A 72,089-nucleotide genomic window follows, 5' to 3' on the forward strand; every position below is an offset into this window, starting at 1 on the left:
ATGGGTTAAAATTCCACAATATTAGGTTTTTACTTCTAACTGCTTTAAGATACTGGAGATCGAAAGAAAAATCAATATAATGATTCAGCAATCATATCTATTTGTCAAAACCTGACTTCTCTGTATAACTCTACCATCACCCTTGATCCTTCTCCCACTCTTTCAGGACTTCCCTGGTCCAGGGACCCATCAGGAGGTTTAAGATTTCTGGAAAGTTACCCTAGTGTATGGCGCCTTTGTAGAATCTTATATATTGTCCTAGGTGTTCTTTAGGACCAGCAGTAATGGTTCTGGTTGAGGATTGGCAAGCTATGATAGGTAACAATGCCTAACTGAAACTTGCATAAGAGTGATGGCTGGAGTACCCTGGTGACTCAATTGAAGTCTCTCAAACACCAATTCCCTACTTATTACACTTCTTTTCCCTCTTTTGATCAGGAAGGTATTGTTGATCCCTTGGTGCCAGGGCCAGGTTCATCCCTAGGAGTCATCTCCCACAGTGCCAGGGAGACTTTCACCCCTGGTTGTCATGTCCCATGTAGGGAAAGGGGCAATGATTTCACTTTCAGTTTTGGGCTTAGAGTGAGAGAGACCACATCTGAACAACAAAAGTGGTCCTCTGGGGGTAACTCTTAGGCATTCCTATAGGTAGGTTAAGCTTTTCCTCAGCATAAAAAGCTTCATAAGAGCAACCCTAAAGATCAAGGGCTTGGCCTATTGATTTGGGTATCCCTAATATTTGACACAGACTAGGGTATTTCCTAGTGGTAAAGTCTAATAGTTTCATATTATTTCTCCTATCCCTCAAGGGACTTTGCCACTACATTTTGTTTATCAGCTTAATATTCTCTGGGATTTTTTTCTAGGCATTATAGTAAGATATGGAGTATTAAAGGCTTTCATTCTTATTCTGGGCCCCCTGGGTTTGGATTGTTTAAATGATCTATCCAGTCAGTTTGAGTTAGATTATGTTCTACAGAAAATTTAGGTCCCTGATAAAATAAACATTTCTTCCTTTGCCTTCAAAGAGTAGATGGGTTTCTAAATTAAAGACAATGTCTTCCTTATCTGTGTGTTCTGAATAATCTTAATCACAACCAGATTTCTCCATTCTTATCTCTAAATACCAGGGTATACATATATAAAACAGCCTCTCAAACATCAAAAATAACAATTATCAGTCTGTATTAAATAGCACTGCTATAAGAGCTTACAATCTAGACACTTGTTCTCTTATATTTATTTTCTAATTGAGACCATACAATATTTGCTCTTTTGTTTCTGGCTTATTTTGCCACAACAAATGTCCCACAGGTTATTTCACAATATAACATGCCTCACAACTTCGTTCCTTTTAGTAGCAGCACAATAATCAATTATATGTATACATCATCTGCTTCTCAGCCAGAACATCTTTCAGCCATCTCCATTCATTGGGCATCATGCATAATGCCCAAAGTCAAGAGTCCATCAACACTCTCAATTTTAGATAATTGTACCCAATAGAAAGATAAACAATAAACACATCCTCCCCTAATAGAAAATCCAAACTTCCCCTTAAAACTTGTCCTTACCCCCATTATTTGCCCCTGGTGTTGCTGTGATACTGTTGAAGTATTTTCTGTTAAACATAGCCCTTAGCATGTAATAGCAGTTTTCCCCTTACGTCTTGAACCTACACACTTTTTGTAGAAGATTCATACTTTTGCAGTAGTTCATGTAAGAATTTATTTACATTTGTACTGTTAATCATTGCGAGACATGGGTGTATACTTTCAATCATGTTCAATTTCAATATGGTAATATTACTTATAGAGCCACTAGAGAACGGCCTTTACTTCTATCTATTCCCTTAAAGTGAAGTTCAACTTCATCAACTAACAGTTTACCCATCTCTTCCATGTATCTCTAGGTCCCTATATTACCTTTACCATGATCCTAAAAGTAAAATCATACAGTATCTATCCTTTTGTGTCTGGCTTATTTCATTCAACATTGTGCCTTCAAAGCTTTTCTATCTTGTTATGTGCTTCAGGATGTCATTTCCTCTTACTGCTGCATAATATTCTTTCATGTGTATGCACCACATTTTGTCAATCCATTCACTTGTTGATGGGCACTTGTATTATTTCCACCTTTTGGTAGTTGAGAATAATGCTGCTAAGAGCATCAGTGTGCAAATTCTATTTGTATATCTGCTTTCAGCCCTTCTGGTTATATACCAGGTAATGGTATTGGCAGGTCATAGAGCGACTTGGTAATTAGCTCCCTACGAAAGCACCAAACCATCTTCCATAGTGGCTGTACCATTATACATTCCCAACAGCAGTGCAGAAGTGTCCCATTTTCTCCATGCCCTCTCCAATATTTGTAGTTTCCTGTTTCTTCTATAGCGGCCATTTTTATAGGTGTAAGGTTGCATCTCATTGTAGTCTGGATCTGCATTGCCCCTAGAGCTAATGAAAATGAGCATATTTTCATGTGCCTTTTAGCCATCTGTATTTGCTCTTCAGAAAAATATCTATTCATAATTTTAGTTCATTCTGTAATTGACTTTTTTGTTGTTGTTGAGTTTTATGATTTCTTTTTTTTTTTTTGTATGCTTTATGGCGGGGCCACATTTCATATCTTTTCCATGTGAGTATCCCATGATTGTAGCACCCTTGTTGAATTTTTGTTTGGTTTGTTGGTTTGTTTTGCTTGTTTGTTTTTGGGGGAAGTTCAAGGACTGGGACTCCAATGGCAGTTCAGAATTCTACCAGTAAACTACCCTTGCACCTCCGAGTTGTATGATTTCTTTATATATACCAGATATCAAATCCTTATCCGAGGTGTGATTTTCAAATATTTTCTCCCATTGAGTTGGCTGCCTCTCCGTCTATTTGACAAGGTCTTTTGAGTTGCAAAAGGATTTTATTTTAAGTAGGTCTGATTTATCCTTTTTTTTTTTTTTTTTTTTTTTTTTTTGGTGCTTGTGCTTTGGGTGTTCAGTTTAGGAAATTACCTCTTATTAGTAGTTCTTGAAGATGTTTCCCTACATTTTCTTCTAGGAACTTTGCAATACTGATTCTTATATTTAGGTGTTTGCTCCATTTTGAGTTAATTTTAATATAGGGTGTAAGTTAAGGTACCACTTTCCTTTTTTTTTTTGGCTATTGATATCCAGTTCTCCAATGCCCAAATTTTGAAAAGAATATTGTCCAAGTTCAATGGCATTGGGGACCTCGTTGCAAATCACCTACAATAGATTTGGTGGTCTATTTCAGAACTCTCAAATCAATTCCCATGGTTTTTCTCATATCTTCGTACCAGTATTTTTTTTAAAAAAAACGTAGTGTTTTCACCAGTATGGCTTTGTAATATCTTTTAAAAACAGGAAGAGTTCTCCTTTTTTTAGAATGCTATTAGCTATTCAGGGTCTTTCCCCCTTCCAGATAAATTTGGTAACTAGCTTTTCCAAGTCCTCAATGTACATTGTTAGAATTTTGATTGGTGCTGCATTGAATGTGTAGCTCAATTTGGGTAAAATTGACATCTTAAGTATATTTAGCCTTCCTATCCATGAGCAGGGAATGTCTTTTCACCTATTTTGATCTTCTTTGATTTCTTTTAGTGATGTTATGGAGTTTTCTGTGTATTAGTCCTTTACATCCCTAGTTATGTTCTTTCCTAGATATTTGATTCTTTTCTTTGCTACTGTGAATGGAATTTTTTCCTGAAGTGATTCCTCAGTTAGGTCATAGCTTGTGTATAGAAATGTTACCAGGTTTTGCACATTAATTTGATATCCTGCCTCCTTGCTGAATTTGTTTATTAGCTGGAGTAATTGTGTTGTAGATTTCTCAGGATTTCCAAGTATAGTATCATGTCACCTGCAAATAATGAAAGTTTCACTTCTTCATTTCCAATTGAATGCCTTTTCTTTCTTTTTCCTGCCTGACTGTTAGTACAATGTTGAATAATAGTGGTAACAGATGGTATCCTTGTCTCGCTCCTGAAATTAGGGGAAAGTTTTAGTCTCTCTCCATTGAGTACGATGCTGGCCATTGGTTTTCTGGATATGCCTTTTATCATTTTGATGATGGTACCTTTCATTCCTATCTTTTGAAGTGTTTTTATCAAAAAGGATGTTGAATTTTGCCCAATGCTTTCTTGGAATCATTGAGATTACCTGGTGAATTTTCTCTTTAGATTTCTTAATGTGCTGTGCTACATTAGTTGATTTTATTGTATTGAACCATCCTTGCATTCCTGGCATAAACCCCATTTGGTCATGGTGTATAATTCTTTATTGTGTTGTTGTATTCAATTTGCTTGTACTTTGTGAGAATTTTTGCATCTATGTTCATTAAGAATATTGGTCTGTAATTTTCTTTTCTTTTACCATTTTTACCCAGTTTGAGTATTGAAATAATATTAACTTCTTAAAATGTGTTAGGTAGTGGTATTTTTTCCTCAATTTTTTGGAATAATTTGAGCAGGATTGGTGTTAGCTCTTTTTGGAATGTTTAATATAATTTCGCATTGAAGCCATCTGACCCAGGGCTTTTCTTTATAGGAAGACTTTTGATGAATGATTGAATCTCTTTCCTTGTGATTGATTTGTTGAGATCACCTCTTTCTTCCTGAGTAGGTGTTCTAGTTTGCTAGCTGCCAGAATGCAATATACCAGGAATGGAATGGCATTTTTTTTTTTGCATGGGCAGGCACCGGGACACAAACCCAGGTCTCTGGCACGGCAGGCAAGAACTCTAAATGGAATGGCTTTTAAGAAGAGGAATTTAATGAGCTGCTAGTTTACAGTTCTAAGGCTGAGAAAATGTCCCAATTAAAGAAAGTCTATACAAATGTCCCATCTAAGGCATCCATGGAAAGATACCTTGGTTCAAGGAGGCCAATGTAGTTCAGGGTATTTCTCTCAAGTGGAAGGGCACATGGCAAACAGTCAGGGTTTCTCTCTTATCTAAAAGGGCACACAGTGAACATGGCATCATCTGCTAGCTTCTTCTTCTGGCTTCCTATTTCATGAACCTCTCCAGGAGGCATTTTCCTTCTTCATCTCCAAAGGTCGCTGGCTAGTGGACTCTGCTTCACATGACTATGTTGTTCTGCTCTCTTTGAATCTCCCATTGTCCAAAATTTATCCTCTTTTACAGGACTCCAGTAAACCAATCAAGACCCACCCAAGTGGGTGGAGACTTGTAGTTACCTAATCCAGCTTAACAACCACTTTTGACTACATCACATCATCCAGGGAGATGATCTGATTACAGTTTCAAACATACAGTATTGAATATGGATTATTCTACCTTTATTAAGTGAGATTTTGATTAAAACATGGCTTTTTGAGGGGGTATACCTCATTTCAAACAGGCACATTCCACCTGCTGGCCCCTAAAAAAGACATGTTTTTTCCATATACAAAATACATTAATTTCATAACTATATCAGCAATCCTTAAAACATTTCAGTAGTAATACAAAAGAAATGCAAAGTTAGAAACAGTACAAACGCCTATCAAAATTAGTTACAGGCATGGTCTGTTCTAAGGCAAAGTTCTCTGGCTCTGGACCTTTTAAAGCTTATAAAAAGTTATTTGCTGCCAACACACAAAGGAGGACCAGTCATGGGATACATATACACATTTTGTTAGGGAGAAAAGAACACAGGGGTCACCCCACCCATACAGTTTCAAAAAGCCGCAGGGCAAAGTCCATTAGATTTCAAAGTCTGATAATCATTTATCCTTGGGGCTTCTGAAAGCGGTAGTCCCACCCTTGCCAAATGCCTATGCAGAGGCCTGCTTCTCTCTGAACATGAACTTGGTGGATATTGGGGAGACCACCTTTTTCTCAGCTCCACCCTCTCAGAGCATTGGGGCTGCACCCAGGCTCTCTGCCATCTGCAGGGCACATGCTCAACCCCTCCATGTGGTGGCATCCAGGCTCTCCCTAAACCCCAAGGAATGTGCTTCACCCTCTCCAAGGCATGAGGCAGCATGACTCTTCCACTGTAATGAGGTGGAAGGCCCACCTTCTGCCTTCGGAGCAAACTCACCCTCTCCATGGGTTTGGGTGGGTCTGCTCTCCCGACCTGAGGCTTCTTGACTTCAGACCTCAGCCTCTATGGTTTTGCCTGTGAAGTTATTTTTCCCCCAATGTGTCCCTTCTCTGAACTCCCGAGTCCAGATTGGCAGCGGCTGTGTTTATACAGGTCCCACAGCACTCTCATCGGCTTTCTATGTAGTAGCCTTGGATCATGCTCATAAGACATAAGGATTTTCCACAAATCCTTCTTGGATAACTCCATCTCCAATCCTGGCTTTCTCTGAAATGGCTGACTGTTGCTTCCTAAGAAATGGAGCTCGAAGGATATTAAGGAATGATGAGAAAGAGAGAGAGAGAGAGAGAGAGAGAGAGAGAGAGAGAGAGAGAGAGAGAGAGAGAGAGAGAGAGAGAGAGAGAGAGAGAGAATGAAAGAGAGAAAGAAAGAAAGAAAGAAAGAAAGAAAGAAAGAAAGAAAGAAAGAAAGAAAGAAAGAAAGAAAGAAAGAAAGAAAGAAAGAAAGAAAGACACAGATGGGCTCAGGGGGTCTGAAGCTTGAGTTTACATCAGACAGACTTCAAATAATTTTATTCTTAATAAGATCCTGGTTATATACCACAGGATGACAATAGGCATGCATGCATTTCCTGAGGGAACAAAGTTCTTATCTTTCAGTGTTCTTCCTTCTTACTTAAAATAACCATTTGGGGTAAACAAGCATTCTCTTCCTCCTAGACTGTCTTACATAAATCAGATAACATAAAGCAGCTTACTGCTGCCACCACCCTAATGCCATCTACTCCCAAGTAGTTCCACAGGTCTTATGTTAATCCTATCTCCTTTTTATTTTATAAGCTGAGGTGACTGTGCCTGTCTTAGGTTGCCCTTAGGCTCTGAAGGAAGGGTCTTACCCTTCATTGGCTACCAGTCAAGCTCTCTGACTTTGATTCGGGAGGGAGCCAAGAGTTTTTTCAAGAATCACATGGTTAGTGCAGCTTTGCTTAGTGACTGTGCCTGACTTAGGTTGCCCTTAAGCTCTGAAGGAAGGGTCTTACCCATCATTGGCTACCAGTCAAGCTTTCTGACTTTGATTATTTGTTGTTAAACACAGCTGAGGAGGAAGAGAAAAGTATAAAGAGCCCCAAACTTAACAATGCAGTTCCAGTGACCACAGCCACTGTGATAATTCCAATGATTCCAAAGACAGCTATAATAATGAATCCAAATAGTCTCTTAACCCTTTTCAGATATTCTTTTGCCAAATGGATCAGGACTTGTGTTTCTGGAGAGGATTGCCAGGCTCCTGACATCTGCACCAGAAGCCAAATACCTCTTCTTCTCCTTGCCACTACAATCGTCTCATTTTCCTGCAACATAAATGCTTGGAGATAAGTGAATAGAGAATAATTCTCACAAATAAAAGTTTTATTTCCTATATGTATATAATGTTTATGGCTGCTATTTAAAGAGAAGTTATAGTCACTAGAATTTGTTACAAAAATTGGTCCCAGTCCTAGGAAAATTTTCTATAAATTTCTCTGAATAATGTATTTATCATCCCATGAATTTGGCACAAATCATGCTCTATATATTAAACTCTGGTTTAGCTTGCCTGTCCATATAATCTCAGTTATCTTCAAGTTAGAGATGGGAGACCCCACAGGGGCTGCATCTCTTACAATTCCATAGGAAACATTAGTTATGATAACTACTCGATCCACATGACATAACTGCCATCCATTCCAACTTACTTTCCCATCTAACAGGCAAGTATCATTTGTTTCCATAGAGTTATGCATACAGGTCTTTCTAAAAATGGAAGAGTTAAATTTGACACCAAATTTCTTCTTCTTTAAGTAGTTTTGGAAGTCTTAAATCTACTGGACTTGGGAATCCTAAACCTGTATTCAGATTATTAAAGTTGTATTGGCCGATGTTAGGGCCCACAGATAAACCCAATAAGTATAAATATGTCCCTGACCTTCAGCAATTAAAATTATATGTCCTATAGTATACATTACCCATTTAGTTATTTTCATCCAGGTCGACATGTCTGGGTTTTATTCTCTTCAAGGGAATCCAAACTCAGGTTCTGTCATCTGCAATGACAAGAGCAAATCCCCTACCCCATACCTTTACCATTCCTGGTTTCCATAAATCATCTTTCCAATAGATTGGCTACAGCTGCAGTTCTGTTTGGGTTGTATCATTTTTATTTTCCAAATTACTAAAATGTTGTTCTGCAGGAGTCTGTGATGAATTATCATAAATGTTTAAAAATTTAAAGTAAACGGTGGTTTTCTAATTGATCTTTCGGTGTACTTATTTTCATAACATCATCCTCCTGATCTCCCTCTTTTTGTTTTATTAGCATAGACTTTAGCATCTCATTTGCTCATTCAATAATTCCTTGCCCAGAGGGATTATATGGAATTCCTGTGATAGCAGTAATATTAAAAGTAGTACAAACTTTATGAAATTGTTTTCCTGTATAAGCAGCACCATTGTCTGTTTTAATAGATTGAGGGCATCCCATAACAGCAAAAGCATTAAGTAAATGTGATCTAACATGGCAGAAATGCTCTCCAGATTGTGCAGTAGCCCAGATGAAATGAGAACAAGTGTCTGTTATAACATGTACATACTGCATTTTACCAAAATGTGAAATATGAGTAACATCCACTTGCCATAATTCATTTGCTTTTTGACCTCGAGGATTAACCCCTGATGCAAATGGGAGAGCATTTAAAGGTCCACAGGTTGGACAAGTCCTAACAATGTCCTGAAATTGCTGTTTAGATAAAGATGGAAATTTCTTTCACAGCCCTTTGCTATTGATATGAGTCAATTTGTGAAATGTTGTGGGATCTTGAATTACCCCCACAAGAGTATCTACTTGCTGATTTTGTAATGACAAAGGACCAGGAAGATTAGTATGAACTCTTATATGCATGATAAAAAGAGGATTAATCCAATTTCTGACTAATGTTTATAAATGTAAAAACATTCGAGCTCCGTTTCATAGGAAGCAACAGCTGACAGGTTCCACATTTGGTCAAATCTTCATGTGGGGCATGAGTCTCTGGGGTCCCCCTTCCTGAAAGCCCAGAATTCTCCAGATCATCAATTTCTGGTTTCTTCGTACCTGAGTGTTCAGTAATCAGTTTCTATCTTTCCTGAAGCATTTCTTTATAAGCTGCGAGGAGAATCCGGCTGCACTTTCCACATTTAATTTGGAGACCTATTCTGCTAAATATCCAAGATCATAGCTTTTAAAATCTGCCTTCCAGCCAAAGCCACTAGTCAACTTTTCCAGATTATCTGCCATTTTAAAACAAGGATTTCCTTCCTTTCAGTCTGTAATGACACATGTCTCATTTCTGTCTAGAGCCTGGTCAGAGATATCTTTAGAGTCCATGTTTCTACGAACAGTCTCTTCAAAACATTCTAGGCTTTCTCTATCAAGCTTCTCATAACTCCTCCAGAATCTTCCCCTTATCCATTTAAAAAGCCATTCCAACATGTTTGGTATTTGCAAACCACAGCAGCAGCACCCCACTCTCCGGTACCAAAATCTGTTCTAGTTTGCTAGCTGCCAGAATGCAAGAGACCAGAAACAGAACCGCTTTTAAAAAGAGGAATTTAATGGGTTGCTAGTTGACAGTTCTAAGGCCAAGAATATGTCCTAATTAAAGCAAGTCTATAGAAATGTCCAATCTAAGGCATCCAGGGAAAGATACCTTGGTTCAAGAATGCTGATGACATTCAGGGTTTCTTTCTCAAGTGGAAGGGCACGTGGTGAACACAGTCAGGGTTTCTCTCTCATCTGGAAGGGCACATGGTGAACATGCCATCATCTGCTAGCTTCTTCTCCTAGCTTCCTGTTTCATGAAGCTCCCCAGGAGGCATTTTCCTTCTTCATCCCCAAAGGTCGCTGGCTGGCTGGTGGACTCTGTTTCTCATGGCTATGTTGTTCTGCTCTCTCTGAATCTCCCATTCTCCAAAATGTTTCCTCTTTTACAGGACTCCAGTAAACCAATCAAAACTTACCCAGAGGGATAGAGACATGCCATCACCTAATGCAGCTTAACAACCACTCTTGACTAAATCACATCATCCAGGGAGATGATCTGATTACAGTTTCAAACATACAGTATTGAGTAGGGATTATTCTATCTTTATGAAATGGAATTTTAATTAAAACATGGCTTTTCTAGGGGGCATATATCCTTTCAAACCAGCACAGTAGGTAGAGCTTGTTTGTGTGTTTCCAGGAATTTGTCCATTTCATCTAAATTTTCTAGTTTGGTAGCATATAGTTGTTCATAATATTGTCTTATGATTTCTTTTATTTCTTCAGTGTTGTGGTAAGGCACCCCTTCTCATGGCTGATTATCTTTGTTTCCATCTTCTCTCTCTTTTTTCTTTGTCAGCCTTGTAAGTGGCCAATCAATTTTATTGATTTTCTCAAAGAACCAACGTTAGGTTTTACTAACTCTTCTTACTGTTCTCTTGTGATCCCATTCATTAACTCTGCTTTAATCTGTTATTTCACTATTTTTGTTTTCTTAGGGGTTACTTTGCTGTTCCTTCTCAAGTTCTTCTAGGGAGCAGCTAAGCTCTTAATTTTTGCTCTATCTTGTTCTTTTTCTTTTTTTAACAGGCATTTAGGGCAAATAATTTCCCTCTTAGTACAGCCTTTTTCATGTCCCATAAGTTCTGATATATTGTCTTATCATTTTCATACATCTCCTTTTCATATATTTCCAGATGTATGAAAACCACTGGTTGTTTAAGAGCATGTTATTTAATCTCCATATATATGTAAATTCTCATTCTTTGGTGGTTTTTGAGATCCAACTTCATTCCATTGTCATGAGGGAAAGTTCTTTGAAACACTTCCGTTTTTAATTTTATAAAGCCCTATATTATTCCCCAGCATATGATCTATCCTGAAAAATGCACCATGAGAACTAGAGAATAATGTATATCCTCATGTTTTGGGTGCAATGACCTATATATATTAGGTCTAATTCATTTATCAAGTTCTTTAACTTCTCTATTTCTTACTGATCTTCTGTCTGGTTGTTCTATCTATAGAGGTGAGTGATTATTGAAGTCTCCTACTATTATTGTTGAAACATGTATCTAGTCCCTTCAGTTTTGCCAATGGCTATCTCATGTTCTTTGGAGCTCCTTGATTGGGAGCTCACAAATTTATGATTGTTATTTCTTCTTGGTGAATTGACCCTTATATTAACCTATAGTGTTCTTCTTTGTCTGTTATGATGTCTTTACATTTAAAATCCATTTTGCCCAATATTAGTAGAACTACTCTTGCTTTCTTTTGATTACAACTTGCATGGAATATCTTTTTCCATCCTTTCACTTTCATTCTATTTGTATCCTTTTGTGTAAGATGAGTCTCCCGTAAGCAGTGTATGGCTGTTTATATTTATTAATCCATTCTTCTAATCTGTATCTTTTAATTGGTAAGTTTAGTCCATTGACACTCAAAGTTATTACTGATAAGGTGCTTCTTGAATCCACCATCTTATTTTTGGATTTTATTTGTCAGATCTAAATATTCTGTTAAAAAGAGAAAGACTTTTTATCCCTTAAGACACCCTTACTGGTGCTCTTAATTTGGTGCCCTCCTACAGACTTCCATCTTGTGTGTCTCCTGTTTTTTCAACTGGCAGAACTCCCTTAAGTATCTCCTGTAGGGCCAGTCTCTTATTGACAAATTTTTTCAGATTTGTTCGTCTGTGAAAATTTTAACCTCTCCCTCAGTTTTGAAGGGCAATTCCACTGGGCAAAGAATTTTTGGCTGGAAGTCTTTCTCCTTCAGAATCTTCTCACTGCCTTCTCACCTCCATGGTGCCAGTTGAGCCATCTGATTTCAGTCTTATGTGGTTTCCCTTGGATGCATTAGATCATTTTTCTCTTGCCGTTTTCAGGATTTTCTGCTTTTCTTCAACATTTGAAAGACCGATTAGTATGTGTCTTTGGGAAGGCCTGTTTGGATTTATTCTATTTGGAGTACATTGAGCTTCTTTGACTTGCATATTTATGCCTTTTATAAGGGTTAAGTAGTTTTCCCCCATAAGATCCTCAATTACTCTTCCTAACCCTTTACTCTTCTCTTTCTGGAAAACCAATGATTTCTATACTGGTAGGCTTTGTTTTGTCCATCATTTCCCTGAGATCCAATTCAAGCTTTCTATCTTTTTTTTTTTTTTTTTGCCATTTACTGTTTTTAGTGTTCAAAATCTGTTGTCTTGCCCTCTAGTTTGCTTATTCTTTCTTCTGCCACTTCAAATCTGCTGTTGTGTGCCTCGGGTATATTTTTATTTGGTTTATAGCACCTTTAATCATGTGATATCTGCTCTTTTTCTATTTATTCTTTCAAATTTCTCTTTATGCCCTTCTAATGTCTTCTTGACCTCCTTTATGTCAGAATCCATCCCATTTATTTATTTATTTATTTATTTATTTATTTTTTTATTTTTTTTTTTTAAAGAGAGAGGGAGGAAGGGAAGGAAAGACAGAGAAGGAAGGAAGGATGGAAGGAAGGAAGGGAGGAAGAAAGGGAAACATCTTTAAACATTTTCTTATTTTTTTTTATTATATTTTGTTTGTTTGTTTGTTTTTTACATGGGCTGGGGCCGGGAATCGAACCGGGGTCCTCCGGCATGGCAGGCAAGCACTCTTGCCCGCTGAGCCACCGCGGCCCGCCCCCATCCCATTTATTTTATTTGGTAGAGTTATATGTTCATCTTTGATTAATTTGGTCCAACATCTGTGTCTCCACTGGAGTTTCAATTTGGTCATTAGGCTGGGTTATATTTTTCTGCATCATGATATGATTAGTGATCTTCTGTTGTCTTCCTGGCATGAGATTACCTTGATTGGTTTACTTTGGAAGTTGACTTCCTTCAGTAGCCTAAAGCATTGTATTTTTAGGATGGATGTGGAAGAGGATGCAGGGTGCTGAGTGTAGGGTTGACACAGCAGTGTGGTGATGCATTGCAGCACATGTATAAGAGCAGGTTGGGGATTCTATGCTGGTGATTTAGTGTGGATATGTAGTGGTGGGGAGGATGTGGCTGTGAGGGTGCACATGTCTGGGGGGGTGGCCCAGTGTGAGCTGGTCTAGAGCATGGAATGCTTTGTGTGCATGTACAGAGCTCAGATTAGCAGGTGGGCATTGCATGCTCATGGGCCAAGGGCAGATGTGGCCCTGCTGCACAGGGCAGCGCTTGCCCAGAGCTATGGGTATGTGACTGGGGGCTGTGCACATCTACAGATCTGGGAGGGCTGAATATGTCATGTACACGTGTACAGACCTCAAGGGTACAGAGTGTGACTGGACAACTGTATGGGGTCATGGTTGATACAGCCTGCATAGGAGGTAAGCATCTGCAGACTTTATGCACTGGTGCATGCTTGCAAGGTGCAGGGAGAGTTAGGTATGGCTCAGCAGGGGCAGGAAGAGTCTGCACTTTTGCAGGAGATGTAGGTTGGACTGTGGAGGCATGCATGCTCTTGGGATGGGAGTATGGGGTGGGTACATGCTTGGGTGTTGGCACATTAGGGCACTCAGAATGTTGGGAGGGGATTTTGGTGTCAGGGATCATGTGTATGGGGTGGGGGGTGAGTTGCAGGTTGTGAGGATACACCAGTGAGGGTAGCATGTTCAAGGAACATGGTTTGGCTAACTTCCTAGTCTCCATGTCCCTATCTGTGCACTCTTGAGGGCTCAGGCATTCAGTATTAAGCTGTTTGCACCAGCTGGATGTTCTGGTTCTCCGTGTCTCAATTCCTCAGCTTTTCCAATCAGGGCCTCCCTATGTGGTGCAAAAGATCCTCCCATGTCCTTTACATCCTTGATTCACCTTCTCAGTTGCCCTTCCATTCTCCCTTCTCCAGCTGATCCATAGAGTAGGGTGAATGCAAACTATCCTATTCTGCCATTTTCCCAGAACTCACCAACCATTTGGTATAGACAGTCCCACCTCCTAACTCATTCACATACAGTTGCTCCTCTTTAATTCAATCGGGTTTTACTTAAGTTTTGCAGAAATGAGCGTCTCTTTTACTCATGACTTAGAGAGGTCAGGACAAACAAAGGAGAACGTTTTATCTTGAGAATGTTTTTTATCTTAATATGGGCAAAATATCACCATATTATCATTGTAGATGACATCTATTATTTCTGTTGAATAAAACATTTAGCATTAAGACAGAAACTATTTAAACAAAATATTTGACTTCATTATTAATTCTTATGTAATGGATGGGACTAGATTTGAATATAGTTTTTGCTCACAAAAAACCTTCCTAGTCTGTGGATCAAGAAAACTAATTAAAACTATCCATAAGTCTTTCCTAAAGTCACATTCACAAGACCACATTAACTTCTTCAAAAGGCTTTTCCTCCACAATTTCCAAGAATCAGCTTTAGAAGTTTGACAAAGAAAATGCCAGAGCGGTTTCTTCAGAGCCAGACAGAAAAGGCTCTTTTTTAAAAAAAAAAGTTCATATAAAACAAACCTTTTGCCATAACCATTTTGCAGTGTTACAGTTCAGTAGAATTAATTACACTTATAATGCTGTGCTAAAAATTTTCCTCTCCCCCTACATAAATTTTTTATCCAAAAATCAATAACTCCTCATTCTCTTCACCTAATGGCAGCCCCAGGTACTCTGTAGTCATCTTTCTGTCTCTATGAACTTCCTTATTGGGCATTTTATAAAAGAAGAATAGTACCATATTTGTTCTTATGTGTTTTAGTAGTTTCACTTAGCATATTTTTTGAGGTTCATCCATATTGTAGCATGTGTCAGAACATCATCCCTTTTTTATTTTGAAAAATAACACATACAAAAAAGAAATAACTTTGAAAGCACATCACAATTAGTTATAGAACAGATTTCAGAGTTTGGTATGGTTTAAAATTCCACAATTTTAGGTTTCTCCTTCTAGCTGCTCCTGGACACTGGAAACTAAAATAGATATCAATATAATGATTCAGCAGTCATACTCGTCTGCTAAATCCAGTCCTCTCTGTTTTAACTTTGTCTTCTCCTTTGATCATTCTCCCAGATTTTAGGGGTATTTGGGCTATAGCCATTTTAACTTCTTCATTTTTGGAAAGAGCTATTTAATATGTGATAGGGGGATAGAACTAGTTGGTGTTCCAGAGAGGCTGGTCCTTCTGTGTTTCTGGACTTATCTGGCCTAGGAACCTATCTGGAAGTTGTAGGTTTATGGAAAGTAATTATAGTGCAGGGAAACTTTGTAGAATTTCAGGTATGAGCCCTTTAGTCATGGTAGGTGTGGTGTTCTAGTTCGCTAGTTGCCGGAATGCATTATACCAGGAGTGGAATGGCTTTTTAAAAGAGGAATTTAATAATTTGTTAGTTTACAGTTCTAAGGCGGAGAAAATATCCCAATTAAAACAAGTCTAAAGAAATGTCCAATCTAAGGCATCTAGGGAGTGATACCTTGGTTCAAGAAAGCCGATGAATTCAGGGTTTCTCTCTCAAGTGGAAGGGTACATGGCGAACACAGTCAGTTTCTCTTTCATCTGGAAAGGCACATGGTGAACATGGTCAGGGTTCCTCTCTCATCTGGAAGGGCACATGGCAAACACGGCATCATCTGCTAGCTTCTTCTCTCCTGGCTTCCTGTTTCATGAAGCACTCTAGGAGGCATTTTCCTCCTTCATCTCCAAAGGTCACTGGCTAGAGTTTCTACTTCTTGTGGCTATGTCATTCAGCTCTGCTCTCTCTGAATCTCCCTCATTCTCCAAAATGTTTCTTTCTTTATAGGACTCCAGAAACTAATCAAGACCAAGCCGAATGAGTGGAGACACATCTCCCCTTAATCCAGCTCAGCAACCACTCTTGATTGAATCACATCTCTAGGGAGAGGATCTAATTACAGATTCAAACATACAGTATTGAATAGGGATTATTCTGCCTTTACAAAATGAGATTTTGATGAAAACTTGGCTTCTCTAGGAGACATACATCCTTTCAAACCAGCACAAGTGGTCTTGTTTGGGGCTTGGCAAACCATGAAAAATAGAAAAATCTAGCTGAAGTTTGCATAAGATTAGCCCCTAGAGTAGCCTTTCAAATCTAAGTGAATTTTCTCAGCCACTGATACCTTATTTATTATAATTCCTTTCTCTTTTTTGTAATGGGTAAAACTGTACAACTGTTAAAATGTAGCACAAGGTTCTCTGTTACTACTTTGTACAATGGATGTATGAAGTAAAAAATGCCACAGATACAAGGAAAAAGCAATCTTCAACACTAGGTTTATCTGGGGTTCTATAGGAGGCATGGATTCTTTGGATTCATAGCATGACAAATACTCAGACACCCTTGATCATCATTGCTTGGAATTGAAGGAGAAAAGAATGGGCGCAGTGGCTCTGAAGCTGAAATTTTGGTGAATGTGAAAATATGGGATCCATCAGTAATATCACAAAAAGAAAGAATTCCAATATCCATATCAAGGAAAATCCCCACTTGATACAACCAGGGATTCACCCAGACAGCAGTCTGTGGCTCAGTGCTGGCTGAGAAAACTTTTCCATCTCTCAAACCCACAGTCCAGAAGCCATGCTCTGAAGACCGAAGAATGGTTCCTTGTCGGGGAACAGATTCTTTGCAGACACCCAGATCCCATTCTTCACTTGTTCCCACATTGACCTCCCAGTAATGGCGGCCTGAAGTGAACCGAGAGGAGCCCAGAACACAAACTGCATGTCTGAATCTCTCAGCACACTCTTTACGATTTTCTTTGTTACGTCCACATCGGACACTCCTCAGGTCATCAGACAGGATTAGGAAGTCATTGGCTGTGTCAACATCCAAGGTCATATCCACTGTGGAATAAAAAGAAAAGTTATCAAATGGACAGACTATACACCCACTCCACTGAAAGTTACTGAAAATGCCCACATATATTGTTCAATTAAATTTCTTTAACACATCTTATTCCTTAAATAAAAAATTTCCTGAGAAAATTTACATGGTACCCCTTATTGGTCAAAATATCCTCCATATGTTTTAGAGCTGCATGTGCCTTTTAGTCTTAGTAGGAGTTCTGTTTAAATTAGTTTATTTGCCTGCTTGATGATTATTCTCTTTAATACATAAAATCCATGAAGGATAGTATCACTGTTGTTTTCTCTCAAATTTAATATCTATATTACCACAAAACCTATCAAGTACAGACATATGTGCATTTTGAATGAAGAAAAATATTCTATTTATTGTAAAAGAGTGTTGTAATAATAAACATTGCTTTTCTTTTGATATCCACTCCCATTTTATCTTGGTGGCTAGGCATTTGCATTGGAGACATTTGTATTCCAATTTTTATATCAGTAAGAATTAATGATGAGATCTGAGGCAATGGGTCACATGTGGTATAATGTTAGGCAGCACTGGAAGTACTCAAAATCCAGCTGTGGCTACATTATGGACAATGAAGCTCTAGGGCATGACAAAAATATATATCCTTACAAATAGACAGGTAGATCCTTCATCTTCACCCAGAGGTGAGAACAACTGTTGCTTGGGCACAGAGAAGTCTTAGGTGCCTGAATTGAATTACTGCCCACATGTAGTATTGAACCTTTTAAATAGTTGTTTATTTCAAGGCTCTTGGTAGAAAGATGTGCAGATTCCTTACCTTGGAACTTCAGCATCCTTGGATTCATCTGTAGGATGGTTTTCAGGTGGGGTTCCAGTTCCTTGACCTTGGAAACCAGCTCTCCCAGCTGGCAATTGGGACTAATGTCATTCCTCTGAGAGACCACAGGGCAGGAAGGACACAATAAACCCTGTCCATGTGGCTCCTTCTGCAGTGAATTGAGGCAGTGCAGGCAGCAGACATATCCACATTTTAAGTATACTGGTTTGTCAAGATAAGCCATGCAGATAGGACATCTACTTGCTTCTTTAAAGTGTTCAGCCATGATCACTGTCTGGGTTAAATGAACATGACAATAAACTTTCCATGAATTAAATGACCTGGGACTCTTTCATGTTTATATGCATAAAGTTGTCATATACCTCTACATGCAATCACTAGCTCAAGGTAATTAAAAATACAGTGAACATACAAATATAAAATCTCATGCCTTCAAGCTTCTGATATTTGGAATCCAGTTGTAAAGAAGAATGGAATTCATTACTCAGCTTTAAAATATCTAGACCTGGGCTGTCCATGTGTTAGGCACAAAACTCACATGGTACATGTGCACATAAAATTTACTTGCTCTAAACTGAGATATGCAATGAGTGTAAAATATAAATGTTATTTTGAAGATATAAGTTTAACAGAGTGTAAACTATCTTTTTAATAGCTGTTTCAAGTCAATTATATGCCAAATAAAACCATTTAGGACATTTAATTAATTTCACTTGTTTTTTTACTTTTTTAATGCAGTTACTAGAAAATGCAATTATTTGCATGTGTGAGTCACACTATTCTATTGGACACTGCTGGTCCAGAATCAGAGTTTTTTTATATCCCCCAGCTGGTCTAACTTGCCTGTGACAAAAACCCAAAGCAGCAGGTGAAAGGTTAAAGAAGCCAATGGGAGAACCTCAATTCACTGTCTGGTACTGTTATTAAGCTATGATTTGATTGAGGAAAATGAAGAATATAGCATTTCTTCAGCCCGAGTATTGAAAATTTAGGTTTTGCCTACTGTTACTGGAGCTGTGGGACCAACGGTTCCCAAATGCATACTGGGTGTGGTATTGAGTTGGCTTCTGACGACATTTGCTGCCTGAATAAATTATCCATTGTCCAGTCCTAGTTTTCTCTTATCTGCACTTCGTAGAAATTTCAAAAAAAACATAGAAATTACATAAGAGTTGACTTACCTCTTGTGCTAGTTTGCTAGCTGCCAGAATGCAATATACCAGAACTTGAAAGGCTTTTAAAAGGGGGAATTTTACAAGTTACAAGTTTACAGTGCTAAGGAAGTGAAAGTTGGAAGTGAACTAAGGCACCAACAAGAGTTTCCCTTCATTCAAGAAAGGCCGAAGGGTCAGGAAGTCCTCTGTCTTGGCTCTCTCCAGGTTCTGCCTTGCTTAACATCTCATGGCAGTGTCTCCTAGGCTCCAAGCATCAAATATCCGTGTCTCTGTTCTCCACATGTCCGCCGCTGTGTCAGCTCAACTGTGAAGCTTCCATCGGCTCTGAGGCGTCTATAGTTTCTGACACTCACCAAAATGTCTCCTCTTTTAAAGGATTCCAGAAATCTAATCAAGACCCACCTGGCAAAGGGTGGAGTCACATCTGCATCTAATAAAGGTCACACCCAATTGTGGAGATAATCTAATAGAAAGTTTCAAACCTATAGTATCGAATCAGGATTCAAAGAAACAGCTACCTCCACAAGATTGATTCCGGATAAAAATGGCTTTTCCGGGGTAATTCAGACTTTCAAATTAGCATACCTCCCCTCCACTAGGTTCTTCTCTGGCTGCAGCCTCTTCTACTGTCAACTTACTCTGGAGTGACATCTATTGAGAAAGGGTTTGTATTGGTGAGGGGCCCTCTTCTGACTTCATATCCTGCCTCTCTGCTTTATTTAATCAAGTTGATTTAATTGTGGTACAAATAGGTTTTTCCTGAGAACAGAGAGATTGCCACAAAGGAGGTAATTCTATCTTGGAAGTCTGTTCTTCCTAATAATATGGGCAAATATTGCCATGTATCATTCTAGATTGCATATTAAACATTTATTCTGATGATGTACGTGCTGGTTTGAAAGGATGTACGTCCCTTAGAAAAGCCATGTTTTAATCTAAATCCCATTTCATAAAGGCAGAATAATCCCTATTCAATACTATATGTTTGAAACTGTAATCAGATCATTTCCCTGGAGATGGAGATTTAATCATGAGTGGTTGTTAAACTAGATTAGGTGATGACATGTCTCCACCCATTTGGGTGGGTCTTGATAAGTTTCTGGAGTCCTATAAAAGAGGAAACATTTTGGAGAATCAAAGAGATTCAGAGAGAGCCATAGAAGAACGACATAACCATGAGAAGCAGAGAGCCCTCTAGCCAGCAACCTTTGGACATGAAGAAAGAAAATACTTCCCAGGGAGCTTCATGAAACAGGAAGCCAGGAGAAGGAGCTAGCAGATGACGCTGTGTTCAGTATGTGCCTTTCCAGAAGAGAGAGACACTCTGACTGTGTCTCCATGTGCCCTTCCATTTTAGAGAGATACTCTGGACTTCATCGGCCTTCTAGAACCAAGGTATCTTTCCCTGGATACCTTTGATTGGACATTTCTATAGCCTTGTTTTAATTGGATATTTTCTCAGCCTCAGAACTATAAACTAGCAACTTATTAAATTCCCCTTTTTAAAAGCCATTCTGATTTTGGTATATTGCTTCTGGAAGCTAGCAAACTAGAACAATTTAAGATATGGAATTTGGGTACAACTTTTAAAAGAAAATATTTGGCATTGTATTATTATTTATGAATACGCGTAATTTCAAGTATATAATTTGGTAATAAAATAAAACCTTCTAGCATTTAGATCAAGAGAAATTAATTAAAACTCTTCAGAAGTATTTCCTAAAATCACATGCAGTAACATTTAGTCCCTTTTTCAAAAGACATTTTCCTCTAAGATTGTGAAATTTCAATTTTTTTAAGTTTCATATATGTGGTAGTTAGATTCAGGTGTCAACTTGGCTAGGTGAAAGTGCTTAGTTCTGTTGCTGTGGACATAACCCAATGGCATGTGAACCTCATCTGTTGTTGATTACATCTGCAGTCAGCTAGGAGACGTGCCTGCTGCAATGAATGATATTTGATTTAATTGGCTGATGCTTAAATGAGAGACTCAATATAGCACAACCCAAGCAGCTCAGCATACCTCATCTCAGCACTCACAGCTCAGCCCAGGCCTTTGGAGATGCAGAAAGGAATCACCCTGGCAAAACTTTCTGGAACCCAGAGGCCTGGAGAGAAGGCCAGCAGAGATCGCCCTGTGCCTTCCCACGTAGGAAAGAACCTTGGTTGAAAGTTAGCTGCCTTTCCACTGAAGAACTACACATTAACTAAATAAACCCCCTAATATCGAAAGCCAATCCATCTTTGGTGGGTTGAATTCCAGCAGCTAGCAAGCTAGAACAGTATATATAAGGCCAAGTTGTCCCTCAATAGTTACTCAGCCAGTCAAGTTCATCAGTTTTATCAAAGCATCAAAAAATAAAATATATTTCCTATTATATTTGTTATATTTATCATACTATCATAAGAAGTAGTAAAAATGAGAAACAGTTCATTTTTTCAAAGAAGCATTTTTGTTCTCTACACAAAGAAGTTTTATCTGATAGTAGATGACATAATTAATCATTATTATGGGTTTAAAGAGAGAAAAACAACGAGATACGGGCAAGAGGGATTAGGTTACACTTAGATGTTTAAATAGAAAGTGTTTGATTCACAAGGTGATCATTTGCTGGATTTTGCTGGATACTTGTATCATTAGAAGTCCAAAGCAGAAACAATCCATAATCCAAAACTTATTGTTTTGTTCAGGACAAATGAGGAACACAAAGTTTAACAATTATAATCAAAATTTTATTAGACGTCCTTTCACATTGCATTTTCCCGTTGCTTTGGAGCTACAACTAACTATATTTCATATGTACTGGTATATATATGAAGTTCTTATTTCTTAGCTTTTCACTTTTACAACTTCAATTGATTTTGTGGTGATTTTTAGGATAGTGTCACATTTTTAGAAGTAGCTATTCTTGTGTTTATAGTTTCATTTACCTTTTCTCATTGAGATTGATCCCTAATGTGTTTTACATTTATTTAATTTCAGTCTATCATGAGCAGAACTTACATTTCATTATAATACTAAGTGGTCACTTTTGTGGAGACAACGAATACAGTGATTAGATATTTGCCTCTGGTAGGTAACCCCTATATATCTAGTGCCTGGATTTAAATCCATGTTAACTTCCTGAGTTCAGAGTTCTTGCATTAAGGAGAAGAGTAAATTAAGCTTCCAAGCCAACACCAGGGTTTTGAGTTACCTAAAACAGTTTTTTCAAATGGGGCTTTGAACAGGGATGAGCTCACCTGCCTTTCCCTGAGCAGTTGCGTGGTGGCCCAAAGGCCAGGTCCCCTCCCAAATATTCATAACAGCCCACTTAAGCCAAGGAGAAACACTGAGAAAGTAAAGAATCTCCCAGGAGGTAGAAGAATGTAACTACAGAAACATTGAGCATGCTTAGTCAAAAATAGTAACCTTAGTAAAGCATCAGGTCTTAAGCCCCTTTCCTGATTATGGTAGAGACCCAGTGTCCTCATGCCTCATGGAATGCATTTGTTCTGAAATCATATACTGACTTATGCATTTCTCTTCCATTTGCAGATTGCTAAATATCCCAATGGCCATCACCAGAGATCCTCTCCTATTCATAAGAACCAATAAACTTACTTCTACTTCTGTGTCTGGCATGTTTTTCAGTCTTGCAACCACATCCACCCATGATATCCAGGAATTAGGTCTGGGATGGAATAAGTGGTAAGGCCAGCTATGATTGACATTACTAATCCAAATGTGTCCAGTGTTTGAAGTTACTTAATCCTTTTCTAAACTGTTTCTAACTTTTTCATATATTGTGATGTAGCCAGAAACAATTATCTATAACTGTTATGTCATTAAACTATAACCCAGATCATTTATTTCTTTGATGATGATCTTATACTTTATAACTGCATAATCCTAACCCTGTAACTGCACAGTAAGGAGATAACTTGTGGGTGGCTGGACATGTATCCCCTTATAGTCTGATACTATTGGGTTTAGTCCCTCAATGTTCATTAATTAAGTAACATGAGTTAGCCATTCCAGAACTGACCAAACCTGGTCTAATCAGAATTGGCCCACACCCGAAATGTTCAAAAGCCTAAACCTTGAACTTCAAATAAGCTAAAGCATGTGGCAATTTGCACATACACAGACATGAGACTATCTCTAACCTCCTCATCTAGACCTGCTTGCCTTTGTTTAAATGCTATAAAACACTGGCAATTTCTCCAATTAGGGGAGACAAATGGGAGAAACCATACTCCTGTATTCCTGAGGCTAGTCATTGCTAAATAATCTTATTCTTCTCTCTACATTGGGTGTACTACTAGACCCCAGTGTGCATCCAGCAAGGACTTACTTGTGAACCGCAACAGAAGGAGGGCGGTGCCGCCCACACAGGAATGCAATCAACTGAGTCTCTCCCTCTCTGCTTCACTCGCTCTCCTCTCCCTCTCCCCCCACCCACCTTATCCTCCTAGAAAGCCTGATGGACTCTCAAGATGGAGGAAGAGGGGAGAAGGTTCCCGGGAGACACCTTCCCGGCTCAGGTCAAGGAGGTAAAGCCACAAGAATAAAGGAAGGGCCCACAGCGAGATGTAAGGAGACCTGTGAGGGACCGCCTGGCGAGAGGAGGAGCCGACAGGAGGAAACCATTTCCCCTAAGTCTTGTTGCCTGCGGGTGCTCGCGTCAGCAGAGGACGGTAGAAACACGCCCGAGGCAGACCAGGAACCAGCAGTCAGGGGCGCTGCCTTCCCCGCCCTTCTTCCAGGCGGTGGAGGGAGGGCCCTGGTGTGGGTAGGACCTTCTATTCTAAACGGGCGGGGCGGAGCTTTCCTCCCCTCCTGCCTGTCCCTCCGCTGGGTGTCAGGTCTGCAGGCCCTTCTCCTGCCCCCTTGGTTTACTAGTAATATAATGAAGGAAAGAATGAATGTGTTTGCTTGTTTATTATTTTCATAGACAAATCTTGTGATCATTCATCATGGATGCAATTGGTAACCACAGTGGTTATTTGTTATCATCCTCCTCGTCATTGTTCTGAGAAAACAAATGAAGTCGATATTTATGATCGTGGGCATTGCTGTTGTGTGTGTTGAGACACCGAATAAAGTCTCCATCGATCCAAGGCGAGGGCACGATTTCTTGAACAGGATGACAGAGGGCTCCCTCCAGCCACGGGTTCCCACTTCCTTGGGGCATCCAGTCGTTCACCATCCCTCCCTACACCGACTGATCTCATCGGTTTACTGGCTTGAGCCCCGGCGCCTCACTCTTCCTTATCGGACCCACTGGTTTTAGTTTCACTATCTCCACCCGGATGCTTTCTATTAGGGGATCTCATAGGACTTACCCTGCATGCCCTACACTTCTCTGAACTTGCGCTCTGTCCCTTCTTGCCACCGTCCTCCCGTGGGTGACCTGGAAATCCAGTGAGCACCACACCCGACGGGTTTTGATCTGCTCCACTGCGTGGTGGCGCTGACCGCTGGGTAGAGCCCGGGGAGCCATTCTGACCATGCGCTCAGGGTGCCCCCTAATGGACTTAGGAGACAGAGGGAGGGACCCCGCCTGGTGTCCCATCCTGGGTGAACATCTCTCTCTTTCCTCCACACTCCCAGTAAACTCCCAGTTCCCTTGACACTGAAGACTTTGTATCTTGAGTCCCAATCGGGGGGGTTCCCGTGGGTCTTTGACACCATTGTCTCTTCTCTCAGCATCCATTCTATTTCCTGCTCTTCACCTTCTCCTTTGTTTGCACGAGGGCTCCACCTGAAAGGTGATCCTCCCTGATAACCTCAGAGTTATCAGGTACCCGAGCACTTCTGGATGAGAGCCTTTTCCTTTGGGTCCCCCCTCACCCCGGAAGCTCCCTTGCTGCCTTGGTTCCCCTTCAGGACCTGGGATTGGATCCCAACACCCGCCTGCACAATGCCACATACACTACGTAGGAAAGTGCTGAACCAGTTTATGATTCCCGGTTTGTCCTGGTGCCTGAATCATAGTCAGGCCTAGCTTTCGGAAATCAGGTCCGAGGTGGGCCTGTCTTTAGAAGGGTTCCACAGAGCACTTGGAGGATTCGCGGATTTGACACTCCACGAATCCTCCAAACCACAGGGAGAGGATGGTTCCTCTCCTGCAGGGTCGGTGCATCAAGCCTAGCGCTGGCCCAGGCCTTCCTCAGTGTCATCGCCCTCTTCCATGCTGGTGCTCGTCCTTCCCCTCTGAGGCGCACATCTGGGAAAAGCTCATGAGTCCCCTCTTCAGTTGCTCACTTCATAACCTCTCCATACTGCTTAGAAAGCCAGGGGTCTGCATATCCTATGGTCTGCTCTGGGTGAAAAGTTTCTGTGTCTGCTTGGGTGGCCCTGGAGAATCACTCGTGTGGGTCCAGATCTGCCTGTGAGTTTCTCAATAATTTTGCAAGTCATGAATGTTAGGGTGATCTCTGAGCTCTGAATTCGATTTTATTGGTCCATAGGTCTGTCCTTCTGCCTCAACTTTTATTCTTTTGAGTATTGTGACTTTGTAATAGCTTTTAAGATTGGGAAGGATGAGTCCTACTACTTTGTTCTTCATTTGAAAGATTGTTGTTTTTCCATTTCTGCAAAGAAGGTTGTTGGAATTTCTATTGGGATTGCATGGAAACTATAGATAACTTTGATTAGAATTGACATCATAATATTTAGTCCTTCAATCCATGGAAAGAATGTCCATCCATTCATTTAGGTAGTCTCTCATTTCTTTTAGCAGCATTTTGTAGTTTCCTTTGTACAGGTCCTTTCCATCCTTGTTAAGGTTTATTCCTAGATAATTGATCATAGAGTGGTTATTATAAATGGAATTTTTGTCTTAATTTTTTCTTTGGATTCTTCACAGATAAAGTATAGAATCACTGCTGATATAAGGGTTTGATCTTGTACCCAGCCACTTTGCTGAATTCATATATTAGCTCTTGAAGCTTTCTGTGGATTTTTCAGAATTTTCTGCATGTAAGATGATGTTGTCTACAGATAAGGAGAATTTTACTTCATCCTTTTCAATTTGGTTGCCTTTTATTATTTTCCTGCCCAATTGCTCTGGCAAGAACTTCTAATACAATGTTGAATAACAATGTTGTGTCCACTATATCCTTAGGTTTTCCAAAAGACTTCATAAATCAGGGACAAGCCTTTCTTTCTGTTGTAACCACATGCTATTCTACAGGAGCCATATTGATTAATGGTAAGGGGTGATCATGTCTCAGAGAGGGTGGAGCACATGAACTGGGGAGGCTTGCTGACACCCCATTTTTCTGGATGGGTCGAGATTGTGCCCTGCAGTTGGCAGAGAGCTTATGTGCAGCAGCAATGTTTGGAGAGGGTGGAACCAATCAAAAGGTGATCTGCTCAAGATGCCCAAGGTCACAAACTCCACCCTTGTGTTCGCAGAGAGCAAAGCTGCTGCATAGGCCCTTGGAAAAGGAGGTGCTCCTGCTTTCTAAAGTCCTGAGGATAAATAACTGAAATCCAGTGGGGGTTAGCCTGCAGGTTTTCAGAACTGTAAGGGTCTGGTGACACCTGTGTTCCCTCTAATTTCTCCCTACTGGAAATGGAAATATCTATTCTATGATGATCCCTCATTTGCATATTGGCAGCAAATAACTTCTGAGTTTTACAGGTCCAGAGACAGTGGAACCATTTTTTTTGCCTTGGAAAAGACCATGCCAATAATAGAGTTTGATGAGATTTTGTACTGATTTTAATTTTCTATTGTATTTGTATTGTTATTAACATATTTTAATGCTTTGTGATATTGTAATGAAGTGAATGCATTTTGTACATGGAAAATCATGTCTTTTGGGGGGTCCAGAGGGTAGAATGTGCATGTTTGGAAGTATTATGTATCCTAGAAGAGCCATGTTTTAATCCTGATCCAATCTCATGGAGAAAGTCTTTTTCCTTTAAATCGTAATACTGTGGGCTGTAAAATTGGAGTCGATTTTCTCCACAAAGATATGAAATACCCAACTTGGAATGTGACTTCTGATTAGAGGGAGATGTGACCCCAGCCATTCCAGGTGGGTCTAGATTAGTTTACTGAAGTCCTTTAAAAGAGGAAATATTTTGGAGGGAGTCAGAAATGTCAGATCCGAAGGAAATGACTGAAGCCTCAGAGCTGATAGAAACTTCACAGCAGAGCTGACACAGATGTGGGCACAGGGAAATCAGAGACATGGATGTTTGGAGATGCTTGGAGTGGAACAGACATTGCCATGAGATGATAAGAAAACCAGAACATGGACAGAGCCAAAGGAAGTCAAGTGATGAAAGCCAGCCCTGGAGACTTGAAGTGAGGAATCCCCATGGGAACAGGAACTGAAAGCAAAGGAGCCCAGGAGCCAGGGACCATCAGGTGCCCCTAGTCAGGTGACTACCCAGTTGACAGAGGTGTTCCTGACACATCAGACTTTCTTAAGTGAAGGTAACCTATTGTTGGTGCCTTCACTTGGACACTTTCACTTCCCTAGAACTGTAACTTTTACTTAAGACTTATCACTGCTGGGAATATACTCTGGCAAATGAAAATTGACATTGACTTTTCTTTAATAATAGTTTAATTTTTTCACATATAGTTGCCATTAAAAGCTTAACTCATTCATAAAAACATTTGCTTTTCTAACATCTTTTAGCACTCATCATCTCTTAACAAATAAATCCCTATCACAGCAGAAATGTTAGACATTACAATGCAAATAGAGCACAATAAGTATTATCAAAACCTTTGAAACATGGCATATGAAAAATTTTACACTGTGGGTTCTCCTTATATTTTAACAGATCTATGGTATTAGTTTGAACACTCATATTTCCTTGAGATATTAAAGATAAAGATGGTATTTTCTTCGATAAAGTGTTTTAAACCTGTTAGGAGAGTTTCTACAGTATAAAATTTCACTTCCTCATTTGGTAATATTTTAAGTATTTCATTTTAAAATCAAACTGGAAACTACATCCAGTTCTGAGAAAATGCAAATTTGCATTTTATTTCAACTTCATGCATCATTGTAAACTCTTTGCTATGAGTCTCTTTGCAGATACTCTTAATTAAGAAAAGAATAACAGATTGTTCTATATAGACATCCAATCTTGGATTACCTTTGTACTCTAACATTTATGTTATAAAAAAATTTTGTTAGCAACATATTTGATGTTGGCAAACTAAAAGCACTCAATTTGATTATACATCCTAGCTTTCACAGCATTTACTTCTGATCACACTAGAGTCAAGTTTTATAAGATAGAGTAGTGTTTGTTTCATTCATGAATACCCAGCACCTATCACAAAACATGGCCCATAGTGAGTGTTTAATAAATACTTTGTCAATGATTGAACAGAAATTTCCACTAGCAAGTGAAAAAGACAGATAAACTTAGAATAAGTGGCAGGAGCATACCAACAGTTTCATTATCCAGTAATAGGAACTTTTTGTGAAATTCTAGGGTCACTTATAAGTAGATTGAAAATTAGATCAAAATAATTTGTTCTAAATATAAAAGCATTCTCCAATTCATTGTGGGGGAAAAAAGCAAAGCCTTTTTATCCAAAGCTGCTGAGTAAAACTTGGAATATGAGTTTAGTGAAAACTGACTGCCACAATATTAAGTAAGGCAATTCCAGAACAAATGTGATTTTCATATTGACTACAGAATCAATTTTTTTTCTGACCATTCTCCTAAATTTAGATGAAAACACTTTTTGAAGCCTTTACAAAATTTGCAATAGAACATATCAAATCACTTCATCCTTTTGGTCCTTTTATGTACATTCATGGAATTTTAAAGATGGAAGAAACTTACTATATACACAACACTAAAACAAAACAAAATCATTGTGTTATGACCTAAATAGCTATTGGGTAACCAATACATTTTGTAACAGTATCATGATTTTGTTTCCATGTATGTATTCCACCCAGCAGTGTCAAAATCAAACTGAATTAAAGTCAGTTAAATGAAAACATTCATCTATAAACAATTTCAAAATTGATTGCAATGTTTAAACTGCTAAAGAGTCAATAAAATAACTGTGCTCTGAAATTAAAAAATTCTTAGCACATATAAAAGCACAGCTATTTCCATTAAGTCAATGTAAAGATTCATCAAAATTTTTCATCATCAAAATAAATAAAAATCTTGTTTCTGAGGTACTATAAAAGATGCACTAATCAAATGATATGTGTTTGGTCTGAACAATTCCACATAGCTAAGCAAAGTGTAAGGGGAAGTAAAACAATTATATTTTAAATCCTAAACATTTAGTGCTTTATTTAAGCCTCCCTCTGTAAATTTATAAAGATACCATCACTCATGGTTACAAATTATAATTATAACTTTACCATAACCAAAAATTGTAGCTTTATGACTTTATAGTCTTCAGTGAAAATATTTTCCTGGTAATCAAGATTTGTCATCTGAGGAGCACAGTTCAGAGTTCACCTTCTTTGTTGATCATTGTTGAAGCAACTGCTCCATTTAAACTTTAAAGAACTTCCTTCCACAACCATACAGGAATCCTGACAACAAGAATTAAAACAAACTTGTAAGGAGAGACAACATGAACAACTGCTTGAGAAAACTGTTGCTATTGGTTTTCTTTTCATTTTCATTTTTTGTATGCTGTATGGCAGGGTCTTATTTCATTATTTTCCATGTGACTATCCCGTTATTGCAACATCATTTGTTGAATTTTTGTTTGTTTGTCTGTTGTTTGTTTTTCTTTTTTTGTGTGTGGGAGTTCATGGACCAGGAATCGAACCTGGGTCTCTCACATGGCAGGCGAGAATTCTACCACTGTACTACCCTTGTACCTCTCCCCATTGGTTTTCAAATACTGAAAAGTATTTTTGGTTCTTCTGAACTGTAGAGCAGTGATTCATTATACTCAGTTGTTATTTTCTCTACCAATTCTTTGTTCAATGAAGACTCAATTTCCTTGTCATGTTGCAATATTTAAAACATTTTCCACAAACTGTCGCTACCAAATGACCAGGCCTTTGACCTTATTCCAGTACACAGATTGAGCCCTTAACTCTTCTATCTTTCCCATGGACCATCATCAACTGAAGTATCATGGTAGGAAGCCCTGGATTACAGACTGTCTCCAGTGAAAACTTCATTTAGTGCGCTCACTGGCAAAACCTGGGGTCCTGAAGCTTCTCATCCTTCATCATGAATTGTTTCAATATTGAAGGCTATGTTGAGTCAAGCTTTGTTGTTCATAAAGGTCCATAAGAATGGGGTTTATGCCAGTCCCTTCAGAGTATAACCTGATTCACTGCCCCCATATCCCCCTCAACTCACCAGGCAGAACTTCTGCAAGGCTTCTGGGAAAGCATGTTCATATTGAACAGGCAGACTTAAATGACCCTCAGACTCATCTGGATCAGGTTTATCCCAATAATTGGTTTAAGTATGTCCAGGACCTTAGTCACAGCCAGAAGCATTTTGCCATCACCTCCTGCAGCTATGACAGCATCTGCCCATCAAACAGCCTCTTCATTATATTCTCTCTTTACTAGATGAACCTCAATTTCCTCACTTCGTAAGCTATCTATAATATGCTGCACATTTTTGATGTGAATATGATCAAGCAGTCCATTGTAACTAGAGCTTTTCAATGCAACCCGCTGCTTCAGGACCTTCTCTGGAAGATACGTGGAGTGGTACCTTTGCTGCTTGAACTCATGCCACATAGTTTTGGCCACAACTACTACCCGAGACTGGCAGAAGCCACTCTTTGGGCAACTACCACAGCCCGCGGGCTCGTACTGTCCCTGCACCAGGTGCCACTCGCAGCTGCCATTACTGCTGTTGCCCAGCCAACTCCAGTAGTGCTCGGCGCCACCACCCAACTGCCCACCACATGAGGACAGCTGCCTTGATGTTGACTCTTAAAAGTCACTTCTTGCTAAACTTGCTAAACAGTTTCACATAACAATAATAAATATGTTTTAGAGAAAGCAATAAAATGGAGAAATGGCATAGATTAATACATAAGCAAATATTGACTTGGGAAATGTAGTTTGATCATATCAACATGAAAACTAAGCCCTTAAGGAGACTAAGTTTCCTTCAGGCTGAAGAGAATGTTCCTCATCGCTGAGTATGTTCCTGGAACTCAATATTCTGTTCATCTGAAGGGGAAATTGACTCTGAACGAGCTTACTCCTGGACCCAGGAGGTAAAGGTGGAGGAACTCCAGCCCAGAGATGGTTCCTTGCATCCCCAGGCCTTCGTGATCTTCAGATTGAGGGTTGAGGTGGGAGAATGTCCCTGGAAGGGGGAAGCCTACAACTAGAGAGTTTGTGCTGCATTAAGACCCAGGTTCCGTCTGAGGGAGAACCAACAGGGAATGGTTGGGGACCACGTGTGGAGAGGTTCCTATGCTGTTGTGGTTCTCCAGCCTCCGCATAGGGCTCCTGTGTTTTTAGCACCCCCACCCAAGCTGCTATAGATATTTGCCTGCTGGTCTTTGTGTGGACATGTTTTGAGACAACATAGGCAAATAACTAAGAGTACATTACTGGTAGCTTATAGTTTGACTAGGTTTACCTTGGCAAGACCTTGTGAAATGTCTTCCAAATTGGCTGTGCTGTTCTGCATTCTAACCAGGAGCAAATGAGTTTTAGGGGTTCCTCATCCTCACCAGCAAGGGGAATTATCAGAGTTTTCAACTGTTGTCTTTCTATTAGAAAGGTGAGTCATGATATCTCCTTGTTTACCCTACAGATTGCTTTTTTCTGTTTGTTGTGGGTGGGGTTTTAGCATGCCACAGTGGGTGATGTGAAGGTGGGGAACTGTGGGAGGCTGTGGGGTGGGGGTGTGGTATTGGACAACATGGAGGAGGGAGGGAGCCCCAAGCTATGGGGCAGAGGCTGTGATTCAACCTGCCTGGGCCTGGACTAGAAATGAGAGTTAGGAAAGCAGTGGAGAGGGATCTTGTAAGACCAGAGCCTGGCAGGCTGAGGGCCTCCTGGCAAGGCTGCATGTCAGACCAGGATGACCCCAACCCAACTGAGGGCCCTCTTCCTCCCCCCAGGTGGTCTCCTGTTGCAAGGTCAGTGTGAGCATCCTTTGTTCAATTGCCCCTCTCTCACACTTGGTGGTTTTCCTCTTCTGCATTTCCTGCTACTGGTTCATGCATGTAAAAATCATGAAAGGTGAGCTCGGAGTGTTCTCCTGATGTCAGCTCACCTTACCATGCATACACTAGGAACCAGATAGACACGGTCAATGTTCAGCCCATATCTTAGTTCTACATCTTTCCTGCCTGAGGCTGAAGCAGCATCTCTGCTTTTGTTAACCCAGCTTTCCCCTTCCTAGGGGGATATGGAGTTATTAGGGTTCAGTCCATGCAGCGCCTGATCTCATTGCCTTAATCGCTTTAGTCCTGGCACCTCACTCTTTCTTAATGGACCCACTGGGTTTAGTTTTGTTTTTTCCTCCTGAATGCTTTCTATTAGGGGAATTGATTAGGAACTATCCCTTCCACCCCTCCCAGCCACCCCCAAGCTCTTCCCCTTCCATGAACCTGTGGTCTGTGTGTCCTTCCATGGATGACCTGGGAATCTAGTGAGTGCCCCTGTCTGGTTCAATACTTTGTGACTATGACTGCTTAGCAGAGCCCAGTAAACCTTTATGTGTATGCTTCCCAGATTTCAGAATGGCAGGAAGAGACGCCTGCTGTGTTATCTATCCTGAGGAGATATCTCCCTCTTTCCTCCACCTTCAGGGTAACTTCTAGGTTTCCTTCATGCTGATGCCTCTGTCTTATGCAACTGATGTGGGGGTTCCCATGGCTCTCTTGGTCAGTGTTGTCTCTTCTCTTTGGATCGATTTTCTTTTCTGCTGTTGAGCTTTTGCTTGGCTTTGCATGAAAGACTTTTGTCTGAAAGGTTATGCCTCTTTGGGAGACCAGGAACTGCAGCTACAGCTTCTGAGCCAGGGGAGACATCCCCAGCATGTCCATGCCCTGGCAAAAGCAATTTGCTCAATTGGCCACTGAGCCAGAGGAAAACAGGCCAGAGACAATCACCGAAGAAATTACCTTGGACAGGTGGAAATTCCTCCAAGGACAGATGTGATAAAAGCCTGAATTTAACCTCATAAAGACTGAATCTGCCCTGCATCCGATGCTGTGGTAAGTCACAAGTAAAAACACACAGATGAGATAGAAAAAACTCACCATGAACAGGAAACACACTCACCAAATAACCCAGCCAGGGGCATTCCACATCAGGTGGCAACAGACTTTGGCCAAACCCCTTGCTTGGACAGGCAGCAGAGGTAGCAAGAAGAAGAAGGGCAAGAGGGCGCTCAAAGTGCTGCAGTGGCCATGGAACTCACACTACTCATTGCAGGAGAAAGACTGAAAAGCAAACAGACGAGACAGAAAAAGAAAAGAGAGGAGCCATGGGCATGAGAGGGAATAGGTTTTGTTCTGGTCATGAGTGCTTGGGATTTGAAAACTTCTGCCTTATAAAGAACACAAAATCTACTCCCTAACCCCTCACATGGCAAGCATCTCTGTGAGAGCCTTGTGAGGCATGGTGGGAGTGATTATGAGGGTGATATGCCAGTGGATAAAAGTCCTTATCTAGATATCTGCAAGGGTGTCTTGCAGTGTCCCAGTCATTGCCCAACCATCATGACTGGCCCACTGAATGTGACTCACTTTTTGTCTATGCAGAATTTCCATTTGAGAGAGGTGTCTTTTGATCATGGGTGGGAAACAGTGCCAGTCTTTGCATATGCTGGCCCATGCTTCCAAATTCTGGGTTGTGAAGAAGGTAAATGTGCTGGTGTATGAAGTGGGTCATATTTGGGGAAAGAAGAGATCCCTATTGTGGCCACCTGCTCCTGTCCATGGCTGTCCTGAATGTAGTGTCCAGGTGATGGTGCGAATGAATCACACAGGAACTTTCCCAGAGATGTGCCTCTGGTTCAGACTAAACTGTGGACATGGGCACGGGGGAAGGCCGTGGTCGTAAGATAACCTGTGGGTGGAGCCAAGAAGTAGATTTCATGAAGGGGTTAATGCAGTGATTTCCCTTTCAAGACATCGTGGGAAACTTCCCCAGGTGCAGTGAGGTTGTGTTGAAGCTTTCTGGCAACCAGCTGTGCTAAGCAGGTTCCTTGGGCTTCCATAGTCTGTGCCATGATACCAAGCCTGTTGCTGCCACAACAAGCCTTGCTGCTGATCTCCCCAAATCTGGTGGCAAATGCTAAAAGAAGGAACTGTTGGTGTGTACCAGGGGAGCACACGGCATGATGAAATGAACACATGATTATGAGTAAGTAAGTAGATTTTTCATTTAAGTTTTATGTTTGGTTTGACTTCTGGACTTATTTTTAAATGATTTAGTTTGAAATCACTTCACCATACAGGATTTTGGGGATAGTGCCATCAATCTAGACATAAGCCAGCCCAGCTGTGTAGGAACTCTTTACATGGTATATAAATAGAATTTGACCTAGATGTGATCCTACTACTTCAACGCTATGTAAGGTGGGATGTTTGGGAATTTAGAAAGATATTTTGAGCTTCCAGGAAGGTGCAATTGCTGATGAGTTTGTCACATATTCAATTTGTCTAGCACACAACATTACCTTTCTGATGGGATGACTTCCCTATGTTTTATTTTGAAATCATTTTCTGAATACAGGAGAGTTGCAGGAAAGCCCCAGAGGGGGAAATACAGCACAACCTGCCAGTTACAAAAACCCAAAATTCTTTGACATTGTGCTACATTTGCTGCATCCTTGGATGCATCATTATCTCTCCAAGTAGTTATGTATATTTTTATCAAGTTAGCTTACTAATTTCTATTCTGAATATTTGAGTGGAAGTTGTAAAAATGATATTATTTGAAAAAAACTAACAGATACACATTTCTTAAGGACAAACCTACTCAATTAGGTAATTATGTTAAGTGAATAAAGTTCAAGAAAGATTAAGATGAGACCCTAGTCCAGTGCTTTTTAAATATTATGCAGGATTGTGCTATTCAGCATATTCTCTAACATTATGTTCTCATGGTTTATGTTTCTCCTTACTTTTATTACATTGGGGAAATGTGAGTGTCTGTGCACATGTGGATTGTGAATGTTGCACTCTTCACTTGTATACCCAGGTATCTGTGTGTGGGCGTGATTGCGTGTGACAGCATTTTCACTGAGACCACTGCAGCACTTTGAGCGCCCTCTTGCCCTTCTTCTTCTTGCTACCTCTGCTGCCTGTCCAAGCAAGGGGTTTGTCCAAAGTCTGTTGCCACCTAATGTGGAATGCCCCTGGCTGGGTTATTTGGTGAGTGTGTTTCCTGTTCATGGTGAGTTTTTTCTATCTCATCTGTGTGTTTTTACTTGTGACTTACCACAGCATCGGATGCAGGGCAAATTCAACCTTTCTGAGGTTAAATTCAGGCTTTTATCACATCTGTCCTTGGAGGAATTTCCACCTGACCAAGGTAATTTCTTCAGTGATTGTCTCTGGCCTGTTTTCCTCTGGCTCAGTGACCAATTGAGCAAATTGCTTTTGGGCACTGCTTGTATCATACCCATGTCTGTGTCCTCTTCTGTGGTGGTACTTGGTTCCACACCTGGCTACATACTGTAACTGCTTCTGTGCAATTCCACCTTCTATAGGTAAAAGAGGATATAGACTTGCTGGCTCAAGAGAGAAGTTATTCGCATTTGGTAACCAAAGCATCATCCATTTTATGCCACTTGCTACTCTTTTTATGCACTGGGGGAAATGTCCAGTGTGCCAACTTGACCTGGTGTGGACCAGTATGGCATAGAGAACATAAACCAGCAGTGTGCCGTGGGGCTCAGACATATGTGCTTGCATGTCAAGACGTTGGGTATTGCACATCCTTTGCAATTTCTGACCTGTGAAATTTGAGAAACTTTTCAGGACCAGGGTCAGGGCCTTTGGTGAGGCATGCAAAGTCAATGCCTTGCACAACCTGCACCTTCCATATATGCCAAAAAGATAGGAATCTTTACCATCTGGCTCTTTGGTCTTCACCAGCTCCTCTAAATCTGCTCACACTGAGTCTCCTAAATATCCAGAGGAATGTAAAGGTTAAAGTTGTCTGAAACTGCCTAGCAGAGACACTTTTGAGCTCTCCCATATCCAAAGATTTGATGGATTGGGAGTCTGTTGAGCAGCAGTATAACTGACCATGCCCATGCAACCAAGCTATCTGTATGACATCAAGGGTGGAACATGAGAAACTTGTGAGAATTTTCCTGTTGCTGTGTATGAAAGGCCAAACCAGTGCAGGTGAGAGCTTCACCATGTCCCCAGGATTATGGAGCACCTGAATGATGTGTGCTTGGATTGGTACATGTGATGCAGGATATCTGCTGCCCACAGGACTGAGAGTACTCCTGGGAGAGCAGGTAGTTGGTGAGGGAGGGTGTGTAGGTCAGGCACTACAGAGCTGTATTCAATTTGCAAGAGTTCGCCAAGTTCTGGAGGCCTGCCCTGATCCATGAAGTTCCTTCCAGTTCAGATGCAGATTCTGTGTAGGAGGATGCTCTGTGACCCCAGGTGCTGATCCCAGCAGCAGATTGTGAGGTAGCTGAATAAGGAAGTTGGAGATTTGCAAACACATGGAATGGGGACTCACTTCCCCAGAGGAGAAGATGAGCTTCCTTGTCTCTGGGAAGAACGGTCACAGGGTTTCCCTGTGGAGAACATGAGCTCCAGAGTGTTGCTCCCCCTTTGGAGAGAGTTCTCCAACTAACAGACATCAACAACTGCAATCCCATGAGGCATCTTCTGGCTGGCCCCACCTCCTTGATATGACATGGGCTCTCATAATATTCCAAGCCTTTGAGTGGAGGGAGGGACTTGGGGTATGGTTGCTCTACTCACCCCTCAGGGTCCAATTAGTACTGCTCCAGTGGCTTTCTTTGGAATACCCAAACACCTGGGCTGTCAGGATCTTGCATCAACAAAAAGAGTAGAAGTGGGCGGGCCGTGGTGGCTCAGCGGGCAAGAGTGCTTGCCTGCCGTGCCGGAGGACCCCGGTTCGATTCCCGGCCCCAGCCCATGTAAAAAAAAAAAAAAAAAAAAAAGAGTAGAAGTGAGGCTGAGTGTAGGGTCACACATTTGGCCTCAGTGCTCTTGGACAAAGAAGATAAGGGAAGTGCATGGCAATTTATTTTGCCTTGTGCCTTGGTGACAATGGGGCAGAGGGAGCACAGAGTCATGGGCACAGCTCTGTTTGAGGAATAATCACATTTACCCAGTGGTTTTTTCTAGGTATGTTGTCCAATCACATGATTAGCAGAATTGGAGGTTCCACCCTTCAATATTTCATGATTACAGCAAATGTTGTAGCACTGGCTTTGGTGACTGACCTTAAAAAGGCCAGAGAAGAAAAACGTTCTAGATGAAAGGGAACTTATGTTACATGATGCATAAGCAGATCGGACCTTGATGCAATTCTGCTTATAAAACATCAGTGAAAGCCTCCATGGGATGATTAGGGATTAAGAAAGATATTTTACCCTTTCAGGAAGGTGTGTGCTAAGCTACTCTGTTTTGTGTTTACTTTGTTTAGCACTCACCATTGCATTTCTGTTTAAATGAATTTCTGACACTTCTGTGGGGCCTGGATACAAACTGCCTTGTTGAAATCTTCAATTCAGCCACTACCCAATCCTGAATACATTTTATTAGGTAAGTTCTGTTGGCTGAAAGAGGTAAAAGTCAAAATCTGATGGTCTTCTGCTTACGATGTTTTAAACACTTTCATTTTCCAATCATTGCCAGCTGACAAGATAGTTGCCACACTAAGGTTGACACAAAAAAGAGAGATCTAGTACACCCTAGCATATACAAAGACCCACAAGTTTGTAACATTTCACCCCCAGTAGTTGCATAGCTGTGGCCCCACACCCTTACAGTTATCTGTCCTTCTAGTGAGCCAGCAATCTTAATGTTTCTATTCTGAAAAAAGTAGATATGAAATCTTTGCTGAACATTTGAGTGGAAGTTGTACACATCATATTCTTTCAAGAAACACATAGAAACCTTAGAATAGCAGACCTGTTCAGAATTATTCACTTAGGTAACTATGTTTCATATACGTACAAGTTCAAGAAAGATTCTTTGAAGGTGAAGACATTATTCCAATTGTTCTCAAGTCACAGGAATGCCTATCTAAGATTTATCCTCCACTTTGCTGAGTAGAAAATGCCCAGGCTCATGTACAGAATCTGTTCTTGGCTGTTAAGATCAGGAAACATGGTGCACTGGTTTGAAGCAATTAAGTAGATACAAAAGTTATTATTTAATATGAAGTGCTGGGCCAAACTTCTGGGGACAAATATTTCTTTTCAGGAAAAATCAAGAATGCAGGATGGAAACATTTGATTCAGTTAACTCTAAAGAAACCTAAAAAAAAAATGGCAGGAAAATTATGAGTGCGGTACTTTCATTAGTTGGAAAAGTGATTCTAATAAATGTAGGTGGTCTAAAGAATTTAAAAGACTCCTTCAGAATAGGAAATACTGTGCAAGAACAACACATGAAGCCAACGTGGCCATCAGAACATTGACAAATGTTAAGGCTGGGAGGAATCAGTCAGGTTTCCAGGCTCGAGGAACACCTGGGTGGGCAGGGCAACAGGGATTGTGGCTGCTCCTCAGGTGCTCTGACTCACCCTGTCTGCCCGGTGAGGCCCAAAGGAAGCCAGGCCAGGTGTGGGTGGGGAGGGGAAAGGGAATTCTGGGCACAGAACTTTTCCTATGTTCAAACTCACACTCTTGGGGCCCCGGTCCTGAAAGAGCAAAAGCCCCCCACTTACCCTGGCATCCTCCTCCTTGGGTGGGGGAGCTCTCAGCCCCACTGGCCTCTTCTGTCACTGCTTCATGTTCTGGGATTCGTGGGGACGGCCTAATCTCTTCGGGGTTCAGGTGAGGGTTCCACTGGTACACAGTGTTGGAGTACCTGTATCACAAGGAAGGAAAGAGATTTTTCATGGGCATACAGGAGTGAGGAGGGGAAGTTAACCCGGCCCTCGTTCTGCTCTTCTCACGAAGGGATGGCCCCTTCTGAGACGTTGACCATCCTCCACCACGATGACCTCCCCTCTTTAAAGAATCCCGGGTCAATCAAAACTTCCATCTTAACAATGCTGCATTGAGATTAGCACCCTCCAACACCAGCTCTGTCGGACTCTGCGACAGTCTCCCTTTATAGACAGTATTTGGAAGGTGAAAGACAACACTTCCCCCGAGTGAGAAAAAGGGGGAACTCTGGGAATGCTGCCCAGCGTTCCCAAGTGGCTAACACCCTCATAAATCTATCCTAGAGGATGCTCTCCTCTTCCAAACTCAAATTAAGACGTTCCACTTGAGCGGAGGCATTTTGGACAACACATTGCCCTAGGAAGCTTCTCCGCTCTGCTGCCGGCCAGGAAACTTCCCCATGGAAGGGCTGAACTCTTGCCATGACCACTTAACCTGCCATCCCCCACCCCAACCCCAGCTAGCACCAGGCTTTTGATCTAGTTTCTCCTATACAGGAAATGGATGTACTTGAGCTGAAAGGGAGAAACCACGCTTAGGTCCTTAAAGTCCTTTGGACCAAACCTTGCTTCCCAAGGCAGATGTCTTCGAATTGGATGCTTCACGGGGTTAGTTGGCATCTCATTTTAAATGGCCCATTTGATCCCTCTAAGCAATACTTTTCAAGAGTTAAGGAAACCTCAACCCAGCACCTAGAGTGGTGTCCCACACTCCAAGTTTCTCCCACTAAACTCATCCACTGAGGGGCCTACTGAGGACCCACATGGAAAGCAACCTGAAATCCAGCTGTGTTCCTGCCGTCTGCAAGTAGATGTCCTGTAGGTAGATGCAGGGCAAACCCTCCGGGAAGCGACGCTGCTGCCAGGATCCTGGTGGACGGGTCAGTGGTGGCGGTTTCCTCATCCGGCCTAACTTATGCTGATAGCTGTCAGGTGATTGGATGATCTCTAATCCAATCCCACCCATCCAATCAACTTTGATGTAATCAGCCCCAGACACAGCATGCTGGGATTTCCCCGACGTTAGCCAGCACAGGCATTTCAACGTTTTTGGCACGCCATCCCCTGTGGATCTTAACAATGTGGATTTTCAGGAAAGGAATCCAAAGCATCTACAGATGTAAGGATATTCCCGGGACCCTTCTGCACCTTGCCTTTGGATGAGATCAAGTGTCTCATCGCTGCAAATTCCGCCTGAGGACGTCTATTCCCCAGCTCATTCAGGTTCACACCTGACGGACTGACATCTTCATTTCGCAGCCTCCAGAACTTTAAGACATGTACTGATGTCATCTTAAGCCACCGAATTTGTGGTAATCCTTTGGTGGCATGCTCCCAAAACCAAACCCCCACGCCCACCCAAGTTTTTCAAGCGCCAATTATAGGCTTTACATGTTAGAGCATGTGGAGCACAAGGAAAGCAAAGTGTGGCCTTGGACCGCCAGCTGAGGTGGCCCTCTATCTTTCCCGCCCCATGGAATTCTGCAGAGTGTGCCTGAGCAGAACCAGACCCAGGCCCTACCCCCACCCCCACCCCCATATGCTCAAATAAGTGTTGAACTTCTTATCCGGGCAGCACACCAGCCTCCACACGCCGTAAAGCCCACCAGGTGATTCCAGGTGATTCTAGTGTGAGCCAAACAGAGAAATAATGCAACGCGGGACTTCTCTGGCTTTACTGTGCATGGAGAGGCATTGGAGCGTCTGCCTGTCGGCCTATTTAATGGATCAGGGCTGGGTTTTCCCCTGGAGGGTGGGGCCCTTGACACCACTGGGTTACCAATCTCCCCTTTACGCCCTAGGAAAGGGAATCTGATGAATAGATTTTAAGACGGCCCCCTATATTGCAAATTCAAAACACCTGCACACAGGACCTAATTGGGAAAGCATAAAACCGAATGGAACTTTATTACCATTGAACGCGATGCACAATAGCTATTTACAAGGACAGCGAACAATCCATGGCCAAGAGAATCTTGCCCATTGTAGCTGGCACAGAATCACTTTTCCCAGGGGAGGGATGCTAGTAGCTGTAGCTCCCAAACGGTGAGGCTGTGCCCCCTATCATGCAAAATTCAGTCAACTGCACAGCAAGCAGCGATCTGTTTCATATCTTCTGGGTGGCCTTAGGGCTTCTGCACTGATAAGTTGCAAAACACACTTTCTGCAGCACCTGTTAAGCCACTCCTTCCCACCACCCAAGTGAAAGAGGCAGTGTCAGGGTGTCTCCCCCCCAACTTTATCTGGGGTCCCAGGAAGTGCACATCAACCAGAGCTGGGGGAGACACAGCTGCTTCCTGCATCCTTCCCCTCCTCTGTCTCTCAGTCGCCTCCAAGTCCCATGAGGTACGGGGGCAGGGTCTTTCACTGCCATGTGGGGTCTCAGTCCCAGTCACTGTCCTCAGAGGAGGAGACCAGAAGATCCTCATAGAGGGACGTGGTGGGGTCCTGTGGACATTGTGCCTGCGCCTGCTCTGAGACCTGAGGACTCTGTCCGGGATCTCTAGTTTTCTCAGGGGATGGGGAGGTGAGGGAGGTTCGGAACCTGGAGCTCCACCACCCATTCTCCAATCTGGAGAAGACCATTCTGAGGCACTGGGCTGGACTCTGGCACGATGGTGGAGGGTGAGATGTGGGGCAAGCCCGGAGGAAGCTCAGGTGAGTTCTGTTCTTTGGGTCCTCGAGGTCTCTGCTTGCCCCCTGTATGGGTGTGCCCCTGACCACTTGCCGCCTGCACAGGGGTGCCTCTTTGGGTCCAAGTGAAGTTGCACCAGGAGGACCCTGGGGAATGTGGGCAACCCCCTGATGAGGACTCTGAGTTCCCTGCCCCAGTGACTGGAAGGGGTTGGGTCTCGGTTTCTTGGGGGGATTCTGGCAAGGCTGGGTGGGTCTCTGGGCAGACCTCTTGCCTCGTTCCCGGATGCTGACGCTGGAGACTTTCTCTGATCTCTCTGTGACAAGCTATGGACTGCAATTTGAGTTCACATCAGGACCCTTGGCTGGTGCCTGGAAGTTGAGGCCCCGGGCCTGGCTAGGTCTTCCGCGGGCAAGTCGGCGGAGGTGACGGGAGCAAGCAGCAGGCCCCTTGAGGCTCAGATGATCAATGACTGCGGGGTACATTCTTAAGTGCTGAGAAGCCGGCTGGTGGGCAGCAGGGATATCTACTTCCTCTGCTCCATCCCATCCAGGGGGCGAGAAGACGCTCAGTCCTGGTCTTCGAGTCAGGGACAGGGCAGGGCCCATGGATCTCACGACAGGACCCTCCTGGGGATGCAGGCACGTGGGTTGAGGGACCGGTGGCGGTCTCCTGTGGGTTGCGTGGAGAGGCATTGGCTGGCATGGACACTGTCAGAAAGACACGAGAGCATACGATAGACATGTCAGGATTGCCTCTCAATCAAGTGGATTTAAAATCACTTCCATCAAAAGGCATGGAAGATTGAAAACTAAGGCTTATTATTGCCTTCATATGATATTTCTATCGGGCTCAAAAACGCATCATTTCTTAATATTGCCTCTCATGAAGTGAAGGAAAACACAAGCCCTTTTCCTACTCTCTTCTCCACACTCTGGCTGCCTAGTGATTTTTGCATCTGAGCATCTGTATCCCCAATTCAAAGATGTGTGGTTTTCCATATAGGGTTCTAGCTTTGGGAAGACACACCAGATTGAACCACACCTGCCCGTGCATCAGAATGCCCCCGCTAGCGTGTTGTTGTTAATCACCTACAACTCAGGCCTCACAGGCAAGGCTGGTTTTGCAAAGGCCTCAGAGGTTCGGGATTTCCATTCTCCAGAATGGACTTTTAGCACACCCTCAACCGAACGGGTACGGGAGTGCAGCAAACCAGGGTACCCAGATGAGACATTGAGGTGGGAGCCAGGGACAAGACTTACCCTGATGTAGTGAGGCGTTTCTGTCCAGTCTTGCTGCTGCTTCCTCTGGGTTCCCCTGGGAAGTTTCGGCAGTAGAGCATTCCTCTTCTTCTCTTCCTCCCTGCAAAAATACATACATACATACATACATACATAAGAAAATAAAAACCCTGCGTGAGGTGGTCTCTTCCCTACTTTCTGCCCCATTGGGGAAGCAAATCCCTTATCCCATCCACTTCCAGGTTTGGGGTTGAGTGAGCTATTGAAGACCCTGTCAACATGGCACAGACTGTTCTTTCTGACACCCGGATCCATCCCCAACGGCTGGCAGCCTTGTGGGCTTTGCAACACTCAGCCTAACCTGGACTCGATAGCATTGCTGCCTGCTGCCACATGCAAGGTTGCAAGATGTGCCCTGTCTGCGACTTTAGTGGCTGTGATGAGTAAAAGTAGCACCTGAGGGTAGACCCCGGGATGACCTAGTGATCCTTGCCTATGTCTCTCCAGTTTCCCCACCCGTGTCTGAAGATGGATGCGCACGCACAGAGGTGGGTGCTCTCCATCTCCTGAATGCTTCAAAGCCCAAGGATGGGTCCCAACCCTCCCTGTGCCGCACCTCTGTCTCTGTCTGTCCTCTCTGGCAGGCTTGTTCAAGGAAGCTGGGTTCTGGAGTTGCGGGGCCTTGCGTGGATCTCGGTTCTCCGTGTCTTTCCTATCTGACCCCAAAGGCTGGAGGTCAAGGGTCTGAGCCCAGTGCTTAATGGAGCACCTCATGCTTCTTGCCATGTGCCCAAAGGCCCCACAGTCCTTGCACTTGACCTGTGGGCAGAGGAAGGGGAGGGTGAGTCAGCAGAAAGCACAGGCAGCTTTCAAAGTTCACTTGAAGGACAAGCTGGTGGTGCTGAAGATTGATTGGGTGGAGGAGACTGAGAAACATGTGGCCCTTATGTGGATGGCAATTCAAGATCTGAGGTTCCTACAAACAGCCAATTCTGGAGAGAGACTTTTGGATGAAGAATGGGTAGTTGTCACCTATGAGGAATCAGTCAGATTTCCAGGCTCGGAGTAACACCTGGGTGGGCAGATCAATTGGGAGTGATGTTGCTACTCAGGTGCTGTAATTCACCATGTCTCCCCAGTGAGACCCAAAATCCAGGACAAGTGTGGGTAGGGAGGGGTAAGGGAATTCTGTGCACAGAACTTTCTTATGTTCAAGCCTGTGCTCTTGGGGCCCAGGTCCTGAAAGAGAAATGCTCCCTCTCACACTGGCATCCTCCTCCTCTGGTGCATGGTACCCAATATTTGGATACCTGTTTCACAATAATATAAGTATAAGTTTCATGTGCATACAAAAAATATACCCTCATCTTTCCAAATTTTAGGAAGTTTATCACAACTCTCATCTTGCTCTTCTCACGATGGGATATCCCCCTCTCAGACATTGCCCATCCACTCCCACCATGACTTACCCTCTTAATAGAATCTCAGGTCAGTCACCACTTCCATTTTATCAGTGTTGGTTTGAGACTAGCCCCCTTCAGCAGCTGCCCTGTCATACTCTATCATGGTCTACTTGAATAGACAGTATCAAGAAATTGAGGAACACCATTTCCCCAGAGTTATAAATGAGGAACTCTGAGAATTCTTCTCCTAATCCACTTGGCTAGCACAATCAGAATTCTACAGTGAAAATGCTCTATTCTTCCAATCTTAGATGATCACATTCCACTTGGGAAGAAATTCTTTTTTACTTGGGCAGCGCCCCAGAATCTAACCCATAACTCTATCATGGTTGTTGAGAACTCTGTTGAGCCACCATGGCCTTCCTGTGAGGTGACATTTTCGACAACAAATTTTCATGTAAAACTTCTCTCTGCTGTCAGACTGGCAACTTCACCATGGAATGGGAAGTGCTGAACTCTTGTCATGGCCACTTAACCTACCTTCCCCTACCCCAACCCTTCCCACTTCCAGCCATCTCCATCCTTTTGATCTGGTTTCTAATATATATGAAATGAATATACTTTTGCTAAGGAACGAGAAATCAAGCTTAGATCCTTACAGCCTTTTGGGCCAAGCCTTCTTTCCAAGGTGAACATCTTGGAATTTGAAGCTTTATGGTGTATTTGTCATTAAGAGTGGTCCATTTTATCCCTCTAAGAATTGCTTTAAATAAAATAACTAATCCTCAATCCAACACCTAGAGTAGTGCCCCTACCCCCTGCTACCATTACAAATATCTCCCACTGAACTAATTCACCAAGGGTCCTACTGAGGACCCAAATAGAAACCAAACTGAAATCCAGTAGCAATCTTGCTGTGTGCATGTAGATCTCTTTAAGTTGATGCAGGTCAAACCCTCTGGAAAGTGATGCTGCTTCCAGTATCCTTGGGGATGTGTCGGTGTTGGTGGTTTCCTTCTTTGGCCAACCCTATGCTGATAGCTGTCATGTGATTGGTTGCTCTCTAATCCAATCCAATCAATCCACTCAGTGTTGATGTAATCAGGCCCTGACACATCATGCTAGGATTTCTACTATAGCCAGGGATTTCATCATTTTTGGTATGCATACATGTGGATTTTGAAATGTAGATTTTAGGAAAGAATAAAAAATGTCTACAGATGTAAGTATACTCCCTGTATCCTTCTGCACCTTGCTGTTCGACTCAAATGTCTATCCTTGCAAAACCTGCATGCGAATGTCTGTTGCTAGGTCATTCAGTTTCACACCTGCTTACCATGTATTGGTGTTTCTTTGGTTTCTTTGCTCAGACCCTGATCTTTTCCAGTCACAACTCTGTCATTTCTGATATTTCCCTTCCACCAGTACTGCCTTCTAGGACATTTGGGCACATGTACATTTGTTGCTATGTGAAGAATGTAGAGAAGGGTGGTGTGAGATCATTGCTCTGGGGCATTGCAAATGCTGTCCAAGTGGTCATTATGTCCTTGGCAGTACACACAAATTTTGATAGTTTTAACAAAGTAGGGTTTACATACTAAAGAGAGAGTTCTTCTCATTTCTCCTGAATCATGGTATGATGAAAAACTTAGTCTCCATGAAGGTGTGGGGACCATTTTTGAAAAAGCTTTGTTTTTTTTGTAAATAATCTTAGGTAGTTTATATTGCAGTTTGGAACCATAATTCGATTATTTCCACAGTGCTTTACTCACCCAATTGTGGGTATAAACCTTGATTAAATGAAGCTGTGACTCCACACATTCCTGGTGGTTCTTTATTACTTCATTGGAATCCTTTTATAAAAAAAGGGAGCATTTTGGTAAAGGCTTGAGATCTGAGAAAGCCTCAAGAGCTACAACATCCCATGTATCCAGAGACTTTTGGAAATAAAGAAGGAAAATGCCCCCAGTATACCTTCATGAAACAAGAAGCCTGGAGTGAAAGCCAGCAGACATCACCATGTTTGCCATGCACTTCTCTAGTTGATAGAGGAACCCTGGACTTTATCAGTCTTTCCTTAGTGAAGTTTACCTCTTATTATACCTTATATTTGTACATTTTTACAGACTTTCTTTAACTGGGACATTTTCTTAGCCTTGGAACTGTAAAGTAGAAACTTATTTAATTCCCCTTTTTTAAAGGCCATTCTGTTCCTGGTATATTGCATTCCAGGAGCTAGCAAACCAGAACATATAACAAAAGGGCATAAGGGTCCCTGCATCAGCCCAAACCAGAAGAAGCAAAGTTCAAATGCCTTTTACCATATGACACCCAAAGAAAGGCCAGGAACTCAATGAAAAATAGGGACCTTTGGAACTAGGAGGACTCACCCACAGGAATTAGGACCATTGGGTAGATGGCAGAGCTTAGGGGCTCTGGGTGGTCCCTTGCTTGAATCCAACAGCAGCTCCAGATTCAGTGGTAACTTCGGATCCCATTTCTGACATGTATGTTGGCCAAGACAAAAACTAAGCGATAAAACAACTATGGTATTTAGTTGGGGTCTTAAAATCGCAATTCTTGGAGCAATGATGCAGGTAGCAATTCAAATTGTGTCCTGTGTTGTCACTTTCATACAAGGGCTTTTAAAGGAAAAAAGCAATTAGACAAATTGTTTGTGGTTGCTAGATGTGGGGCACTCCAATTGTCCTTCAGTTTTGATAGTTTATTGAGTTATTTATTTTATGGTTTACTTATATCTGGATGTCAGTTTTTGAAGAATTTTGTTACTTGAGGCTTTGAATACTTTGGCAATTTCTGATATCTGGCTGAGATCTTCATAAGAGTAACCTCCAGAATGAGCTCCCCATTCCATTTTAAATTTCTTAGGCATAACCACTCTACTTTGTTTTATTGCTTTTTACACCTACTAGGGCTCAAACAGTCTCCCAAGGAATTATGGTTCTGAAGGCCTGCAGATAAATAGGAAACCCTGGTAATGATGCTGTAGCATATCTGTATCCATCTATGAGTTCTCTCCCCAGAAAAGAGCCCTTTGCTACCATGGGTACCTTTCAATCCTCCTGCCTTTCTTAGTGACGAGATGTCCAAGGATATGTTGCTCTCTCCCCTCAGCACCCATATCTGTGCTTGATCAACACCATAGACTCTGAGAGCACCTCATAATTGCAAGTGGAAAGGGGGCTGCTTCAGCCCTCCTATGCTAAGCTTTAAGCGATGTTCACAATTGCTAGTCTGCACAATGGTAGGGACTTGGTAGAGAGCCCAAGGATGCTACTCAAACTGGAACATAGAGGTGTGGGTAAAAGGAAAAATAAAGCCAAAGACAGAGTCTGTTCCTTGCTCTGCCTTGTATGTGTGAGAGAAACAAATGTGGTATAGAATATGTGTCATAAACAGAACCAGGACCACAGAGGCTTCAACACAATATGCTGACAAAGGCAGCAGTTTCTGAACATGCTGAACATGAAGTGATGGTTGGAAAATCACATGGTGAAAGATATAGGGTAAAAATGCTAAAAATGGTAGGATCTTTGCAATTCTATTACTAGGTGCATACCTGGAGGAACTGAGAGTGGAGACATGAATGGACATTTGCACACTGGTGTTTTTTGCAATAGTGTTCACTATTCACAATGAAGGAGGTGCTTTAAGGGTACAGCAACTGAGGGATGGAAGGGGGAACTGTGGTGTAAATGTGAAGTGGACTACTGAGCAGATGCAAGGTGGAATGAAGTTTTGAGGTAACTAGATGAATGAACCTTGAGGACAGTATGTAAAACGAAATGGCAGAACAGGAAGACAAATATTATCATGCCTCACTTATATGGACTAATTATAATAAACAAACTTAGAGAATTGAACTTGAGAGCATGGGTTATCAGGTCACAGCCTATTGCAAAGGGTCCTAGAATGTAAGCTCTTACAGCAGTCACATTTTTTCCAGATTTATAACTGCTATTTCTAAATTCTGAACTACTGAACTATTAGTGTATAACCTGGTCACTCCCTGAAACTTTGTGTATTTATGTGACACCTGAGACTCTAAATTAGGCTATGAAAGGCAGCAGTACCACATACAGCAATTGTTTTAAAAGTTGAAAAAGTAATCAGACTTTAAGAAGAGACATTAATGAAATTGATTAGAATGGGATTAAGGTAAATCAAAATAAGGGAAAGGTCGATATGGGCCACATTTTAAACTGCTGTGTGAGATCAAAGGAAGAGATATTTATTTGGTGTAACATTTGTATTTTGGGTATTGTGTTTTCTAATTTAACTTGTATGGTCAGTTTATTTGAATACCATAATTATATGGAATCTTGAATAAGGCATGAGATCTTGTTGGTTTTTTAGAGGTTACTGCGATGTCCTGATATATCCCAGAGTAATTTGGGGAGAGAATAAAAAAAATATTGCAAAGGCCTTTTGTGGGACTGTGGAGAAAGGAGGAAATATTAAACTTCCCCATCTGAGGAATTCCTGATATTCTCACAGGAAATGGGGACAAATTCAATAGACTGATCCTTCAATCTTGGGGTTTGCTCTTATGAAACCAGTTCCCACAAAGAAGCTAAGCCTACTTATAATTACACCAAGAAGTCACCCTCCGAAGAGTTCCCTTTTTTTTTTTGCTCAGATGTGGTCTGTCTCTCTAATCCAAATCAGCAGGTTAACTCACTGCTTACCCCACCTCCTTACCTAGGACATGATTTCTAGAGATGTAAGTCTCCATGGCAAAGTGGGACAGACATCCAAGGATGAGCCAGGATCCAGCATCATGAGATTTGAAAGCATTCTTGACCAGAAAAGGGAAGAGAGAAATGAGGCAAAATAAAGTTTCAGCAATTGAGAGATTTCAGAGTCAATAACCTATCCTGGAGGTTATTCTTGTGCATTCTATAGATTTCTTTTAGAGTAGCTAGAGGAAAGCACCTGAAAATAATGAATTGTGTTCCAGAAGTCTTGATTCTTGAAGACAATTGTATAGCTATATAGCTTTTAAAAGCTTTTTGAAAACCTTGTGTCTGGTGCTTTATCCAAAGTATGGACAGATAAGTGAAAAAAATAAGGATAAAACTCAATAAATGATAGGGGAGGATAAAGCGCAAAAATTGTGTAGTCTGAAATGCTAGTGGTCCATGAGAGGGAGGGATAAGGGTTATAGGATGTATGAGGTTTTTCTCTTTTTTTATTTCTTTTTCTAGAGTGATGCAAAAGTTCTAAAAATAACCATGGTGATGAACACACAACTATGTGATGATATTGTGAGTCATTGATTGTATACTATGGATGGACTTCAATTGTGTGAAGATTTCTCATTAAAAATATTAAAACAGGATCAGAGCCAAGTTGGCAGCTTAGCAAGGTGTGGGATTTAGTTCATCCTCCAGAGCAGCTAGTAAATAGCCAAGAACAGTACAGAACAACTGTTGGGGCCACGCCAGTGATCGGACACACAGCATACTCCAGCCTGGACCAGCTGGGCCAGCTGTGAGGCCCCCCAGAACCATGAGTTCCCCGAGCCATGGTGGCCGGCACACCCCCCCCCCCCAACACAGGCTGCTTCCCAGAAGGGAAAGGAAAGGGACCTTACTAGCAGCAGGGGCTGAGCACAACAAAACTCCAATTGTGGAATTAATTAACAAATACTGACTACTAAAAATAGGGCTCCAGCTCAGTTGACCCTCTAATAAAAGCAGAGGTCACTGGTTTTTGCCCTGGTGCAGAGGGGGCAGTGCTGACAGGAAAAGAAAAAAACAGAGGTGTTTTTTGGATCTGAAAAGAGGGGCACATAGGACCTGGAGATACACAGAGCAACTTACCAACATAGCTCTTGATTGGCAAACACGAGGAAAGGGGTCCTGCTCTAAAAAGGATTTTTCTTTTTCTCTTTTGTGGCTGTATTTCTATGGATTGATTACTCTTTGGATACAGTTGCAAGGCTTCTCGAGCTCCACTACCCTAGGCATATACAGAATTGAGCTTGTTTGTGAGTTTGTCTGGAGCCTGTGCCTTCCCCAGGAGAGGGGTGGGGCCCAGCTCAGGTGGAATCCCTCCCTCAAGGAATTCAGATCCCAGGGTCTGGAAAAGAGAAGCAATTAAAGCCAGCCTACAACCTCTCCTCTGTTTCCACCATGCTCCCAGCAGGGAGAGTCTGCTGAAGTTGAAGGTACCACATCACCTCATGCTGGTGGTACCTGCAGGCAGAAAAGCATCACATACTGGCAGGATAGGAAAAACGCAAAGCCCAGAGACTTCATAGGAAAGTCTTTTAATCTGCTGGGTCTCACCATCAAGAACTCTCTCCTTGGGAGAGGAGACAAATTTGGTCTGGGAAAATCTGACTGGGGTCTATATTACCTAAGTAGACCCTCATAAGGGGTAGGGGAAAGGCACCATACAGGCAGGGCAAAAAAACAGAAAAACAAGAGTTGAAAAATTCTGATCTATTAAACAAAACTTAAGCTAGAGGACTAGGATAAGCTGAACTCAATGTCAAAGAACAGATAGACAAAAAGTCATCCAGTAAGAAAATCCTAGGAAAAAAAAAGTGAAGACGATCTCCAGAATAAACTAATTAAGGTAATTAAATGCCTAGACTCCAGCAAAAAATAACAAATCATGTTAGGAAAACTGAAGAAATGACCCAGTCAAAGGAACAAACCAACAATTCAAATGAGACACAGGAGTTGAAACAATTAATTCAGAATGTTCAAACAGACATGGAAAACCTCACCAAAAATCAAATCAATGAATTGTGGGAGGATATAAAGAAGACGAGGAATGAACAAAAAGAAGAATTCAAAAGTCTGAAAAAACAAATCACAGAACTTATGGGAATGAAAGGCACAGTAGAAAAAATGAAAAAAAAAAACAATGGAAACCTCCAATGTCAGATTTCAAGAGGCAGAAGATAGGATTAGTGAACTGGAGAATGGGACATCTGAAATCTGACAAGCAAAAGAAAATATAAGGAAAAGAATGGAAATATGTGAGCAGGGACTCAGGGAATTGAATGACAATGTGAAACACATGAATATACATGTTGTGGGTGTCCCAGAAGGAGAAGAGAAAAGAAAAGGAGGAGAAAAACTAATGGAGGAAATTATCACTGAAAATTTCCCAACTCTTAAGAAAGACTTAAAATTATAGATCCAAGAAGTGCAGTGTACCCCAAAGAGAATAGATCCAAATAGACATACTCCAAAACATTTACTAATCAGAATGTCAGAGGTCAAAGAAAAAGAGAGAATCTTGAAAACCGCAAGAGAAAAGCAATCCATCACTACCCAATAAGACTATGTGTAGATTTCTCAGCAGAAACCATGGAGGCAAGAAGACAATGGGATGATATATTTAAGATACTAAACGAGAAAAACTGGCAACCAAGAATTCTATATCCAGCAAAACTGTTCTTCAATAATGTGGGGAAAATTTAAACATTTGCAGACAAAAATTCACTGAAAGAATTTGTGACCAAGAGACCAGCTCTGCAAGAAATACTAAAGGGAACACTAGAGACAGATAAGAAAAGACAGGAGAGAGAGGTGTGGAGAAGAGTATAGAAATGAAGACTATCAGTAAAGGTAAAAAGAAGAAAAATTTGATATGATATATAAAATCAAAAAGGCAAAATGGTAAAAGAAAGTACTGCCCATACAGTAATAATACTAAATGTTAACGGATTAAACTCCCCAATAAAAAGACATAGTCTGGCAGAATGGATTAAAAAACAAGACCCATCTATATGCTGTCTACAGGAAATGCATCTTAGTCCCAAAGATAAACATAGGCTGAAAGTGAAAGGTTGAGAAAAGATATTCCATGCAAATAACAATCAGAAAAGAGCAGGAGTACCTATACTAATATCCAACAAATTAGACTTCAAATGTAAAACAGTTAAAAGAGACAAAGATGGACACTATGTGTTAATAAAAGGAACAATTCAACAAGAAGACATAACAATCATAAATATTTATGCACCAAGCCAGAATGCTCCAAAATGCATGAGGCAAACACTGAAAAGAGAAATAGACACATCTACTGTAATAGTTGGAGACTTCAATTCCCCACTCTCATCAATGAACAGGACATCTAGACAGAGGATCAATAAAGAAACAGAGAATTTGAATAATGCAATAAATGAGCTAGGCTTAACAGACATATATAGAACATTACACCGCATGCAGCAGGATACACATTTTTCTCAAGTGCTCATGAATCAGTCTCAAAGATAGACCATATACTCAGTCACAGAGCAAGTCTCAATACATTTTTAAAGATTGAAATCATACAAAACACTTTCTTGGATCATAAAGGAATGAAGCTGGAAATCAATAACAGGCAGAATGTCAGAAAATTCACAAATATATGGAGGCTCAACAATACACTTTTAAACAACTGGTGGGTCAAGGAAGAAATTACAAGAGAAATCAGTAAATATCTCAAGGAAAATGAAAATGAAAACACAACATATCAAAATTTATGGGATGCAGCAAAGGCAGTGGTAAGAGGGAAATTTACTACCCTAAATGCCCATTTCAAAAAAGAAGAAAGAGCAAAAATCAAGGAATTAACTGTCCACTTGGAAGAACTAGAGAAGGAACAGCAAGTTAACCCCAAAGCAAGCAAAAGGAAAGAAATAATGAAGATTAGAGAAGAAATAAATGAAATTGAGAACATGAAAACAATCGAGAAAATCAACAAAACCAGAAGACGATTCTATGAGAAAACAAAAAGATTGATGGACCCTTAGCGAGGTTGACAAAAAGAAGAGAGAGGGTGTGAATAAATAAAATCAGAAATGGAAGAGGAGACACAACGACTGACCCCACAGAAATCAAGAAAGTAATGAGAGGATACTATGAACAACTTTATGCTAATAAACTAGACAGTGTAGATGAAATGGACAACTTCCTAGAAAGTCATGAGCAACCAACATTGACTCGAGAAGAAATAGATGACCTCAACAAACTAATCACAAGTAAAGAAATTGAATCAGCCGTTAAGAAGATTTCCAAAAAGAAAAGTACAGGACCAGATGACTTCACACGTGAATTCTACCAAACATTCATGAAAGGACTAGTACCAATCCTGCTCAAACTCTTCAAAAAAATTGAAGAGGAGGGAAAGCTACCTAACTCATTCTACAAAGCCGACATCACCCTCATACCAAAGCCAGACAAAGATATTATAAGAAAAGAAAACTACAGACCAATCTCTCTAATGAATATACATGCAAAAATCCTCAACAAAATTCTTGCAAATTGAATCCAGCAGCACATTAAAAAAATTATACATCATGACGAAGTAGGATTCATCACAGGTATGCAAGGATGATTTAACATAAGAAAACCAATTAATGTAATACACCATGTCAACAAATCAAAGCAGAAAACTACATGATGATCTCGAGTGATGCAGAAAAGGCATTTCACAAAAGTCAACATCCTTTCTTGTTGAAAACACTTCAAAGGATAGAAATAGAAGGGAACTTCCTTGACATAATAAAGGGAATATATGAAAAACCCACAGCTAACATCATCCTCCATGGGTAAATACTGAAAACTTTCCCCCTAACATCAGGAACAAGACAAGGATGTCCACTATCACCACTGTTATTCAATATTGCGTTGGAAGTTCTAGCCAGAACAATTAGATGAGAAAAAGAAATACAAGGCATCAAAATTGGAAAGGAAGAAGTAAAACTCTCACTGTTTGCAGATGATATGATACTATATGTCGAAAACCCTGAAAAATCCATGGCAAAACTACTGGAGCTAGTAAATGAGTACAGCGAAGTGGCAGGTTACAAGATCAACACTCAAAAATCTGTAGTGTTTCTATACACTAATAATGAACAATCTGAGGGGGAAATCAAGAAAAAAATTCCATTTACAATTGCAACCAAAAGAATAAAATATTTAGGAATAAATTTAACTAAAGATATAAAAAAACTATTCAAAGAAGACTGCAAGAAATTGTCAAAAGAAATCACAGAAAACCTAAATAAATGGAAAGGCATACCGTGTTCATGGATTGGAAGACTAACTATAATTAAGATGTCAATTCTACCTAAATTGATTTACAGATTCAATGCAATACCAATTAATATTCCAAAAACTTACTTTTCAAAAATAGAAAAACAAGTAACCAAATTTATCTGGAGGGGCAGGTTTCCCCTAATAGCTAAAAATATCCTGAGAAAGCAAAATGAAGCTGGAGGTCTCATGCTGCCTGACTTTAAGGCATATTATGAAGCTACAGTGGTCAAAACAGCATGGTACTAGCATAAAGAGAGATATACTGACCAATGGAATCAAATAGAGTGTTCAGATATAGACCCTCTCATCTATGGACAATTGATCTTTGATAAGGCAGTCAAGTCAACTCACCTGGGACAGAACAGTCTCCTCAATAAACAGTGCCTAGAGAACTAGACATGCATAAGAATGAAAGAGGATCCATATCTCACACCCTATACAAAAATTAACTCAAGATGGATCAAAGACTTAAACATTAGATCTAAGGCCATAAAACTTTTAGAAGAAAATGTAGGGAAATATCTTATCAATCTTATAATAGGAGGTGGTTTCCTAGACCTTACACCCAAAGCATGAGCATTAAAGAGAGAAAGAAAGAAATGGGAACTCCTCAAAATTAAACACTTTTGTGCATCAAAGATCTTCATCAAGAAAGTAAAAAGACAGCCTACACAATAGGAGACAATATTTGGAAATGATATATCAGATAAAGGTCTAGTATCCAGAATACATAAAGAGATTGTTCAACTCAACAACAAAAAGACAGACAACACAATTACAAAATGTGCAAAATATATGAACATACACTTCTCAGAAGAGGAAATACATATGGCCAAAGGGCACAGGAAAAGATGCTCAACTTCCCTGGCTATTAGGGAAATGCAAATCAAAACCACAATGAGATGTCATCTCACACCCACGAGAATGGCCATTATCAATAAAACAGAAAATGACAAGTGCTGAAGAGGATGTGGAGAAAGAGGAACACTTATTCACTGTTGGTGGGAATGTCAAATGGTACAACCACTGTGGAAGACAGTGTGACGGTTCCTCAGGAAGCTAAGTATAGAACTGCTATATGATCCCACAATACCATTGCTAGGTATCTACTCAGAGGATATGATGGCAAGGACACCAAACAGACATTTACACACCAATGTTTATAGCAGCATTATTTACAATTGCCAAGAGATGGAAACAGCCAAAATGTTCATCAACAGACAAGTGGCTAAGCAAACTGTGGTACATACATATGATGGAATATTATGCAGCTGTAAGACAGGATAAAGTCATGAAGCATGTAACAACATGGATGGACCTTAAGGACATTATGCTAAGTGAGATTAGCCAGAAACAAAAGGATAAATACTGTATGGTCTCACTGACATGAACTGACATTAGCAAATTAACTTGGAGAATTTCAGTTAAGAACTTAGACCATCAGGAGTTAGAAATAGGGTAGATATTGGATAATTGGAGCTGAAGGAATACAGATTGTGCAACAGGACTGATTGTGAAAATTCAGAAATGAATAGCACAATACTACCTAACTGTAATACAATAATGTTAGAACCTTGAATGAAGCTGAATGTGGGAATGATAGAGGGAGGAGGCCTGGGGGCACAAATGAAATCAGAAGGAAATATAGACAATAAAGACTGAGATGGTATAATCTAGCAATGTCTAGATTGTATAATGATAGTGACTGTTTTAGTTAGGGTTCTCTAGAGAAACAGAATCAACAGGGAACACTCGCAAATATAAAATTTATAAAAGTGTCTCACATGACTTAAGGAATGAAGAGTCCAAAATCCGCGGGGCAGGCTGTGAAGCCAATGATTCTGATGGAGGGTCTGGGCAAACTCCACAGGAGAGGCTCACCAACCAAAGCAGGAAGAGAGCCTGTCTCTTCTGAATCCTCCTTAAAAGGCTTCCAGTGATTAGACTGAGCATCACTCATTGCAGAAGACACTCCCCTTGGCTGATTACAAATGGAATCAGCTGTGGATGCAGCTGATGTGATGATGATCTAATTCTATGAAATGTCTTCATTGCAACAGACAGGGTAGCACTTGCCCAACCAGACAAACAGGTACCACCACTTGGCCAAGTTGACACATGAACCTGACCATGACAGTGACTAAATGTCCAAATTTAAAAATGTTTCTGCATGAGGAAAAACAAAGGAATGTCAATAATGCAGCATGTTGAAAATAGATGGTAATTAATATTTTAAAACTTTAATGTATGTGTGAGACAAACAACATTTATTTAGTACAAAATTTATATTATGACTAGTGCATTTCCAATATAACTTATGTGGACAGCTTAGTTGAACACCATAGTACTTGGAACCTTGCAAGGGCATGAGATTTTGTAGGTTTGTCCAGAGTGATGTCCAGATAAATCCCAGAGTGATTTGAACAGTGAATAGGGAAGTATTTGCAGAGTCCTCTAGGGGGAATTGTGAGAAAGGGGGGAAATTCAACTTCCCCAGGTGGAGAATGCTTGATATTCTCACAGGCTATGGGGACAGCCAAAGCAATAGGCCAAGTCTCCAATCTTGGGGTTTGTTCAGATGAAACTAATCCCACAAAGGATACACTAAGCCTACTTAAAATTAGGCCTAAGAGTCATCCCCAAGAGAACCTCTTCTGTTGCTCAGATGTTGCCTCTCTCTCTTGGCTGACACAGCAAGCAAACTTACTGCCCTCCCCCTCTCTACGTGGGACATAACTCCAAGGGGTGTGGACCTTCCTGACAACATGGGACAGAAATCCTAGAATGAGCTGGGACTCAGCATCAAAGGATTGAGAAAATTTTCTCGACCAAAAGGAGGAAGAGTGAAATGAGACAAAATAAAGCGTCAATGGCTGAGCAATTCCAAACAGTTGAGAGGTTATCCTGGAGATTATTCTTATGCATTAAATAGATATCACCTGTTTAGTGAGGGTGTAATGGAGAGGCTGGAGGGAACTGCCTGAAAATGTAGGAGCTGTGCTCCAGAGACCATGTTTCTTGAATGTAATTGTATGATGATATGGCTGTCGCAATGTGACTGTGTGGTTGTGAGAGCCCTGTGTCTGATGCTTCTTTTGTCTACCTTATCAATGGACAAGTAGAATATATGGATTAAAAATAAATAAATAATAGGTGGAAATGTTAAAATAAATTTAATAGATTGAAATGCTGGGATCAGTGAGGGGGAGGGGTAAGGGGTATGGTATGCATGAATTTTTTTCTGTTTTCTTTTTATTGCTTCTTCTGAATTGATGCAGGTGTTCTAAGAAATGATCATGATGATGAATATACAACTATGCAATGATAGTGTTAGTTATTGATTATATAACAAGAATGGAATGATCATATGATAAGAATGTTTGTGTTTGTATGTAGTTATGTATCACAAAAAATAAGTTAATTAAAAAAAGAAAATAAATCATCAGGAGATAGAAATAGGGTAGATATTTGGGTAACTGGAGCTGAAGGGATAAAGATTGTGCGACAGGACTGATTGTAAAAATTCAGAAATGGATGGCACAATACTACCTGATTGTAGCACAATAATGTAAGTATACTGAATGAAGCTGAATGTGAGAAGGATAAAGGGAGGAGAGCTGGGGGCACATATGAAACAAGAAGGAAAGATAAACAATAAAGATGGAGGTAGTATAATCTAGGAATGCCTAGAGTGTGCAATGATAGTGACTAAATGTATAAATTAAAAGATCTTTTTGCATGAGAAAGAACAAAGGAATGTCAATATTGCATCTATATTGAAAATAGATGATGATTCATATTTTAAAACTTCAGCTTCTGTGTGAGACAAAAGCAAAAAATGTTTATTTGGTACAAAATTTATATTTTGACTAGCGCATCTCCTAATACAACTTATATGAATGGGTTAATTGAACACCGTAAGTGCATGCCTTGAATAGGGCATGAGATTTTGTATATTTGTCCAATGGGATGGCCAGATAAATCCCAGAGTGATGTGAACAGTGAAAAAAAAGTATTTGCAAAGTTCCCATGGGGGAATGGCGAGAAAGGGGAAAAATTCAACTTCCCTGTTTGGAGAAGGCCTGATCTTCTCACAAGCACTGCAGACAACCAAATCAATAGGCCAAGCCCTTAATCTTGGGGTTTGCTCATATGAAACTTATCCCCACAAAGGATACATTAAGTCTTACTTAAAGTTAGGCCTAAGAATCACTCCCAGAGAATCTCTTTTGTTGCTCAGATGTGGCCTTTCTCTCTCTCAGCCAACACAGCAAGCAAACTCACCGCCCTCTCCCTCTCTACATGGGACATGACTCCCAGGGATGTAAACCTCCCTGAAAAGTGGGACAGAAATCCTAGAATGAGCTAGGACTCAGCATCAAGGGATTGAGAAAATCTTCTCAATCAAAAGGATGGAAGAGAGAAATAGACAAAATAAAGTGTCAGTGGCTGAGAGATTTCAAACAGAGTTGAGAGGTTATTCTGGAGGTTATTCTTATGCATTACATAGATATCCCCTTTTTAGTTTAAGGTGTATTAGAGAGGCTAGAGGGAAGTGCCTGAAACTGTAATGTTGTGCTCCAGTAGCCATGTTTCTTGAAGATTATTGTATAATGATATAGCTTTCACAATGTGACTGTGTGATTATGAAAACCTTGTGTCTGATGCACCTTTTATCTATGGTATGGACAGATGAGTAAAACATATGGATTAAAAATAAATAAATAATCGGGGGAGTAAGTGTTAAAATAAATTGAGCAGATTGAAATACTACTGATCAATGAAAGGGAGTAGTAAAGGGTATGAAAAAGATAGGGGGGACAAAGGCTAAAGTATATTGGGTAGATGGAAATACCAGTGGTCAATGAGAGGGAGGGATAAGGGGTATGGTATGTGCTCTAGTTCGCTAGCTGTCAGGATGCAATACACCAGAAATGGAATGACTTTTAAAAAGGGGAATTTAATGAGTTGCTAGTTTACAGTCCTAAGGTCAAGAAAATGTTCCAATTAAAACAAGTCTAAGAAATGTCCAATCAAAGGCATCCAGGGAAAGATACCTTGGTTCTAGAAGGCCAATGAAGTTCAGGGTTTCTCTCTCAAGTGGAAGGGCACATGGTGAACATGGTCAGGGTTTCTCATCTGGAAAGCATGTGGCAAACACCACATCATCTGCTAGCTTTCTCTCCTGGCTTCCTCTCATGAAGCTCCCCGGGAGGCATTTTCCTTCTTCATCTCCAAATCTGGCTAGTGGACTCTGCTTCTTGTGGCTATGTCATTCTCTGCTCTCTCAGAATTTCCCATTCTCCATAATGTTTCCTCTTTAATAGAACTCCAGTAAACCAATCCAAACCCACCCAATGGGTGGAGACATATCATCACCTAATTCAGCTTAACAACCTCTCTTGATTAGACTACGTCTCCAGGGAGATGATCTAATGACTGATTCAAACATACAGTATTGAATAGGGATTATTCTGCCTTTACAAAATGGGATTTTGATTAAAACATGGCTTTTCTAGTGTCCACACATCCTTTCAAACCAGCACAGTATGCATTTTTTATTTTTATTCCTTTTTCTGGAGTGATGCAAATGTTCTAAGAAATGATCATGGTGATGAATATACAACTCTATGATGATATTTTGAGTCATTTATTATATACCAAGAATGGAATGTTCATATGTTAAGAATGTTCATGTTTGTATGTTATGCTTTGTGAATAAAAATATATATTTTAAAAAGAGCATTATAAGGGAAGTAATATTTCCAAATGACTTTTATAAATCAAATAAAAATTAATGCTAAAAAATTTTTTTAATTTAAAAAATATTAAAACAGGGTGGCTTACTGCCAGATTTCTCACCTGCCATGCCAGAGACCCAAGTTTGATTCCTGGTGCCTGCCCATGAGGAAAAAATATATATATTTTTTGTTATATATATATAACAAAAAATGGTAGGATGTAAGATTGTGTGTCTGTGGGTGCTCTCTGTATGATCCCTTTGAATTTTTCTGCTTGTGACTTTTCCATAATGTAATGTGATAATGGGGGAATATTGAATGTGGAAAACAGATAGAAAATGAAGATGGTATGTTTGCGTGTGCATGTGTATTTCTTTGTATGTGTATGTATGAGTGGCTATATGCTCATATATCCTAGAGAGTGGGTGGGTCGCTGTGGAGGAGCAACCTCCTCTGCCGTGTCCTTAGGCAAACTGGCTCCATTTGCTTTCTTACCTCTAGGGAGTCCTCAGAGTTTCTGGTACAACAATGGTTTCCCTTTTATTTCTTCCAAAGTTATATTTTTACTCATTTATCTATAATTTGGAAACTTGATTCAAAATTTTAAATATTGTATTAAAGAAAAGAGAGCGTTACATATGACAGAACGGTATTTTGATTTAGAAGTCTCTTGGTAACATTTATATTAGTAGGTATTTCAAAACTTGTAAAGAAAATTTTGCACAGTTCTAGGTAATAGTGTCTCCTGAATTCAGCATTGCAAGTTGAAATAAGCACCATCCCTCACCTTTTGGCAAGTCTGAGCAGGAACTGTGGTCACTCTTCCTATCCACTGCCAGTGTGCATGGGTCAATGATGTCATCAGGTCACCAGCCAGGGTGGCTTCAGGACTAAAACACCCACGTTCTAGAAGTGAAAGTTAAAATGCTTGGGCCCCCACTACCAGCAAGCAAGAGTTGTATTCCCTGTTGTGTTCCTCATTAACCCCATGTTGTCTTGCTGGTAACCTAGATGGGCCTCCTTGGCCACCATAAGACCCTTTCACTCATAAGGCAGTGCATATGTATCTATCTTCATGCACATTCAGGAAGACTAGCCAATGTTCTAAACTAATAGGGCCATGCTGTTGCCAGCATTGAGTCCCAAGGTTCTTGTTTATGCCATGAGAAAGACTTTAAGGACAAAGCACTGACTGAGCAAGCAGGAGGAAAATTTGAGTCCACAGACATTAGGAGAATATGATTACTCTTTCAAGGGGAGCTGTGCTCCACATTACTAGCATAGCCTGTTATTATAACCTTTCTGTAACCAATCCTTCTTCCTTATTGACTGGGTGCATGTTGCTGCCAAAAGTAGTTTATTGCTTAACTGGTATTTACTATTTTGTGCTCCCCACCCATCAGCAAGCCACTGTCCTAATTCTAACCTCCTCAGCTCCCCCTCAGAGAGTTCCATCTTTCTTTAATTTTAAGGGAATTTGGCTCAATAGTCCAGCTCCTGTAACTGCCTCAAGCTATCAGTGAGCCACTGGCCCTACTTATGGTAGCATGGAAGTCTCTGGATATACTATCAAAGGTGTCTGGTAGAGTATGGAGAAAGGGCAAGTAGCCTCTGGTGAGGAAGAGCTTTTTGTGAAAGGCTCCTGTGTCAGTTTGAAACTGTTGTGTACCCCAGAAAAGCCATGTTCTTTAATACTGATTCAACTTTGTTAGGTGAGATCCTTTTGATTAAGTTGTTTCTGTAGAGATATGACCCATTAAGTTGTGGGTGGAATTTTTCATTAGTTGATTTCCATGGAGATTTCTCAAGGTGGGTCACTTATTGGAGTCCTTTAAGAGGGAATCATTTTGGAAAAAGCCAACACAGAGAGAGACATTTGGAGATGCAGAAAGAAAGCCCCACAATGGAAGTTGTATGAAACCAGAAGCCAAAGGATAAGCAGATGCCAGCCACACACCTTCTCAGCTGAAAGAGGTGTTCTAGACTTCTTGGCATTTCCTGAGTCAAGGTATCTTTCCTTGGATGCCTTAGTTTGAACATTTTTATGACCTTGAGAGCTGTATATTTGTAACAATAGGTACCCTCTATAAAAGCCAACTGTTTTCTGGTATATTACATTTGCAACAGCATCAACAAATTAAAACAGCTTCTATTCTGGAAGAAACAAACTGAATGAGATATTTCAATATATGTAGTCTGAACAAAATCAGGAGTAGGATACAGCTGAGGAGCTCCAGGAGGAAAATAAACCAAGAAGGGTTGGGGAACCATGAAGGAACTCTCCAGAAGGGGTCAGTTCTGGCAAGAAGCTTTTAATTCTTAGAGTTTTCTAATGCCCTCTTCCAATTAACCATATTTATTAACAAAGAAACAGTACTCTTCTTGTAAGAAGAGGCATTGTCCATTTTAAGTGGCCAGGAGCAGATCAAGGGCTCTCCAATTCTGCAGGACTACTGATACAAATGAGTAGGTCATCTATATATTGCAAATCAGTACCCTACTGCAGTTGGAGGTTAGTAACGTCAGTAAAATCTGCTGCTGAGACTTTCCCAAAGACATGAGAACTATTTTAAAACTCCTGGGACAGCACTGTCCAAGGGAGTTCCCACATGGTGGGAAACCTGTTGTTAGGCCCCTGCCATTCAAAAACAAGTAGGTATTGAGAGTCAGGGTCAAGAGGGATACAAAAATTGTATCCTTAATATCTAGTATGGAGAATGAAGAGGCACTCTCTGGGACTTGGTTTAGCAGAGTGCAGGGATTAGTTACAATTGGGTGGATAGGAATTAGAAAATTATTGATGGCCCTTAAGTCTTGTGCTAACCAGTAGGTACTATTAGGTTTTTTCACAGGGCATATGGAAATGTTACAAGGTGATTGGCATGGGATTAAGAGTTGATTTTTTCAAAGAATTTCTCAATAATTGGCTGGAAACTTTCCATTGCCTCCTAGTTAAAGAGATCTTTCACTGGGGAAAGGGCACTTTGGATTTTACCTGGATGCAGATGATGACTACTCAGCAGAAACTTCCTGGAATGCCTTCTTATGTGAATAGGTCTACTTGGTCAAGGATCTCTTTTCAGATGCTGAGAAGCCTTGATCTACTAGTGGCTTTGGGGTAAACAAAGGGCAAATACCAGATGGGTCTGCTAGACTTAAGGTGGTTTCCAGGATTTGAAGAAGATCTCTTCCTAGAAGGGAGGTGAGGTATTCAGAGACAATGAGAAATTGATATCTCAAAACCTCTAAGGGGAAGGGTTAGTGAAGGTCTTAGTATTGGTTTTGCCATCAGCTTTCATGAGAAATAGGGAAGTCTGAGTAGAGGTAAGTCCAGAGTGGCAGTTCTGGAGAAAGTAAGTAGCTCTAGTATTAAGAAATCAACAATCTTACCTGCTATGTAGACTGTCACCCAAGGGTCTTCTAGATTGATGGTCAGATGTGAAATCAGCATAGCCATACATGGCCTCAGCAACCTCAGTCCTCTTAATTTGCCAAGAGCAGGGCTCTGGAAGCTGTCTTATCCCTCTTCAGGAGACAATGTAGTCTTTGGTCCAGGACCTGAGTTGGTGGCACTTACAGAAAACTCTGGTGGGTCCTGGGTTCATGGACTATCCTGAGGTCATGGGCAATCTTTTTGCTAGTGGCCTTGTACCTCCAAATTAAAACATGCCTCCATTTTCAATCAGTAAGGCTTTTAGACAAAATGTGGGCAGGGCACCTCTAACAACGTCTGCAATAATTTGAGCTTGTTTTCAGTTCTTTTGCTTACCTTTCTTTGCCATCTCTTCCTCCTTGGCCTTGCTAGAATTGTTAAAATCAGAAAGGGCAGCTACAAGTAGGTCATTAATGGGAGTCTGTCAGCTCAGGGAGAGCTACTGGAACTTTCTCTGACTATGAGGGGCTGACTGGCTAATTAAATGGGTGCTTAGCAAAACCTGAACTTGCTGGGATTCTGGGCTTGCACTTATTTAGGGCTTTCAGTAACCTCTCCAGGGATAGGGCTTGGTTTTCCTCTTTCCTGGCTGATCTTCCTTAGCTTATTATAGCTGACTTGCTTGGTGGTACATTTCCTCATGCTTTCTAGCAATCAATTGACCATCTGATCTCAGGTCCTGAGATTGGCTGGCCTTTCTGATAATTCCAATTTGGAACATTACTGGGGACTGCCCTAGCCCCTATCAGATATTGGCTTGGTGGTACCACTACACATTTATCAGCATGGGTCTGAACTTCTGTTCAAATTCTGTTTCTTACTTGGAGTGCATAAAATGGAGATAACAATGTGTGTGCCAATCTAGGTTAGCTCAAAAGACAGGGCCAGGCTTTGGAATTCTTCAAAGAACTTGTCAGGGTCTTCAGAAAATCAGCCAAGTTGCTATGAACAGAACTATAGGTCTGCCATATAGATGGGTACATGCACCTGTGTTGTCCTGGTAACCCCATTTGCTACTTCTTGTAAAGCATATAGATCAGGAATCTTATCATTTAAATGGAAAGACGCTCCTTTCCATGAATGCCCAGCAAGGCTTTCTGGCAGAGGGGCATTTGGCAGTGGGAGAAGTGCCATGGGCCCTTTTTTACTCTTCTTTGGCTGTCTTTTTTTTTTTTTTTTTGTAGCATGGGAGTGATTTCAATGGGGCTTCAGGTATATTTCTAGAAGTAGGAAGTTGTCTCAAAAGGGGACTATCAAGAAGACTTTCCCCTACACTAGATATGAACACATGGACAATACAGTCCTCCTTCAGTCCTTGTCTTAATAGAGAACCATAAATATCTAGGCATAGGGTATCTCTAGATATTTTCCCTGTCTTTTACAGAAGAAATCAAATTGGATATTGTAATTGATAGTTCCATTGGAGGGCTACGCTTCTTGATTTTCTAGTTTGTATGGTGGCCACACAATATTATAGAAGAAGATGAATTACTTTCTTATACTTTCCATGAGGAAATTGTCCCAGTTCTTTATGAGTCATCCTAGAGAAAAATCCTCAGGGACTCTGTTGGCATTCACCATTATCCCTGGAAAAAAAAATAGAACAGCTTTATTGGCACCAGTGTGAATGTTCAGCATCCCAAGGTGTGTTGGAACTGGGCCTTTACCTATTCACTAGCCCAATGTGTTGAGAAACAGGAGTAAAGTCATGGGAATTTCCATGAGATCTCCACCTTGGAGAAGTCTAGATCTACATTCCTTGGGAACCCTTCAAATTCCAGCTCAAGAAGATCAAACTACAGGCATTCACTGAGAAGAAGGAGACCTTATAGTGAGTATCAATGAGTTTCAGAATGCACCACAGGATCAAAGCCTGGAGATGAGGAATTCTCCTTGGAATGGACCAAGGGAACCAGAGGTGGCTCTCCAGAATATCAAAATCAACAGTCCATTTGATCTCAGAATCGCTGGCACAGGGCCCTGTCTTAGTGAATATAGAATGTCTCAGAAGATGACTGAAGCCAGACAAAAGGGAGAGAAGAAGCCTGTCATGAAGTCAAAGAAATGCCTCAATATGAGAATGTGAAGTGAAGAACATATACAGCAGGATGATGTGACAGAAGGACAAGGGAAAGCTATAAGGATAAAGTAGTAAAACATGGCCTTGGGAAGATAAGAAAGGATAGATGGTTGGGAGATTATGAAGAACAAAGGAGATGCAGGGAGATGAGAAGGGGCCTGACCAGGCTTCCACTGGGTTCCTGCACAACTCATGGAAAATCCCCAGTCAGTTCTCAATGATCATATCACCTATACCCCTGAGTCTCTTTGAATCTACACAGTGTGATAACGTGGTTCTCCCATCTTCGTGGAGAGAGCAGGGAATTACAGTAAACAAAATTATGTTCCAGGGAACACAAATATGTCCCTAAGAGGGAACAAGAGAAACTATTCTATCCCTTGGGAATGATATAGATTTGCATGAGATTATAGAAGATAATGAGAAGTAGCCAAGCAAGAAGGAAAGCTAAAACACAAGCACAAGCCTCCTGGTCAATGGCCATGACTCACTAGTACAGATGGTCAAAGAAGAGTAACCTCTGACTGGCTTTTCAGACAGACAATTTCCCAGGTTCTTGGCCATACCACAAGAAATAACTAAAGAACATAGCACAGATGAAGGAAGCAGGTAGAAATATTATTAATTACATATGCACAAAGGATGTAAAAATGCTCTTTCAAGGAGAGAGGTGTTCCACACCACTGAGATAGTAGTCTGTTATAATAACCCTGCTGTACTGACCCCACCATACTTATTGGCCAGGTACATGTTGCTACCAAAAGCAGCTTATTACTTAAGTGATGTTTTACTATTTTACTCCAGCCCCTCCTTTCTCTACTTCATTGGAAACTTCCTGCAAAACAGGTTTATATATATATTCCTAGAATTGTCTCCTAAGCTGATCCTTATGGTTGAACCAATTCCTGGAATTGTGTTCTCTATCTGTTAGCAAGCCACTGTCCTAATTCTAACGTATCTCTCTTCTGTTGTAAAGGACATAACTAAGACAATTGATGAGGACTGAATGAATATAAAACTTGAATTAATGGTAGTGATGCATCTGTGTTAATTTCTTAAAAATGGTGTTTTTATGTGGGAGAGAGTTCTTGATTTTGATTTGGTAGTGACTTGTTTAGAACGTTCAGAAGAAAAAATTCAGAAGAAAAGGTAAATAGAGAAGTTGGGAGATATAGAACAAAGAGTGTAAAACTTTAACTTTTTTACCTTTATAGATGTATTTTTGTTTGTAAAGTCCTTTTCATGAGTTCTTCACTAATTTCTGGGTGTTAGAAATTATTTCCAAATAAAAAGTTTTAAAAAATGTAATTACTCCTTCTGTGGACTACAGCAGAAATAAATGTTTGCCAATAGTCAATCCTTCAATGTAATAAGGGATATTATCATTAGTGTTACATAGGTGTAGCCCCAGCTGATTGGAATTGCTAATGGTTTGTTACTAGGCAGAAGCCTGGATTACAACAACCAGGAAGGAACAGTGCTGACAAATCAGCTTCTCAATTAACAAGCAGGTAAATAAAGGGGTAAATTCTGTCAGAGGTAAATCTCAGAGGTAAATTCTGTCATCTTTAAGCTTGGGGAAGAAGTTAAAAAATCACAGAGACTTCCAGCTACATTAGTAGCTCCCACCAATCACTTTCCCTGAGATTTAGAATATGGGTCCAAACCAGCCCTAACCAGCTACAGCAAGTGCCCATTTCAAGCACATTCCGGCACCAACTCTCTGCATCCCACTAGGGAGTCCTCCATTATTGAGCCCCCGTCACCAGTGCACATTTTTTCCAGACCTCACACTGAGAATAGGATCTTTCTACAGCTCTGCAATGTCATCTGACCCTACAGAGGTGCCCAGTCTTTCTCTGGGAACCCCCTCTATCCTCTGTGTCAGTCCTGAACTCCACCCCTGCAGAAACTTGTCAAGGAACAAACCCCAAACTTCAGTTGAAGGACTCACTCTAATGGTCTGTGGTGGCGACTGAACAATCTGGGCTGGATTCCAGAACAGGTACCAGGTTATGCTGTTTGAAAGTATTATTTACCCCAGAGAAGCCATGTTTTAATCCTGAGTCAATCTTGTGGAGGCAGTCCTTTCCTTTAATCCTGATTCAATAATGTAGGTTGGAAACTTTTGATGAGATTATCTCCGTGAAGCTGTAACTCCACCCATTCCAAGTGGGTCTTAATTAGTTTACTGGAATCCTTTGAAAGAGGAAACATTTTGGAGAGAATCAGAAATGGCAGAAGCCTCAGAACTGACAGAAATTTCACAGCAGAGCTGACACCAATGTGGACACATGGAGAACAGAGACAAAGATGTTTGGAGACGCTTGAAGCTCAGTAGACATTGCCATGAAATGTCAAGCAAGTCAGAACTGTCCCCCAAGATTGCAACCCCTACAGTCTTTGGAGAGAGAAAATTCACTGCACAGGACCTTTGAAAATGTTAGGCTGCTGCTCTCTAAAGCCCCAGGAATAAATGACCCTCAGACTTTGAAATCTAATGGAGTTGGCCCTGCAGGTTTTCAAAACTTCTTGGGTCTGGTGACCCCTGTTTTCCTTCCAATTTTTCCCTATGGAAATGGAAATATGTATCCTATGACTGTCCTTCCTTTGTATATTGGCAGCAGATAATTTGTTCTGAGCTTTGCAGGTCCAGAGCCAGAGGGGAATTTTTGCAGTAGAAGAGACCATGCCTGTAACTGACTTGATATTCTGTACTGGTTTTAACTTTGCATTGTATTTGTATTGTTACTGAAAAGATTTAAGATTTTGTGATATTATAATGGAGTGAATGTATGCTGTGTATGAAAAAAAAAAACCATGTGTTTTGGGGAGTCCAGAAGGTGGAATGTGCTAGTTTGAAGATATTCTGTACCCCCAGAAAAACCATGTTTTAAGCCTGAGTCAATCTTGTGGAGGTAGCCATTTCTTTTAATACTGATGCAATACAATAGGTTGGAAACTTTTGTTTAGACTATCTCCACAGAGATGTGGCTCCACTCAGTCCTCATTAGATTACTGGAATCCTTTAAAGGAGGAAACATTTTGGAGACAGTCAGAAATCACAGAAGCCTTGGAGACAACAGAAATCTCACGGCAGAGCTGACACCAACATGGACACATGGAAAACAGAGATACAGATGTTTGGAGATGCTTGGAGCCCAGCCAGTGTTGCCATGAGATGTTAAGCAAGTCAGAACCTGAAGAGAGCCAATGGAAGCCAAGAGATGAAAACAGCCCTGGGGAAGTAAAGTGAGGAACCCCTATAGGAGCAAAGTCTGAAAACAATGGCGCCCAGGAGCAAGGTACAAGCAGATGCCAGCCACATGACTTCCCAGCTAACAGAGCTGTTCCAGACCATAGCAGCATGTCTTTAGTGAAGGTAACTTCTTATCGGTGCATTAATTTGGACACTTCTCCCTTTCTTAGAACTATAAACTTGTAACTTATTAAATTCCCTTTTTGTAAAAGCACTCAAGTTCTGGTATATTGCATTCCAGCAGCTAGCAAACTAACACATGGACTGAGTGGCCAATGGCGAGGGTGACCCACCAGTTACTAGGCAGGATCCTGTGTCCCAGCAATGCATGGGTGGGAAACTGGCAATCTCGGGTGGGTGCACTGACCAATAGAAAATGTGATTATCTGTTATCTATGTGAAACTATGAGTAAATAATAGTAACTTGTGATAGAAGAGAAAGAACAGAGAAATCTATTATGTGAGACTTTATGAAGGATAGCAAAATATTTTCTACAAACAAAATTTAAATGTTTTGTTCATTCTCCTAAGCCAACCAGAATTACGCTATTCTTTAGTCTCCAATACATACAGTTATTGATTTGTGCATGACTTCTGCCTCAGGCCACACCCTTCAAGCATTGATTTATGCTTTAAGAGCCCAACAACCTGGTGCAAATATCAAGGTTCTATCCTTGTAGATGAGGGGGTCAGGCAGCAATTATCTCTGGATGCTGTCCAGACAATACATAAAAACACTGAAATTAACAATCCTTTTTTTTTTTTTTTTACTTATTTCTGTCTTAAATTATATTTAAATAGATATATTTTAGGTAAAGTAATGCTCCATTCCCATAGATAAGAATATAAAGTTTGGGTCTGTGAGGGCTCTAATCAACAATCTCTAGGGTGATAGATGGGAGGTCTGTAGGTAAGTAAAAGAGAAGGTCAATTGTCTACAACGGATTTGCATGGGACCAGAGATGGAGATAAGAATGTCAGAAAATTGAGACCTTTTAGGTCAGGGGTGGGTCTGTGGTCATCAATAAGGGTCGTTTTGCTTAGTCTTGGGGTTTGTTTTGTATGCGATACAGGGTATGATGTGCATGTGATCAGAGATATGATGCTCAATGTGATGATTAGGTTCTGATGTCAGCTTTTCCAAATGATTATCAATCACTGGCCTGACAATTGCTGCAAGGGTATTTCATGGCTGGCTGATAAGCCAGAAGGCTGGTGTGTTAATTCATCAGTCAGTTGATTGCAGCTGTGGCTGATTATATCTGAGATCAACTAAGGTGTATCTCCCTCAATGAGATAATCCAATCATCTTGGAGACTTTTAAGGAAGAAAAGAGATTTTCTCACTGCTGCTTCAGCCAGTAAGACTCTCCTGTGGAGTTCCTCCAGACCCTTCCTGCCAGCTTCACAGCCTGCCCTATGGATTTTAAACTGTTCCATAACAATAATTGTGTGAAGTACCTTTATAAATTTCACATTTATAGATCTCTCCCTTTGGTTATGTTTCTCTAGGGAACCCTGACTAATACACTCAATGATGTTGAGACTTTAATGTCAGTGAAGTGAGATCTGCTAAGTCATGGTGTATGGTCCAATGAATCAGTAATGTGGGGTTTATTGGGTAAATAGTGCATATCTGTGGGGTTACTAATGGGAGATCACTCCTGACCTGATACCCTCTCTCTCACCTGCTTCCCGAAGAAAAGCACATTCGTTTTTTCAGGATCACAAAGCTATCTTTGATGGGAAGATTAGTTGATGAAAAAACTAAAGTGAATAATATCCTGCCAGACTCTTTCAATTATAAACACAACAAGAACACTAAATTTTACTTTTCATTGAAATATACATGAAAAATGCATATATATATATTTAACATACACTTAATGAATCCCATTTAATCCCATTGTACCAAGATCCAGATAAAGAAAACAAACATTACCAGAACTCCTCCCAGCATCTTCCATTCTTTATGCCTCCCAAAAGCAACCATTTTTCTGGTTACTCATACTTTCAATTTGTATTCCTGTTCTTGATGTTTATGTAAGTGGAAGTGTACAGTAAAGAGAGAGTGCACTCTCTCTCTTTGACTTAATGTTATACTGCAAAATTTATCCACAATGCTGCAGTTGGTTGTTCCTATTACTGGATTATATTCTTCTGTATATATATACCATTATTTTATTCATTCTGCTGCTCACAGAGAATATATTTGTCTATTAAAATACGAGACGAACACAGAGAAGATTAAACCTTAACGTAAGAGATGAATAAATCCTAAATTCAAGCAAATGTGAATATTTAGCTAGAAGATTTGGATTTGTGTTCAGAAAAGCCTCTGACATTGGATACATTGGTAGAGTTGAGAAGTGAGGCTGAAAACAGAAATAGGAATAAAGGCTTAAAAAATCTTTCAAAGAGAAGTTAGACATATGAATCTCCCCCCAATCTTCCCAGGCAGGAGAGTACCTTTTCCACCCCAGCTTTGCATGCAATAGGAACAACAAGAAAGGTGCTGTGAACATGTAGACATGGTCTTAGTTTGGGGTGTGTCATGATCAGGTTCATGTGTCAACTTGATCAGGTGGTGGTACTTGTTTGTCTGGTTGGGTAAGTGCTGGCCTGTCTGTTGCTATGAGGACAATTTATAGAATTAAATCATGATCACCTTGGTTGCATCCACAGCTGATTCTATTTGTAATCAGCCAAGGGAGGTGTCTTCTGCAATGAGTGATGCTTAATTTAATCACTAGAAACCTTTTAAGTAGGATTCAGAAGAGACAGTCTCTCTGCTTCGGCCAGTGAGCCTTGCCTGTGGAGTTAGTCCAGATCCTCCAGCAGAGTTATCAGCTTCACAGCCTGTCCTATAGATTTTGGACTCTATGTTCATATGGTTATGTGAGACACTTTCATAAATTTTATATTTACAGATATTTCCTGTTGATTCTGTTTCTCTAGAGAACCCTAATACAGCTTGGTACCAGGAGTGATTCTTAAGAAACAGAATCTTAAAAATGGATTTTATGATTGGTTTTCTACTCTGACTGGACTCGAAGGCACTAAGAACTCTGTTTCCTGTAATCAGAATGATATTGCCAATCCATGCAGTGTGTTGGCAAAAGAGATAGTCAAAATATCACCATTCATTTCTTCTTATGCTTGGCTTGTATGAAACCAGGCTCTGGGGGATAATGTTTTTGACACCTTTACAGAG

The 72,089-nt window shown here is 40.8% G+C and overlaps 2 pseudogenes; both read right to left on the minus strand.

Annotated features, from left to right (window-relative positions):
• Nucleotides 1-16,388: 16,388 nt before the first annotated feature.
• Nucleotides 16,389-18,055, minus strand: LOC143655501 (ret finger protein-like 4A pseudogene; annotated as a pseudogene).
• An 11,325-nt stretch (nt 18,056-29,380) lies between these two features.
• Nucleotides 29,381-39,921, minus strand: LOC143655502 (NAD kinase 2, mitochondrial-like; annotated as a pseudogene).
• Nucleotides 39,922-72,089: the final 32,168 nt, after the last annotated feature.

The sequence above is a fragment of the Tamandua tetradactyla genome, chromosome 14 (assembly GCF_023851605.1).
Source record: "Tamandua tetradactyla isolate mTamTet1 chromosome 14, mTamTet1.pri, whole genome shotgun sequence".
Lineage (NCBI taxonomy): Eukaryota > Metazoa > Chordata > Mammalia > Pilosa > Myrmecophagidae > Tamandua > Tamandua tetradactyla.